The 71,278-nt window shown below is 45.1% G+C and overlaps 3 protein-coding genes and 2 long non-coding RNA genes across 6 annotated transcripts; 1 reads left to right on the plus strand and 4 right to left on the minus strand.

The window, feature by feature from the left end:
* Positions 1-7,228: 7,228 nt before the first annotated feature.
* LOC131424245 (zinc finger protein 709-like) lies at positions 7,229-10,645 on the minus strand (the record flags this gene model as incomplete). Its single annotated transcript, XM_058579927.1, is given in 2 exon segments — positions 7,229-10,480; positions 10,483-10,645. Coding segments are annotated over 2 exon segments (1,329 nt in total), but the record flags the coding sequence as incomplete, so codon positions are not given.
* Positions 10,645-26,186, minus strand: LOC131424246 (zinc finger protein 124-like). The gene is made up of 5 exons (XM_058579928.1): positions 25,813-26,186; positions 19,800-19,852; positions 11,949-12,075; positions 11,586-11,646; positions 10,645-11,021 (listed from the first exon to the last, which is right to left on the minus strand). The coding sequence occupies exons 1-5, from the start codon at positions 25,901-25,903 to the stop codon at positions 10,646-10,648; spliced, it is 708 nt and encodes a 235-aa protein (XP_058435911.1). The 5' UTR covers positions 25,904-26,186; the 3' UTR covers position 10,645.
* Positions 26,187-34,541: 8,355 nt separating this feature from the next.
* LOC124093899 (uncharacterized) lies at positions 34,542-37,546 on the minus strand. The gene is made up of 2 exons (XR_006852072.2): positions 37,413-37,546; positions 34,542-36,037 (listed from the first exon to the last, which is right to left on the minus strand). It is a non-coding gene; the product is annotated as an uncharacterized LOC124093899 (long non-coding RNA).
* LOC124093898 (uncharacterized) lies at positions 37,422-42,789 on the plus strand. 2 transcript variants are annotated; one of them, XR_006852070.2, is made up of 3 exons: positions 37,422-37,534; positions 38,876-39,331; positions 41,103-42,789. It is a non-coding gene; the product is annotated as an uncharacterized LOC124093898 (long non-coding RNA). The 2 variants fall into 2 exon arrangements; XR_006852069.2 differs by lacking the exon at positions 37,422-37,534 and adding an exon at positions 37,651-37,902.
* Positions 42,790-44,457: 1,668 nt separating this feature from the next.
* LOC124093915 (cilia- and flagella-associated protein 144-like) lies at positions 44,458-51,202 on the minus strand. Its single transcript, XM_046446442.1, has 4 exons — positions 51,070-51,202; positions 49,037-49,096; positions 47,986-48,086; positions 44,458-44,568 (listed from the first exon to the last, which is right to left on the minus strand). Exons 1-4 carry the CDS (start codon positions 51,200-51,202, stop codon positions 44,458-44,460), a joined length of 405 nt encoding a protein of 134 aa, XP_046302398.1.
* Between the last annotated feature and the right edge of the window lie 20,076 nt (positions 51,203-71,278).

Raw genomic sequence — 71,278 nt, forward strand, 5'->3', positions numbered from 1 at the left:
CTACTGTGTGGCAGGCAAAATGGAACTAATGGAAGGAAGGAAGGAGGGAAGGAGGGAAGGAGGGAAGGAAGGAAGGAAGGAAGGAAGGAAGGAAGGAAGGAAGGAAGGAAGGAAAGAAGGAAGGAGAGATAGCTGAGTGTTGAGCCCCGTGCTTAAAATCCTGGAGGCTCATGAGGTGCAGCAGGAAGATCATGGGTTCAAAGCCTGCCTCAGCCTAAGCAAGGTGCTAAGCAACTCAATTGGAACCTGTCTTTAAATACAAAATAGGACCGGGGATGAGGCTCAGTGGCCGAGTGTCCCTGAGTTCAATCCCCGATACCAGAAAAAAAAAAAATTGAAAAACTAATGACTTACACAAATGAGATTTCAAAAAGTACTATTTTCAGCATATTTTAAGACACTATTGTCTAAAAATGATATCTATAAGGGAAATTTCCATTTATACAGCATGTCTAAGCCTCAGGATGGGAAAGTGGACTGAATCTCTAAAAAATGAAAAAAAGGTATCTATTTAGATGTATATTTAAAAAAAAAAAACTTATGTCTGCTTAAGAAAAGTTTTCCTCTCATCTTGTCTTTGTTTTTCAATGTCATATATATTTAGTTGTAGATGGACACCATACCTTTATCTTATTTAATCATTACTATTTGGTGCTGAGAATGGAATTCAGGGCCTCATATGCTAGGCAAGCTCTACCATTGAGCCACAACCTCATCCCCCTCATTTTGTCTTAGTAAGTCTTTACCTATACTCATGTTTATTTTACTTTTTTTGAGAAATGATGGTATTTGACACAATGCTTAACCTGAAGCATAAGCTCTGAGCTTTTAGAAATCAATTTTCCCCCTACATTTCTAGCTGTCATTCCTACTGTGTAAACTTGGGGGAATTGATTCATAAGGGAAAGAGGAGGAAAGGGAGAAAAAGTTGCTAAAAATAAATTGCTTTTTTGATAATTGGTCACATAAAATGTGTTACTCTCTAGTTTATTGTCATCTTACCAAACATGTACCCTTTATATGCCTTGGTGATGAGATTATTCTTGGAATACTTTGTTAAAAGTTAAGAATAATGCTATTAACTCAAGAGTTTCAGATAACTACAAGTTATAACATTATGTCCTCATGTTAATCATGTTTTGTTACAAATGTTTTTTTAAACTCAAATCTTCTAATTTACTGGAACCAAATTTAAAGTTTGAAAGATTCATATTTTACATTAACCCCAGGTAATAATAATCTTTATTATTCCATTAAATTTAACAAAAAAAAAATCCAGGTTTTATTTGGGCAAAACCACATTTTAAATCTACCATTTTAATCAGCTTTTTTGCTGCTATGATTGAAAGACCTGACAACAATTTTAGAGCAGGTAGTTTAATTGGTGCTCATGGTTTCAAAGGTGTCAGATCACAGACAGCTAACTCCACTGCGGGCCCAAGGTGAGGCCGAACACCATGTCAGAAGGGCCTAGAAGAGGAAAGCAGCTCTGGATATAGCAATCAGGAAGGAGAAAGAGACTCACCAAGGACAAAACATTAAACAAGAGTCACATTTCCAACTATTTATCTCCTCCAGCCACACCCTACCTGATTAGTTGCCACCAAGTTAAATTATTAAAGTGAATTAATGAGCTTATTAGGTTAAAATACTCATCACCCTCCATTTCAACTCTAAACTTTCTTCTGATGTCTCACACATGAGCTTTTGTGAGACAACATAAACCTAAACCATGTCTACTAAAAGGGAACTATATTTTGGTCAGTTTTTGTATCACTTTGATGAAATATGCAACAAAAACATGTAGAGAAGGAAAGGTTGATTTTTGGTTCCTGGTTTCAGAGGTCTCAGTCAATAGATGGCTTGACTGTGTCTCTTTGGGCTCAAGGTGAGACAGTAGGATTTGGTGGAAAAGCCAACCTGATGGAATCTGCTTGTGTCATGGTGTGTCAAGCAGCAGAGGAACTGTTTGCAGGAAGAATAACCCTTCCAGGACATGCTCCCAGTGACTCATTCCACCTACCCACACCCCACCTATCTGCTTTTACCACCCAGTCAATCCATCCAAACTAGAATGGACAGATAAGATCATAGCTCTCATAATCTAATCATTTCACCTCTGGATATTTCTGCATTAACAGGAAATTTTGGGGAATACCACAGATCCAAACTGTAACAACTCCCCTTTGGAAATCTCTTTATTTTATATACCAAACCTTTCCAGCAAAAACAAACTTTCTTCCTATGAAAAAATAAATAAATAAAACATGTTAACATGGGTCTAGTCAACTGCATAACAGTTTTATCATTATTCCTGAAGACAATAAGTTATGACAAATATAATGGTCAACTTATTGCAGCTGAACCTGTTTCCCAGTGCAACAAATCTGTGTGGACATCCACTCCTTGCATTGTGGTAAACATCCCAAAATCTGGACCTAACCATATTGATCACACAAGTGAACTACTATTTATAGAAACAATTTGATGGTCTCAAAATCTCAGATGATGTAAATGCTATCATCAGATGCAGAAAATGCTTGGGAGCACGATGGCATATTGACTTAACCTACCTCACAATCACTTCTACTCTGTTGACTATGTATATGGGATTCCCTAAGATTTTGAATCTCACAAAATAATACAAATAGAAGGAATGAGAGTTACAATAATTTGGACATTAAAGATAAACCTTTCTTAGACCCAGCCACTGAACATGACTCCATGTCCATTGACTCAAATTGGCCAGGAGAAAAAAATTAGAATTTTTTCTAATTGTTATATTAAATACTCCAAACATCATTGGAAATCACTTAAACTGAGAACAAGCTCACAATGGCTAGTATCACTAACATCATGCAGGGATTGCTTCCTTAAAGGCATTAGAACTATTTCCCTTTCCTGAAGGCTACATTCTTTTCTCTCAGACTCTTTTATCAAATGCTATGATCAAGACTTTCAAGGTCTGCATGCACATTGTCATGCTTAGACCAAAGGGTCTGAACTTCTCTGAAGCTGGATAAGTATTGGAGATCCTGCACAGTGCAAGACCTTGATTGAGCAGACCTTCATGACTCTGGAGGGAGGAATATTGCATGTCAAGAACATAATTATATTGGACTATGAGTGCCTTTAAAATGTGTATTTTCACATATTACATCTGATCTAACATTCTCACGCCGTTATTATGAAACCATATCACTAAGTTTAGCTAACCTCTTCCCTACATCAATCTTTAAAAATTCTACAAGATAATATCTGAATCTATTAAGCACATCTCCTTGCCTGCCTATATAAAGACTCCAAGAAAGAATTTGGTAAACCTACTGATGCACAAAATTCATTCCATGGGATTAAAATCTCACCAAAACTCTTCCATGGTTAAAAAAAAAAGTCACAAAGGTTAATATGAAACTGTGCCAAGGCCATGGTAATTCCCATATGCCTCAGAATACAGTAATTTCTTATTTCCTTAAAGCAAAGTTCTCATTTTACATCACCACTTCCTGAGTATTTTTCTTGTGAAACAATCATGTGCCCTATGTATGGAGGACTGGCTTAGAACACCTGCTTAGATGCTAATAGCACATCCATGAGTTTCCAGAGCTAAGTAGAGGAAGTAGATGGACAATATAACCCAGCATAGGTCAGGAAAGGCCCATAGGGAATAACTTTCCTGGAACTGCCTAGTGTTTGCAATATGGGATTGAAATTACCCCAGAGGGAATGTGCAACCTTCACTCTCTACCTGCCTTCCCATACACTCCTTGATTCCTAAATAGTACTGGTCATGAGAGGAAAACTCCTCCTTATGGTTGTCTATAACAGGAGAGAACAATGAGGATGAAGAGAACTTCAGATACTGAGACTGAAGATTAGATTGAATGGACCTTTTCTTTTTTTCTGTATTTTCATTAGTGAAACATACTTATGTATACTAGTAGGGTATATTTATATAATCATACATGCACAAAATATAACAATGTAACTGCCATGATCATTTATCAGCATTTATTCTTTCTCCTTATTCTTCCCTCCTCCATGTGCCTGGTCCTTATATAATATACAATTGTATTTCTTCTTTTAATAATGTTTACTTCATTTTCTCATTTATTAATTGGGTTATTTTTATTATAAGATTTTGAGAGATCTTTATGCTTACTGGATATTACTCCTCTCAGAAGTGTGGACTAAGACTTTCTCCTCTTCTATGGATTCTCCACATTTTGTTTGCTTAGCCTTGCAGAAGATTCTGAATGTGATATCATCCCTTTTATTAACTCTTCAAATTATTTCTTCAAATTATTCTTGGCCTTCAGGGATTCTACTGAGGAAATTGTTGCTTGCAACTATGTTGGAGTTTCAACAAAGTTTATTGTCTAATTCATAGCCTTTTGATCCATACTGAATTGGATTTTGTGAAAAGTGAGAGATTGGGATCCAGTCTTGTTCTTTTATAAAGAAATAACCTATTCTCCAACAGCAGTGTTTTCATAAAGGCTGAACTTTCTCCAATATGTTTTTGGCACCCTTGTCAAGAATTAAATCTATGTGGGTTTCTTTGAATTCTAGTTTGCTCCATTGATTTGTCTCATTTCTCTGGTTGAACATGTTCATGTTTTAAGAACATCATATCCTGAAATTTCTCAAACTTATTTTACAAATTTGTTAAACAAATTTAAGTATTATTTCTTAAGCACTTATGTAGGGGTTCTGTGTTTGGGATTGAGGTCTCTGATAAACTTTGTGATTGTGGCATGCTTGGTGGCTAGGAAGTTTCTGTGCAAAGGCACTGAATGCCTACCTGCTGGAAAGTTTCTGTGCAAAGAGCAGAATGCCTGGCTGCTAGGAAACGTCTGTATAAAGACATGGGATGCCTGGCTGCTGTAGTGTTGACCCTCATGTGGAAGCTCTATGTTAGTCTTGTCAGCTTCGACCTTCATCTCAGGCACAGAGCTCCTGGTAATACAGGGACTCGCTTGTTAGAAAAACACAATGTTTCACTGAACCTAAATCTATCCATGTAACAGTAACTACATACAATGGATTTTCTTAAAAGCTATACAAATCTCCTGACATTGCATATGTAACTGTGAATGTAACTGTAGAATAAGCAATTTTACTGAAACAACAAGTTGGTTATGGTACTAATGATCTAATGTACCTATTGGTATAAATAAATGTGGCCACTTGGACAAGCAGTCACTTTCCTGCCTCTGCATCTCCTTTATTATTTTCCTTACATAATTAGCGCTTTCGAACTTAATGATTCATTTTTTCATATTAATAAATTACTGAAATGTGAATTCAATGAATCACTGGATGATATAGCATATTTAGTAAAAATAAATTTGCAATAGTTCATCCACTAACACAATTTCTGTTGCAATAATCTGCATCTGAATATACTGGAAATAAATTGGTATATAAAGCAGATTCCATGATACAAGGAAGTGGCATTCAGGATTTGGACATGGGTCTTTTCTTCTGGGACATTGTTCCCCATTGCCATGAGCTCAGTGACCACACCAGGAAACTGAAACACCAGGTCAAATATACTAAAAATATTTATATCTTCCTTTCCACCTACCCTCCAGATTTGAAAATGTCAATAATTTTCCTCCAAAACCCGTCCCAATATTGTTCTCACTTATCCCTAGGAAATTGGATTCATTGAAAATAAGAACAGAGACATTTACTCTGATGCTAACACATAAGACCAAACCTTTAAAGACTCCAGTCCATTGTTCTGACCCCTGAGCCAGGGAAGGGTATGGTCTGTGAGCTCTCTCCCCATCCACTTTCCATGGCTATGGCCTCTTACCTTTTGCCTTCCACCACTTCACCTTCTCCATGACACAGAAAGTTTGGCCAGTGGTGCACTGGATTGCTCTTTATTCTTCTATGTCCACACTTCACAATTATTCTTGACACTTACAAACAACAAAGAGGGGTGGGGAAGAACTGGGCTGGTTCAAGACCAACTAAAGAACCATCCTGTACCTTGATACCAAGGAATCGGCATAATTGTTGTCATATTGGCATAATGCAAGTAGTAGTCAAGATATTTGACATAATGCAAGTAGCATTCAAGAATCTTGGTAAGCCAGGTCATTTGTTACTAGGTTTCTAGAACTGCACACTACACATGACTACTCTTCTCTCTACATAAATTTCTTCTGAACATTTTGGGGGTACTCTTGCAAACTTGCAGGTTGCACAGGTAACCTCTTCCTCATGTTCTGTGTGGTTCAGTGAAAGAGTTTAGCTGCCCAGTAACCTACAATGGAAGTCAATACCTCAGTCTTCAGGAAATGTGATCCATTCTTGTTAGGGTTAGTACAAAATGCAGAGTGATTTTGTCTAAGTCCATCAAACCTTCTCATAAGACCTTTGGAATGCTGTTAAACAGTCTGCTAAGAAAAACTCACAGACTGACTAGGGATTTTCCCCTCAGAATACTTGAGGTAGCCTTTCCCATGCTTTAGTAGAAACTAGCAACATTGTTTTTTCTTATTTTCCAAATCAGAACCTGGAACATTATGCACAAATGATGTGAACTCCATCACAAGTGCACACTACACTATCAAGGGAAGTAGAAGCACTGAAAATAGAAAGGCCACAACTACAGTCTGTACAATAAAAACTCGTTAGCAATTAGTGATGTACTTAATTTACTTTCCATCACTCTCCTTCCCAGCTGCCATGAGGTAAGAAGTCCTTCTCTCCTACACCATCGCATATTATGTTCTGTTTCACCTCAGGCCTAAAGCAAGGTGGTCAGTTAATGATAGACTGAATGTTATATGATCTTGAACCAAAATAAATCTTCCCTCCTTTAGGTTGAATTTTCTTTGGTATTTTTGTCAGTGCAATGGAAATCTGACACATAAATCAAACTGGAATGTGTGAAGGCTCTATCAGATTTCTGGTTTAGTTTCTCAACCTGTGCAACTGTTTTATGTTCTTCAAAGAAACTGTAAAAATCGGACATTTCCACACATTCCTTTGCTCCACTACCTTTCCTGTAACAGAAGTAAATATCACATATTTAGACAGTTTCTCTTCCACCATGAGTGAAATGGCTTTGAAAGCAATAGGGAAAAAATGATTTACCACTTCGTTAACATTCAAGGTTTTCTCAGTGTGGATCCTGTCATATATTTAAGGATGACCAGGAAAACTGAATCATTAGCCAGAATTTTTGCATTCAAATAGGATTTCTACATTACCAATTTTTTAATATTTATTAGGGGAACTGCACCAAAAGAAGGTGTTTCTGATTGTTTAATTAAAATAACTTCATTCTAATACAAGTTATTTCATGTTTTTGGATATCACTGCAACAAATGAAGGATTTAATACATTGTTTATACACAACAAACTTGTCACCAGTATGTTTGTTCTTGTATTTGAAGGTAGAAGATCAATTGAAGCCTTTTTCACATTGTTGACATTCACAAGTCTTCTATCCAGTATGAATTTGTTTATGATTTGAAGCTAATAATCAGAGAGGTCAGGAGTTGTGGCTCAGCAGTAGAGTACTTGCTTAGCATGTGTGAGGCCCTGAGTTCGATCCTCAGCACCACATAGACATAAATAAATTAAATAAAGGTATTGTGTCCAACTACAACTAAAAAATAAATATATGAAAAAAAAGAATAAGAGAAACATTTTTTACATTGCTTCCATTTACAGATTTTCAATGCAGTATGAGTGCATTATGCAACCGAAGGTGAGTGAAAGTCCTGAAAGCCTTTCCAGGTTGTTTTCTTACAGCCTCTCCCCAGTTAGTGTTTTCAAATTGAATTGGAATAAGCAAAGGTTGTACCACATTGTTTATATTCAGGAGGCCTCTCACCAAAACTTATACTCTCGCCAGTGTAAGTTTGTTCATGTACATGAAGATAAATACAACTTGTGAATGTTTTGCCACACTGTTTGCATTCACAGAGCTCTACTCCAGTATAAATGTTTTTATGTACATAAAGTCCACAGAAATAAGTAAAGGCTTTCCCACGTTGTTTATATTCACAAGGTTTTCTCCAGTATGAGTTTTTTCATGTATTTGAAGATAAGCCAAACTCCTAAAGGCTTTACAACACCATTTACTCTCAGAGGGCCTTTCTCCAAGGAGATTATTCGCACATTTGAAGAAAAAGAGAGAGGAAAAAAAATGAAGATTTTTCTTTTCTTTTAAAAAACATTTTAGATGTTGATGAACCTTTATTTTATTCATTTATTTATACATGTTGTTGAGAATCAAACCCAGTGCCTTACACATGCTAGGCAAATGCTCTACCACTGAGCCACAACCCCACCATGAAGGTTTTAATACATAGTTTACATAAAGCTTTGCTCCAGTAGGAGTCTGTTCAGGCACATGAAGATAAGTGGAATGATTAAAAGTTTTATCATGATGTTTACATAGTCATGTAAATATTCTTTCCAGGATGAGATTTTCATGGGAGGGAAGTTCACAGGTTGAAGCAAAGGCTTTCCCACATTGTTTTTTTCATTCATAAGGCTTCTTTCCTATATGAGTTGGTTCATGTGAGCAAAGGTAACTAAATGAAGAAAAAGGCTTTCCCACAATGTTCACACTGATAATGATTCTCTCCAGTATTATTTGGATTAAGTATTTGAAGGCTAGACGAAGTAGTGAAGGCTTTTCAATGTTGTTTACATTCCTAGAGCTTCTCTCTACTGTGAATTCCTTCATGTGCATGAAGGTTAAAGGACTGAGTGAAGTCTTTGCCACAATGCTTACATTCATAGGGCTTCTCTCCAGTATTAGTTCTTTCATGTGAGTGAAGGGAGGATGACTGAGTGAAGGTTTTACCACATTCTGTACATCCATAGGGTTTCTCTCCAGTATGAGTTCTTTCATGTCTGCGAAGGGTACCAGATGAACTATAGGCTTTACCACATTGTTTACATTCATGGGGTTTCTCTCCAGTATGAACTTGTTTATGTTGCTGAAGGTAAGAGAAGAAAATGAAGGCTTTTTCACATTCTTTGCATTTATAGGGCTTCTCCCCAGTATGAGTTTTTTGATGTCTGCGAAAGTTATCAGATGAATTAAAGACTTTGCCACATTGCTTACATTCATAGGGCTTCTCTCCAGTATGAATTTGTCTATGTCTTCGAAGGTAAGAGAAGGCAGTGAAAGCTTTTCCACATTCTTTGCATTCATAGGGCTTCTCCCCAGTATGAGCTCTTTCATGTACGTGAAGGGTACCAGAGGAAGTAAAGGCTTTGCCACATTGCTTACATTTATAGGGCTTCTCTCCAGTATGAATTCGTTTATGTTTTCAAATGCAAGACAAAGCAGTGAAGGCTTTTCCACATTCTTTGCATTCATAGGGTTTCTCCCCAGTATGAGCTCTTTCATGTGAGTGAAGGGTACCATAGGAACTAAACACTTTGCCACATTGCTTACATTTATACAGCCTCTCTCCAGTATGAATTTGTTTATGTTTTTGAAGGTAAGAGAAGGTAGTGAAGAATTTATCACATTGTTTACATCCATAGGGCTTCTCTCCAGTATGACTTATTTCATGTATGCGAAGGGTAGATGACCAAGAGAAGGCTTTGCCACACTGCTTACATTCATAGGGCTTTTCACCTGTATGAGTTCGTTTATGCATTTGAAGGGAAAAGTTAGAAGTGAAGGCTTTTGTACATTGTTTACATTCATAGGGCCTCTCTCCAGTGTGAGTTCTTTCATGCATTTTAAGTTTAGAGAACCTAGTGAAGGCTTTTGCACATTGTTTACATTTATAGGGCTTGTCTCCAGTATGAGTTCTTTCATGTAACTGAAGGTTATAGGACTGAGTAAAGGCTTTGCCACACTGCTTACATTCATATGGCTTCTGTGCAATATGAGTTTGTTTATGTACCTGAAATTCAGAAGAACAAGTGAAGACTTTTGCACATTGTTTACATTCATTGGGCTTCTTCTCAGTGTGAATTTGTTCATGCCTATGAAGTTTGCTGGATGAAGAAAAGGCTTTACCACACTGTTTACAGTGATAGGGTTTCTCTCCAGTATGAATTCTTTCATGTGGACGAAGGTAAGATAAAGGAGTGAAGGTTTTACCACATTGTTTACATTCATGGGGTTTCTCTCCAGTATGAGTTCTTTCATGTAAGTGAAGGTAAGATGACCGAGTGAAGGCTTTGCCACACTGCTTACATTCATAGGGCTTCTCTCCAGTATGGATTAGCTTATGTATTTGAAGGGAAGAGGAAGAAATGAAGGCTTTTGCACATTGTTCACATTCATGGGGCTTCTCTCCTGTATGAGTTCTTTCATGTGAGTGAAGGTAAAAAGACCGAGTGAAGGCTTTGCCACACTGCTTACATTCATATGGCTTCTCTCCTGTATGAATTTTTTTATGTATTCGAAGGTAAGAGAAAGTAGCAAAGGCTTTACCACATTCTTTACATTCATAGCGCTTCTCCCCAGTTGCATTTGTTCATGCTTATGAAGTTTAGTGGATGAAACAAAGGCTTTACCACACTGTTTACATTCATAGGGCTTCTCTCCAGTATGAGTTCGTTTATGTATTTGAAGGTAAAAAAATGTAGTGAAAGCGTTACCACATTCTTTACATTCATAGCGCTTCTCTCTTGAATGAATTCATTTATGTATCTGAAGGGAATATGAATAAGTGAAGGCTTTCCCACACTGTTTACATCTGTAAGTTGTCTCTCCAGTAGGAGTTTGATCATGCATTTGAAGGTTATTTGAAATAGTAATGGCACCTCCACATTGCTTACATCCAGGTGGCTGCTCTCCAATATGAGATGGTTGATATTTTTGAAAACACCTGGAACAACTGAACTCTCTTCCATATGTCAGACCTCCATTAGGACCATTTACAGTGTGCTCTGACTTGTGGCATTGAACACTTGTGAGAGAAATGGAGGATTTTCTCTTCTCTTTACATTCATATAGCTTTCCGCCACACTCCTCATTCTCATATAGTTTGTTTGCAGAGTGAGATATGATGGACCTATTAAGGAAACGTGACATGTGAAGACCTGTCCACACATATTGCTTTCACATGAACTGACTAGCAGGAATGGTCTTTTAAGACTAAGATTTGGAATCTCAATAAAGGTTTTTCTTCACTGAATACTTTTTCAAATTTTTCCAGAGCCTACCATATGACTTCTGTAAAAAAATTAAAAGTACAATTTATGGTTGGATCATTAATACTTTATATTTATTAATAAGCATTGCACTTACACTATTACCAATATCAGGTAAAGTATGGGTTTTCTGTCATGTCTATATTGTATGCTCTTTGAAAGTCAATGTAACAATTATTTTGTAAAACTGCTTTTCCACAGCTGCTACTAAAGCAGTGCTATCATAAATGAAGTTTGTTGACACTGTCAACAAGTCAATATTTTTTTTGAAAATAGTTAACATCTATCTTTCATTAAATTTTATATTTGGTGAAATAAGAATGAATATAATTTATCTCATGATTGTTTTTGTTGCTTATTTGTGAAACTATATGATGTGCTAGAATTCCCTCATGGTGCTGTTTCCTCATATGAGTACAAATTACCTTAAGTCTCTCTCAGTATTTGTGTTCTGATATTCCATGTTCTGGTCCTCCCATCCATCTCCTGAAATGTAGTTCATGAAAAGTCATTATGAATCACCATTTCAAAATGCATTATGGGATTTACAATTTAAACAACTATAATGCATCCATTAAAAAAAAAAAAAAGAAAAAAGAAAAAAAAAAAAAAAACCGGAGTATGGTATTTATGCTGCAGAGTGCAATGACATTAGGTCCAATTTATTTTCCAAAGTATTCCCTTTCCCACATTCCAATTCATGAGTTAAAAAAAAAAAAGAAAGAAAAAAAAAAACTCTCAGGTGCTCTGTCTTTGATTATGATTATGCAATGAAATTTCATCCTTACCTACAGAAGCCAGGTTTCTAAGGACTTCCAGCATCACATCTCTGTAGAGACTCTTCTGGGAAGGTTCCAGCAAAGCCCACTCCTCCTGGGTGAAGTTCACAGCCACATCCTCGAAGACCACTGAATTCTAAAATACCCCACAGAAATGTAGTGCAGGCGAGGACAGATGGTCAGCATGAGGGCTCTACTCTTAATATGTAAGATGTTCTCACAATTGTGATCTCTAAATATTTAGTCTATGATTTGGTTGTTAAACATGTACTCTGTTTGCACTTACTTCCCCAAATGCACATTTCAATATAAGAACTGAACTATCCATGAAAGCATAAACAGTTTTAGTCCAGGGAGTAAGGCATGCTCCTGGGTCACCCCTAAGATCTTTGTAGGGTGAATGTCTAATACATGGAATAATGAAACCCTACGACATCATGTGCACAGAGAGTTAATATTAGTTACCTGTCAGTACCTATCCTGAGAAATGCCTACTGGCTATGTTGTACTTTAGCTGGTAGACAGAGGTAAAGATTTGGATGGGATCTCACCAAACTAAGCATTTACACTGAGTCACAGTGCTTGACAGTGTAAGTTAGCAACACAGTATGTGCTGAACGATTGCTTTACTCTGGAAATTGTTTTATTTTGTCCCACTCATACAATGTAGAACCTCCAGGATCAATGATCGCCAACCCATTAAAAAAAGAAAAAGAACCCTCTGAAAACAGAGTCTAAGAACTTCCTTAGTAGACAACATTTCATTGAGGTGGTCATAACATGGTAACTGGGGATTGAGCTCACCAAGAAAACCAATTGGAATTTATTGGTGCTTTACTGCAGATGAAATGTAACCTACTAATTAAAAGAATAATCATGAATAAAGAATTTATAATATCCTCCAATTAAATATCAAATACAATGGAAAAAGTGTTAAAACCCTTTTCTGACATTTCACAAATCAAATTTCTAGTCATCAATAGAAGGTACTTGTCCTAGCCCAATAAGAATAAGAAATATGTAACACCTGTCAATATGTTCTAGATAGCAGACTGTTTGGCTTATATAATATATAGTCATGTGCCACATAACAATATTTTGGTCAAAGACATTTTTGGATAATAATGGGCTACATAAAAATGGTTATCAGTAGAAAAGGGATTATTGTGGTGTTTGTAGTGATGGTGGTGCAAAAAAATGTAATGCATGATCAACTTTGGTAGCTTGTTAAGTGAAATGCTGTGTGGGGCTGGACCCTAGGAAGCACTGACATGATACAGCTTAGGTATGTAATAGCTATTCGTTCTAGGACTGTGTGGATACACTGTGGTGTATGTGCAATGGTGAGGCAGCCTAAATATAAACTACCAGAATGTTTAAGTGACACCTGAGTATAAATAAAGAACTTTAAATAATACTATTAGACACAGCTAGTATAGAGTTACCTGTAGGTATTCTGACCATGGAAATGTACAGGGAAGCGTTCTTCTGGTGAACAAACTCCTGGGGGCTGGGGGGGCAGCGGTTACAGGCGCTCTGTTTCCTGTGCTTGGAATGTCCAGCAATTTCTCTTTGAAGCTATTAAGATAACTATACAGGCTCACTATCTAATTTCTATGGTGATGTCCTTAGAGAAAAGGGGTTCTGTGTTTATATGAACCTGGACCTTATGTCAGTTAGTTAGCACTTGGGATTAAAGGAAGACTAAATCATAATGTAGTCATGGTAACAACAAGCTATGTAACTTGGGAGATAAATAAACATGGTGCTAGGAGGGGCAGCCACTTGTTTCTTGCCTCTGCATTGTATGGGTAAGTCTCTGTTGTATTCCATGACTAAAACACCCAGTCCAGTGAACTGAGCTGCACAAAAATAATCAGAGACAGAAATACCTTTTTCTTTGGGTCCTGTCATGGCTCCTCTGACCTTAGAGGTCCATGGAAAGAGAGAGGAGCAGGTGCTAAACCCTTTTAATGGGAAGAAGCCATTCAAATGAGGCAAGAAGTAGGATTACAAGGGAACAGGTGAGTGTAGCTCAACCCCTCTGGGTGCACCCTATTCCTAGAGCCACTCCCAGTGCCACACGTTATTATCTGAATGAGGGAAAAGACCGAGTCACCAGTCATGCCACTATTGCACCAGACTACAATGATCTTTCGGATCCTCAAGGTGCATCAGGATTTAAAGGTGTGTGTGTGTATGTGTGTGTGTGTGTTTGGAGTGGCTCCCCACAAGCCTTCTTTGTTCCCTTCTTTACAGTTAGCAGAGAGATGAACCATGAGATGGACCAAGAGAAAAGAAAGCTTTCAGTGGTTTTAAATTCATATAAAAAATTGACTAATAACAGAATGCATTGTTGAGAAGTGGAAACATTCACACGCAATTTTAAAGATGAGTCAACACAAAATGGTATTAAACTGAAAAAATGCATTATTTTCCTCATTCCTTGCACACATGTTAATTCATTACACATTCTGGTGTGAAATACAAAACTAAAACGGTTTCAAAATGTTTTTTTCTAGAGAAATAGAAAAAAAAAGATTTTTATATAAGAAGAGTAAGCAAGAACAAAGAATGAGAAATTCAAATGCATTTAAAAGATGAAAATGAATTAAAAAGTAGCCTGAAATAGATGGGACATTAGAGGGTGTGGGTGCATAGTGATATGAATAAATGCACAACTGAAATGGAAAAGAGCCAGGACATGCAGCAGGAGCAGGAAACCACGTTAACCAAAAAAAAAAAAAAAAAAGGTTTAGAAATTATCAACAAAATCTGACACAACTAAAACTACAAACTACTTCAGGGAAATGATACATGTAAAGATATCTGGTATTTGCAAGCAAAAGGAATTGTAAATCTACACAAAAATTAACCATGAAGTCAGTTCAATCACTTTCTAAATACCAATGACATTTTTTACATAAAAGTAAGAAGTATCATTCTAATGTTCACATGGAAATACAAGAAAATCAACAACAGAAGAAAAAAAATAAACTGCAGAGCACCACATTTCCAGCTTTCAAAACCTCCTCCAACTATACTAACAAAGACAGTGTAGCTCTGGTTTAAAGGCAGACATATACAACAATAGGGGAAAATGGGGGACCAGGACACTGCTGACCCATGCAGAAAAAGAAGAAAAAAATGTTGCACAAGGGACCAGGGTCATTCCAGTAAACAGGACCTTCAGGAAAATGAATGGCCGGGAAACTGTGTGTTCATGTCGACAGGTGAAGTCAGACCCTCCCCTCTCGGCACGTACCTACATGAAATCCACATGGACCAAAGCCCTGAAGAGGTGAACCTCACCCATTCTTAGAAGACAATGCAGAGCACAATCTCACAACAGTGGATTTGGGAATGGTTTCTGGGATATTGTTCCATCCATGTGATTCATGAAAGAATAGATGAACTTGATTTCACCAAATGGCTTTCAGTCCTATGGTTTGCAGCAATGGGAGTGAAACTATGGACACCACACTGAGTGGAACAAGCCAGGCACCGAGAGAGACATCTGTGCGTACAAACTCACTCAGAGAAGCTGCAAGTTGAGTTCACAGAAAGTACAAGAGTAGTCACCAGAAGCATGGAAGAGAGAGGAGAAGGGACAGGGCAGGACTGGAAGAGCAGACTGTGTATCAGGTACTAAAATACACTCAGGCGGGGCCAGCAGGACTGCTCTCTAGCACAGTAGAGTGACCAGAGCATGTAGTTCACAACATGTCACTGTGCATTTCATAATAAAGCAGGGGGAGTAGTCCACAGACCCAGAAATGATAACTGTAAGGGTCAGAAGGGCTAAAGCCCTGATCTTATCATGACACACTGGAACAGGCGTGCAACTAGCTCACTGCACCTCATTCACATGTGCAATTTAAAAGCAAATCAACACTAAACAGTGAAAATTTTATCTTTCATTGGATACCACCAAGAGAGTGAAATGGCACCCCGAAGAAATGTGGAAAACACCAGCACATCATGCATCTGGAGAGGGCTGATACCTAGAAAAAGCAGCTGACAAAAATCAAACCCACCTTCATGACATCAACACACACATACCAGGAAAAGAATGAAAAACCCTAAAAAGCCACAGACATCAACATGCACATACCAGGAAAAGAATGAAAAACCCTAAAAAGTCACAGGGATCTACAAAACCTGAGGCTACACTGAAGAACAAAATCCTGTCTCTGTGACAGAAAAACAAGTCAAGGATTCCTGCTCTCACTACTTCTAGACAACACAGCAAGAGGGGGGCTCCCAGGGAAGCCAGGAACAAAATCACAGCATTCCAGACCTCAGGGCCGACTCACACAGCACCAGATACTGAGGCAAAACCAAGGACTCCACCACCCATATAAAGGTGGGAAAGGTAACAGACTCAGACCCACACATGGGCTGAGACAGCTGCCACAGGCACCAAGACAGGAGGAGAGAGGGACACCTCTGCACCCTTCACCACCTCTCACCCTGTCAACAGTGACCACCTGACACAGTGCCCATTTGCCTTGTATTTATGGCTTCCTGCTCCCTACAGTCTCTACTACAAGTGGATAAGGACATCTGACAGGGTTTCTTGACTGCTGAACCTACCAGAAAGCCTTCGACATGGGGGAGATCGATACCTGAGAAGTCCCAGGGCTCTAATACACAGAGACCTCACACAAACCTCCTCACAGGCCCACAGCCACTCAACTGTCACAGGCTGAAGTGATCAACCCTATCTCATGTGTCAGAGAGGTGGTTCCTGGACCCCAAGCCATTTCGCAAAGTTGGGGAAACCCAAATGAGTTCACAATATAGGTCCACATGACATCCTGCCCTACAAAGTTCAACGCACCAGCACTCATGATTTTCAAAACCTGGAAGCACCCAAGAGGAAGACGTGTTCCCAAGGTCAGGAGTGAAAAAATTAATAAACAAAACTCTTAACTTTAATAATCAAAAAATCAACTTTTTTCTCATAAAATTCTGAAATGCAATTTAAAAAGTTCATTTACAATGACACTTAAAAAATAAATATAGAAAAATAAACAATATAATAATAATATACAATACATACATAATAAATAGCAAATAGAAAATTATAAAACTTATTTTCTAAAATGTAATGCTTGGTGGAAGTAGCTCAACATCCAAATAAATACCATTCTATGCTCATGGACTAAAGGTTTAATGTTATTAAGGTGGTGATACTCCCAAAGAATCTACCAATTATATTTAAACCCATCAGAATCCCGGGTGATGATTCCTTTTTAGAAATTGAAAAGGTCATTCAACATTATGAGGGACCCAGAATACCACAGGACTTTGAAAACAAGAACAGCAGTCTGACTAGCACTTCATGAGTACAAAGCTCACTTCAAGTCGGGTGTAATCAAGGGTGCAGTAATGGTACCTGGAACACCATGTAGAAGAGAAATGACAGCAGCCTCAGGGAGCAGAAGGTCAGCCAAATAGTAGTGGAGCTGCTCCACACGGAAACAGGGAAAATGAAGCAGGACAAATGTGACCCTGGAACAGCCTCAAATTTCACATAACTTCATGATGCACCTCAGTTCTTACTGTAAACCCTGGGACTCAGCACCATCCTGCAGGGAGCAGCCTGAGCTCCCTGTGTAACACCAACATGTTACGGTGATAAAGTCACACCACAGTTCACCATATCCAAGGGCAGCCCAGGACGCCATCAAGAGAAAAAAGAATAAAGAAAATGAGGTACACATACACAATGGGATTTTGCTCAGTCATAAAGCATGAAAGTATGTCATTAGCATGAAAATGGGTAGAACTGGAAGACAACATACTAAGTGAAATAAGTGAGAGCCAGAAACTCAGATGCTGAATGTTTTCTTTCATATATGTGGAAGCTAGAACAAAATCAGGACAAAAAGTGGGGCAGGCAGGATCCCGTGAAAATAGAAGAGAGGGAGGTGAAGAAGAGGACAGAGACTGAGATAAGGGAAGAAACAGGAAATGAGAGAATACCAGAGTGGAGTTGAACAGATCATCCTATGCGAAGAGGTAAGGAAACAGAAAGAAAGTAGGAGAGAAAGGAAAATTACTGGGGACTGAAGTGGAGTAACTTACACCAACCTAATGCTTGCACATTATGTAAAAAATAAAACCCAACATTAACCAGGCAAGGAGGTACAAACCTGTAATAGTAGCAACCCAGGAGCCTGAGGCAGAGGATGCAAGTTTGAGGCCATCCTCAGCAATGTAGTGAGGCCCTAAACAAGTTAGGGAGATAGTCTAAAAATAAAATATAAAAAGGGCCCGGGATGTGGCTAAGTGGTAAAGTTCCTCTGAGTACAATCCCTGACAGCAAAAAGATAAATAAATAAAACAAACCCTAATATTATGTATAACTAATATACTAATACAAATGGAGGGGGGGAAAAAGGTACAATTTGAGAATACATGAGAACTACTGCCCTGGGTTAGACACTCAGCACAACAAAGGAAATGAGAATAACAACATAACCTATTAGGAGCTTTTTTTCTTAAAGTCCTAAAACAAGTCCAATGAAAACAATGATCAAATAGAAATTTTTTTCTCTTTCTTTTTTCTTTTTATTTTTTACCTCACCCCTGAATAAATACATTTGACATTTAAGGAATACCTAGGTCTCTGATAAGTAAGCAGACCAATTTGAAGTGATAAACACAGAAAGGGCTGGTGCTGAGGGAGCACAGATGTGTCAGGCTCAAGGGACTGGTAAGGTCCCTGCCAGCTGGACATCCTTCCACCTGGTCCTTCTCACTGAAACACTCCATGATCACCCTCCCAGGAGACCTGGACCATGACTCCAGTCTATGAGGCTTTCAGGTTTGCACAGCACTGCACCGGGGTGGGTGGTCCTTATGCTCTGGGAGAGTTTTCCTCCTTCACAACTGTGAGAGAATGCAAGGGCAGGAATCACTGCTGACCTGGCCCCTCAGCACCAGCATCCACAGGCTCACTGTCTCCAAGGAATAGGAACAGGGCTTGGGGGAGACAGTGTCCCTAGGAGGCAGCTGTCTAGATGAGGCCTATTCCAAGAAATTCCTCAGCCCTAGGGCCTCCAGCTGCTCCCCTCACAAGCTGAATGACACACCTCACAATGTCCTCTAGAAGGAGCTGACCCAGGGCCTAAAATTGCCTGCTTCCTGTAGGACACAGGGCGCCTACAGGACTTGAGGCAGCCCCAGGCGGGACAATACAGTGGTTGAAAACATGGGACGCTGTGAGGGGTCCAAAGGAAACCTCTCCACAATTTAATAAGGTATCAATTCCTAGGGAAGGAAAAAAAAGAGAGAGAGAGAGAGGCACAAGTTCTCTTAACAGTGAAGTTCCAGGTGACTGTTCTCTCCTTTCATCATATGGGAAATTCACAAAAAGAGATGAAAATGCTATGAACTTGGAGGGAGAGTCAGATCTGTAAATATGAGAAAAGGACAGGAATATTAAGAATGTACCAAAAGCCCTGGTAGGGCATAGGAGGGGGAAAGGAGGGTGACTCCTTGAGAAGAAGAAACAGATCCCTCAGACCAGCATCTTCTACCCAGGAGCCCCACACCTAAGGCAGGATCCCCTGAGACCCGCTGCCTTCACTTCACACTGAGAACCTAGGGCTGGGGTCCAGCTGGGCAGAGAGGTTCTGCCAAAGTGGCTACAGACCAGGCAGTACACTGGGAACCCACCTGCACCAGCCCACACCATGGCCATCAAGGGCTGAGCTAAAGCAGCATCTGACTCAGGTACTCTTGGCTGACTATAGAGCTGACAGTGGGAGGCCAGAGGCCAGCCACAGCTGGTTCACCACTTGTAACAAGCCTACCTCCCACCTGACCAGACCTGCCCCACACACTCACCATTTTCTGCCTTCTGGGGAGACCTGACATCCTTCTTATGGACCTCATAGCACCTGCAGGTCACAGGGAGACAAATGTGAGCCAGAGCCACTTGGGCCTCACACAGCAGAGAAGACACAGTCCTGGAGATGGATTCTGAGCTCCACAGGGTGAAAGATACAGGCCTCTGAGACTATGGAAGGCCACCCCCTCCCACCAGCTGTCTGCTAACTAGCCAAGGCTCCACAAGACCCCTCTCTCACCCCAACCCAAAGATGCACACTCTGGGGCCCTGACTGACAAGAGATGTATCACGCTCCTGGATACACAGGCCAGGAAGACAAGGTATTGGCAAAAGCCTTTTTCAGGCAGGACTTCCTCCCTGCAAGGGGACCTGCCCCACCAGGGGGACATTTCCACTTATGCAGAGCTGAGCCTGGCTTTCCACAGCAGGTCCTGTTGGCTAGGAAGCTCTTCTGGGCACAGAGTCCCATGCATATGTAAGGAATTACAGCCTTGGTTCCAAGGCAGCCTACCATGACCTCACAGAAGGTGTGTGCTGTTAGAGTCTGTAAACAAGTCAGGATGGCGCCTGGCATTTTGCCAGAGAAATGTTAGAGTCTGTAAACAAGTCTGGATGGAGCCAGGCAAAATGCCAGAGGGAGTGGGCATAAATCACTTGGGAAAAGGCCGGGACTTCATGGGAAAGGCCTCCTCACACTTTTCCTCTGTCAACTCATTTTCAGACAATAATAATAATAATACAATCAGGAAGTACAAGTATTAAGTGCATAAAAAACGAATTACATGACAATAATAAAAAGAACTCAGTGAAAGAACAAGCAAACATTTGAACCAGCTCAGGTTAGAGCCTGCCTCACTCAGAGTTCACAATAAATACCCACTTGCAAAGGGGTAATCACATTCCCATATTGGGGGCCAGACTCTGAGTGCTGAAATGCGGCCCCAGAAAGGCTCATTCCCTGTGTCCAGGAGGGGAAACCTAAGAATTTATCTCTCAAAATCCACCATGCTTCTTGTTCTATAGATATACTTAATAAGATAAATTCAAAGGAAAAAAAAGAATGATACATCTATAAAAAGGGGGCTCTTCCACCAAACTGCAACAGGGGGCAAGAAGTCTACCCTACTTCAGGGCAGATGTCTGCAGTCTTTACAAAGAGACATGAATTCATTTGAAGGGAAAATTAAAAGATAAAAAATTATAATCTAAAAATAAATTCCATGAGAAAATGACTGAAAACCATTTCAAAGAACATGGAAATACACAGAAAAATGTTCATGCTAATGATATTCAGTGAAAAGCAATATACAGCCACATGGAAGTAAAAAAGGATAGACAGGTAAGAGGGTAAACACACAAGGATGAACAGTGAGAGAGCTGCTCCACCACACTGCAGTGCAGATTACCCATAATCAATAACCTGAGAATTTCCCTATGTGTACAAAAGGGTGCACACATGGGGACCAAATTTAAAAATAGAATGAAATTGTCAAAAACGTAAAAATGAAACTGGAAACTAGTGAGGTTCCTGAAGCAGGAACAGGGAAGGAAACTGGGAGACCCAAAGACTCAGACAGCACAGGAGTCTAACCAACTGAGGCAGAGAAACCACACATTGCACATTATAGAACTCCAGTGATAGAGCACTAATGGTAACATTAAGATACTGAGAACTCAATAAGACAGAACTAAGAAAAATTCTGCTACCTCACAGCTGGTTAAACTATAAGGAATGACAGAATTGGCACTGCACTCACCTCCAGGCAGAGGTTGGAGAGAGCAGGGAGAGAGGGCAGCCTTCCCAGGGCCAACCCATCCCTATTTGGACAGGAATATATGGGTGTATAAATTCTTACTAGACTGAGCATTGAAAAATTATTTCAAGAACTCTCTGTGATTGTTACATCCAATTACTGCATCCAAATAAATGTTAATGGATAATATAAAAATCTTCCACTAATGAAGAAATTAAATTCTTGGCGGGGAGACACGGTACATGCCTGTTTTCCCACAGGCTCCTGATGCTGAGGCTGAAGGATCATGAGTTCAAAGCTAGGCTCAGAAACAGGGATTCATAAGCAACTCAGTGAGACCATGTCTATAAATTAAAAAAAAAAAAAATTCAAAAAAATGCCACAGATGTGGCTCAGAGGTTGAGTGCCCCAGGACTTTTGGGTGCAGTAGGGGGGCGGGGGCGGAGAATTTCCAACATTCTTGAGACAAACTGGAATTTTATGGCACGAAGACTTGATAAAGAAAACAACACAAACCAGCTCAGGGAAGCACCCTGTCACCCACAGTACACCAGGAACCACCACTTGGTAACTAAACTCTTCCTCAAACTTGGAGACCATTCTGACAGTAGATGCAACCCAGGTGGCTTCTAGGGAATAAAGGAAACCTGAGCAGCTGGGACATTTGGTCCTGGAAGGTCACTGTGCTCTCCTTTCCCTAGAGTGGAATGTTCCCTCCTGCAGGACTTCAGTTCTCACTGTCACCCAAGCACCCACCAGCAGGCACATGAAGGTCCTGGACTATGAGGCCTTTTTCCTGAAACCACTTCTGACACCTACAATGTGAGTCTGATGAACACCAATCCATTCTCCAAAACCACTGGTCACTCAAAAGTTCAATTCTGACACCATCAGTCAGCACAAACCCTAGTTCAGGGTCAGTTCCACAACACTGCCCCACTGTAGATGCCAGCTACAGGGCAGGATGGCCAGTCACACTGCTGAGAGCAAAGAACTACAAAATGGGGACTCCCGTCACCCCCTACTCAACTTCAATTATTTGATTTTAACAAAGCACATCCCTTATGTTCAGTTTAAAAGACTCAACTCAGGATTGGCCAAAATGAAAAGATATGTAAGAAAAAGAAAGTACCAAAGGGACTCCTGTAAAAGATCTTTGATTGAAGAAATCCCCCTCCTCTGCATTCTGCTAGAGCAGTTCCTGCACAGACACCCCTTCCCATTATAACTCAGAAGATGCTCCCTTTTTAGCCCATGGCAGAAAAAACACACTGATCCTGAAAATCCCTCCCCTCTTTCTTCCCTCATAACCAATTAGAGGAAGTTTTCTCTTCAGTGATCAGAACAAATACTTGTTAATCAAACTTTACTTGAGTTTCCCTCCTTCCTCCAGGACCCTGAACTCTAACCCACTGGCAGCTGGAAACAACATACAGCCTTCTTCCTGACCCCTCCTGAGAACAGGCTGACTTCTGGGAAACACTCACTGACCTGGGATCTGACCTGCCCCCCTCCTTGCAGCCCTCCCCTCCAGCTTCTTCCTAACCTGTTTGCCCCTCCCTAGGAAAGCAGCCCTTTTCTGCAGGAGCTGTGGGTGCTTGCAGAGCTCACTGTGGTTCTCCCCCCTCCTGCAGTGCTCGTTAGAATAAGTCACTTCTCACCCAAATCTGCACTTGTTTCATTGCACACTCCAGGAACAGCCTTGGACAATATGCACCTTCAGAAAGGGAATCCCCTTAGCCTTCCCATCCAGTCCCCCACCACATCTGCCTAAGGACCCCAGCTTTCCAGAGCTCTGAAGCTTCTCAGTCTAAAGGGCTCCTTCCAGGGTTGGTCTGAGTAGCCTGGGCCTCTGTAGGGGAGGCTGCCCAGAGAGCTCTGACTGGACCTTCAGTGACCTCCTCTTGGGTTACAAACACAAACCAGCTCAGGGAAGCACCCTGTCACCCACAGTACACCAGGAGGAACCACCACTTGGTGACTAAACTCTTCCCCAAGCTTGGAGACCATTCTCACAGTAGATGCAACCTTGGCCTTGGGTTACACTCATTGGGATCATGGATCTCTGTTCCTCAGCCAAGTTTTCAATCTAAAGAGACTCAGTGTTTACAGAACCCAGTAAATCACTCAAACAAGATGTTTGTGTTTATAGGAGAAAAAAAATTAAGACATTTATATTTAATATTTCAACAGGAAAACCTAGGTACTCCTTTTCAGACAATAAACATGTTATTTAATTGCTATATCCCAGATAATATTTGGTAATCATTCGTCATATGTGACTACTATTAGGAATTGCCTAGTTCTGTCAACAGAATCTGTTAAACATTCACCTGCAGTTCATAGGGTACAGAACAGACCCATCCACTGCCAAAGCCCTGCAAACTACAGAAGCAGATGTTTTGGTGAATTTTTGTAATGAAACAATTCATCGACCACAATGAATTGGGTTAATGTACTCACTTTTTGCAACCATATTGGAAGAAATTTTCCCTGTTTCTTTTCCTAGGTAGCATTCCCAAAGCCAAGCCCTGGAATTCTATTTCAAACCACTCTCCCACCCCCACTTTCCCATAAAGAACACATCTGAAAGGAGAAAAGGGGTACTGTGCAGGCCTGTAATCCCAGTGACTCCAGAGGATGATACAGAAGGAACATAAGTTCAAAACCATCCTCAGCAACTTAACAAGGCCCTCTTCAACTTAGTGAGGTTGAATCTTTGTAATAAAGAAACCAACATCTCTACCACACTTTCTTCTGGGGCATTCATATCTGCAGCCACACTGAAACATAGGTTTTCCCTTTTTCTATTCCTAGGTAGCATCCCCAAAGCAAAGTCCTGGAATTCTATTTTAAATTAGCAACACCTGCTCCCCCCAAAAAAAGAAGGCATCTGAGAAAGTCGGTAAATTCACTCTTGGGAACAAAAACATTCATAAGTATTTTTAACTAAGGGAATATAAGGCCAAGTGTTCCTTTCTTTTCTGTTTCTAGCCTTCTTTTTTTCCCCCTGAATTGTATCTCTATCTTACCCTTTAGGGATATTTTCTAATCAGCTCTACTAATAAACTACATTTTACAGTTCATGAAAAACTGACACTAAAATACCTGAGCCAGTCTTTCCAAGGCAACAAACCTGGGGAACTGTAGCACCACTGGGCACTGACCTGTCAGACTCCAGCTTCAGGTCAGGCTTCTGTCACCAGGCACAACCTCCCACCCCCTCCTGCTGCTGAAGAGCTTTGTAGGGCTTTGCTCCACCTTGCTGGGGTCAGTTTCCCCTGCTCTTTAAGATAACTGTTCTTCCTTCAAAGCTCTGAGGGCATCCAGAGGGCAGGAACCAGGAGTGTCATGTTCCCTCAACACCAGCATCTCACTGCCTCACCTGGGTGTCTCCAGCTGCTCCTCTGGGAGGCTGCACTAAACACCTCAGGCTGTCCTCTAGGAGGAGCTGATGAGGAGCTTGAAATTGCCTGCGCCCTGCAGGGCACAGGGAAGCTTAGGGCAACTTGCAGCAGCCCCAGGAAAAGACAGAGCAATGACTGAGGACACAGGATCCTGTTCAATGTCCAAAGAACTCCTCTGCCCAAAGGCACTGCATAGGTGCAGTGTCTGGGCAAGATGAAGAGAGGAATAAGTACTTTTGAAACTCAACTTCAGGGTCATTCCTCTCTGCATTCCACTCTTGGGAAATGTTTGTGCATGTTAAAAAATAAATAAGATAATTTTTTTAAATGACATTCATTAATAAGTGAAACTACCACAATTAAAACACTGTCTATTTGAATGTAGAGTGGAACAAATGGTTGGCAAAGTGTGAACTGGAGGGTGCATTTGGGAATGTGGGAGGGAACTGGAATTTCAGGTGTCTGCTGCCAGCCTTAGGAGAAGCCAGGTTCCAGAATGGAAAATGGATTTGATACCGGTTCCTGCACATTTAGGAGTATGTGTCTGTAGGACTCACAGGTTAATCCTGGGGAGAAAGAGGGACAGACAGGACCCCTAAGGCCAAATGTCACAATCAGAACACACCTGGGTCCAGAACCCTGACCCTCCCCTGCTCACCACGCACTCTGGGAGCATCAGGCCACATAAGCTGCCCAGATCTGTACCAGGGAGGTCGCCAACAGGGAGGAGAAAAGAGGGCAGGGACCTGCTGCCCAGCTCACCCATGGGACAAGGGCCCAGGGCGACCCGCCAGAGAGGACTCGGCCATGCTCTGCAGCTGACCTGGGGAACCTGCCTCCCAACGCACCTAGCGGGAGGAACCAAGGGCCAAAGTCAAGGGCCACCCGCCATCGGGGACTCGGTAATACACTGTGCAGCTGACCTCGGAGAGCCGGCATCTACCACCCCCGCCGCGGAACCAGGGGACAGGACCCAGGGCCACCCGCCGGTGGGGACTCGCCCCAAGCTCCGCAGCTCACAGGCACTCAGGTCCCCAAGGCAGGTGGTGACCGGGTCCCGCCAGTCCTGGCCACACGCTCGGCGTGACTCGCCGACCTCCGGAGGATCTCCCGGTACCAGAGCTGGTGGGGACTACGGCTGTGCAGGATCGCCTGGGGATCCTGTAAGAAGACTCCGGAGCAGTGGAGGACAAGCTCAACAAGGGAGAAAGAAAAGATGCGAGATTGTGAGAGCCCGCCCTTCCCCTCCGCCTGCGCATCTGATTGGACAGTTCCTCCCAGCGTCCCTGATTTCCGCCTCCAGGCATCGACCCAGTGTTGAGTGACAGCTACCCTAGCCAATCAAGGCTAAAACAGGCCAGCGTGACAGGTCCAGGCTTTTAGGCTGGACTTTCTTGCTGTGTTGGGACCTGACCTTGGTTGGCGGGAAACGTTTGTATTTAGCCTGGTGTAGAAGGCAACATCTAAAGAGGAGGACTTAGGAAGGTCAGCGATATCTAGAAACCGTGCTGTCCACGATTGGGAGCAACTTGAGAATTTTATTAAGGTTTCAAATTGCATGACCTTCCTCACCTGTGTTCCTTTCAGTAGATGGCCCGAGCTATGGAAAGCAACGCCCTGTTTAATTGAAAAGAAATTTGTGTCATGTATTCTTAAATTTTCTCAAAGCCACACAAAAACGTTAAAGAAACAGGTAAAATAACTCAGGCATAGCTCAGTGGTAGAGTGTTTTTGTAGCAAATGCAACTCTCTGTGTTCCATTCTCTGCAAAAAATAAGATGATTCAAAAAGTGAGAGAAAGTCACAGATGAAATTGGTTGTGATTTATTTAAGGCAATATATGTAAAATAACATTGCTTTTCTATGCAATTGATGCAATGAGGTATTACTGTAAGCACATAGCCCACAAATGATGGAGGCTGGAGAAGGGAAACTGTTGAGAGCCACAGACAAGTCAAGATGGTGCCTGGCACTTTGCCAAGAGGAGTGGTTTGAGAAGTATGCCAGTGAGCCATTAAGATGATAGAGATTCCTTAATGACTGACTGCTGTGTCTTGATTATGTCAATTAAGTTAAGCTGTATGTAATCATTAAGATGATGAGGATTCCTTATTGGTTGACTGCTGTATCTAGTTTATGTTAATTAAGATAAGCTGTATGTAATTAGTTAAGTATATATACCTCTATTGTCCTGCAATAAAGCGACTCCCGCTATATCAACCTTTGCAAGTTCCTTGTTACCTAGAGCCTCACTATTTGCTTTTTTCCTTCCAGGAGTCATCTGCTGTGGGAAAGGGTAAAAGTCCAGAACCCAGCATTTCAGTATTTGCCTCCTTCCTTCAGGACCCTTTTGGTTGGTGTTAGGGTAGCTGGCACAAATATCCAGGAAAGACACAGCTCTGAGTTCAAGCAAAGCTTTATGGACAGAGAATATCTGCCGGGAGTGTGTTTACAAAACCAGAGTGCAGGAAGGGAGCCTGTGGCCTCCAAGGAGCCTCTAGCTCTGGGCCCAGAGCCTTCCCTGGGTGTTTAAGCTCCAAAGGAAAGAAGTCAGATCCCAGGGAAAGTCCTTTACAATCCACAGATAAGAATGAAAGGTGCTAATTAGGTTCCCTGAAAGCCAGCTGGTGGGAACAGAGGAGGGGAGCCTCCCTCTCCCCAACACTAATGTTCAAGGGGCCCTTGGGGCATTTTGTATTCAGGCCTGAGTTAGTTACTCACTATGAGATCACAGGACCTGCACCTTTTTCAGGAAAGATAAAAGTAATCTCAAATGTGAAAAGAAGATCCTGACATTTTTTTTAAAATTCAAATTCCCTATGGAAGAGGGTTAACTCATTATTACTCAGTACCATAAGAAAAATTAAGTGTCACCTAAGTGCTGCCCCCACTCATCTACCCACTCATTAATTTTAGGTTACTACATTCCCAATACTTCTCTTCTCAGTCAAAAATCTAACGTGGAACACGACTTCACTATTTCATGTAGGAGGTGGCACAATGTCATCTGCCCTCTGTCACACATTTCTGATACTTTGAACATTGCTGCAGCTGCTGCACAGGAAGTCAACTAGCTGGGCAGGAGAAGTTGCACAGCCCAACCACAGCTTGCAGGACAAGACTGAGTGCCCATGGGCAGGTGCACAGCAGCACTCCAGGGGAAGCTGCTGGATTGCATCTGCCTCTGAGTGATCAGGCCAATGAGCTCCCTCAAGTCCCTCATCAGAATTCACTTAAAAAAAAAAAAAACATGTTCAGGGACTAAAATATTAAGAGTTTTAAGATAGTTGGGCTGAGGACGTAGTTCAATAGCAGAGGCTGGCCTAGCACATGTCGGTTTAACCATCAGTAATAGAAAGAAAAAAGAAAAAAAAAATTAAGATGGTAGCAATAGCAATAAACCTAGCACAAGGCCCTTCTGAGCAAGGTCAGAGGCCCACAAATATGGTCTTATTCAAGGTTTTTGGGTGGAGGATTTGGGTCTCTAGAGTCCCCAGTGCACCATGCAGAGTCTGTGGTCAGTGACTGGATGCATGTAGGTGTCACTCTTTTTGAAAGCTGAAGTTTGAATTAGATGAACAAGGTCTGAAATAAAGCACTACCAAGAAGCAAACTTGGAGATTCAGCTGAGATTTCCAAGCAGAATATTAAGTGTAACCCCATTCTTTAAATAGTGGCATGATTCTTCATAGGAAAACTGTGAGGAAAGACACACTAAAGGAAGAACTCCTAAACAGAAAGAAGCCGCCAATGGTGATCTAAGAAATTATCAGGACATTCCCTGCTTGTTTACTCTCTGGCTGGGAACTCCAAGGGTCATGGTCATCCCTACCCTATCTGCCTGCCTGTTGATCTAGGACATGGCCCAGGTTTCCCACATGAGGAGAGGAACACTGGGAAGAGGGACCTATGCCCTGTAGGGACCCAGGTGTCCACTATAGGCGACTATCCAGTTCAGAGGGACACAGCTGATGAGAGCCAGTGGCTGTGGCATGCTTGGTGACTGGGAATCTCCAGAGAGCAAGCAGGACATGCTGGTTCACATGACATATGCCCGGGGGGCGGGGGGAGGAGGCCAGAATCACTATGACCTCAGGGTCTGCCATGTGGCTGCTTCTTCTGTGCAAATCTCCAAACTCCTCAGGGCTGGGGTGTGGGTGCCTGCATCTGCTGATGGGCTTTTACCTGCTGTGCTCCTCTGGACTAGATCACCTGCTGCTCACAGTTGTGCAAGGTCCCAGCAGCTGCTCCTCCTTGGCCTTCCCATGAACAAGCTCTAGAACTAACCCATCAGCACCCTGTGTGTAGACACTCAGTCTCAGCATGGAGCAGAGATCACCAAGAGTGGAAATCAGTTGGCATGCACAGCCCCTCTTCTTTCAGGTCACTGGGGAAGATGAGAGAGACTTCAGCCAAGCAGCCCTGCTCTGGTGCTCCAGGGGGGCTGATTGGCCTGGACTCCCTCCTCCTGTGCTCCTCTTGCACTGGCAGGTTGGGACAGGCCTCAGAGACAGGGACAGCCTTAGCCTGTGTCAGCCCCTTTGCCTCAGACCACCAAGCAGTTTACCCCTGGCCTCTGGCCCATCACCCCTGCGAGCCTGTCTGCAGGTCCCTCCCCAGCCTGTGCTGGCTCAGTCCTCCTCCCCCTCTTCATCCCCTGGAGCATGGGCCAGACTCATCTGCACCCGAGCAGTGGCCTCAGTCCTGGTGACTGAAGGACATGCAGGTTCCAACAGAAGCTACAGAGCCCTCCCAGGTACCTCTTCAACTACACACATGCAGACAAGGCACTTCTCTGGATCCAAAGATGTGCAGGTGAGCTCAGGTGGGCTCTAGACGGAGGATGAGGCCACTGTTCCTGTAGCCCTCCAAGCTGTGCTCCTAGGATATCATGGTGCTCCAGAGCCACGGGGGAGTGGGACCAGCTTCCCTGCACTCTCCTGGTCTGCTGCAGGCAGCCCTCAGCAGGCGCTAAGGAGGTGATTTCTATGTCACATCTTCATTAGATCCTGGTTTCCTTGGCAGAGTAGATCTGATGATGTCACATCCCTTTAGCTCAAACCAATGGACACTTTGGAATAAATCAAAAAGAGGTGATTCCACCTCCTCCACAGTTAGCCTCAAGAAATGACCCCAAAAGTTCTCTAAGTGCTTCAACTGGTTTTGGAGTAAAAATGTCAACATGAAGAAAAAAACTGTTTCCTAGAAATAAGCCACAAGCAAGTCAAAAATAAGGCTGCGTTCTCTCCAGTGTCCTTGGCACCTTTGTTGGGAGCCACTTGGATGTCCATGTGGGCTTATTTCTGGAACTCAGTTCTGTTCCACTGGTCTGTGTCTGTTTTTATGATGGTACCATGCTGTTCTGGTTACCATGGCTCTGGGATACCTAGAAATCAGATATTGTGATGCCTCCCATTTTCTTATTTTTGTTCAAGATTTCTTTGGCTATTTGGAGTTGTGTGTGTGTGTGTGTGTGTGTGTGAGAGAGAGAGAGAGAGAGCTTGCATTTGAATTTTAGTATTGTTTTTTACTAGCTCTTTGAAGAATATCATTGCAATTGGCAATCACATAAAATATTAAATATTTGAAGAAAAACTGACAAAAGTGGAAAGTTGCATCCCGTGGAAACTAATGAAACCTTACTGAAGACAATGCAAAAAAAAGTGTTGAGTGAATGAGGAGGGACACTGAGTGTGGTCATGCTGGGAATCTACAAAGTCAAAAGCTCCACATTTCCAGCAGAGACCCCTCCCCAGCTCTGCCAGCTCTTCTAATGCAGCCCCAGAGCTGTGTTGCTCCCTGTGGTCCCAGAACCTTCCTGCTCCTGGTCTCTCTGCACAGGTAGCATCAGTGATGGCTGGGCTGAAGGGTGCACTGACCCTGACCAATTGCATGGTGAAGAGAGAGGTGGGCTCCTCTTTAAGGCCAGTGGGGTGGCAATAAGAGAGTCCCAGGGAAGCCCAGGCACACTGTGGACCCTGGAAGACGGTGTCCAGGGGGCCTGGACTGCCCCGTCCTGCTGCTTTCTCACTGCATGGGTGGGACTGGTCTCTTCCACCATAGCTAACTCCCCAACATGCTCCAGAAATTGTTTCAGATCTCATCAGCAGCTCTCCGCTGGTCAGTGCCTGGAAGCCATGTCTCCTGTGTCTGTAGGTGTGGAGAGTGGTGACGGTGACTGAGAGACCAGTGTCTGAGATTGGGGTCTCTGATGATTTCATGGCTGTGGCATGCTTGGTGACTTGAAAGTTTCTAACCAAAGATGTAGGATGCCTGGTTGCTATGACAATGCTTTCCATAGGGAGACTCTGTTTTGAGAGTCTTATTAGCTTTGACCTTATTCTCAGGCACACGGCTCTTGGGAATGAAGGAAATTCCTTGCTAAAATAACCACAATGTTTCTCCAGTTCCGCTGCTTCTGAATCTGCCATGAATTAGTAACTTTAAACAATGGACTTTCTTGAGAGCTGCACAATGCTCCTAACATTGTACATTGCAACTGTAGAATTTAACTGAGGAAACAGCTACATACTGTTGCTAACTCTGTAAGTTTTATGGATACTAAGAATAATGCTTCCCTGGCCATACTAATGATGAGAAAAAGAGAGAAAACTCAAATTACTAAAATACAAGATGAAGAAGGAATATCACAACGAACACTTCTGAAATATAGAAGATAATTAGAAACTATTTTGCAAATTTATACTCTAATAAGACAAAAAATATCGAAGACATCAGATATTTCCAGAGACATATGACCTACCAAACTGAATGAGGATGTCATACATAATTTAAATAGGTCAATTTCAAGTAATGAAATAAAAAATGCCATCAAAAGCCTACCAACCAAGAAAAGCCCAGGACCAGATGGATCCTCAGCCCAATTCTATAAGAACTTTAAAAAAAGAATTAACACCAATACTCCTCAAAGTATTCCATGAAATAGAAAAGGAGGGAACCCTTCCAAATTCATTTTATGGGGCTAATATCACTCTGATACCAAAACCAGACAAAGACACATCAAGGAAAGAAAACTTCAGACCAATATCCCTGATGAACATGGATGCAAAAATTCCCAATAAAATTCTGGAAAATTGTATACAAAAACATATTTAAAAGATAGTGCACCAAGATCGAGTGGGATTCATCCTAGGGATGCAGGGTTGGTTCAACATATGAAAATCAATAAACATAACATATCATGTTAATAGACTTAAAAACAAGAATCATAATCATCTCAATAGATGCAGAAAAAGCATTTGATGAAATATAGCACACCTTCATGTTCAAAACACTAGAAAAACTAGGGATAGTAGGAACATATGTCAACATTGTAAAGGCTATATATGCTAAGCCCAAGGATATAATTAGCCCAGCATCATTCTAAATGAAGAAAATTTGAAAGCATTCCTGCTAAAAACTGGGACAAGACAAGGATGTCCTCTTTTACCACTTCTATTCAATATCATCCTTCAAACTCTAGCCAGAGCAATTAGACAAAAGAAAGAAATTAAAGGGATACAAGTATGTAAAGAAGAACTCAAACTATCACTATTTGCTGATGACATGATTCTATATCTAGAATATCAAAAGAATTCTACCAGAAAACTTCTAGAACTAATAAACAAATCCAGCAAAGTAGCAGGATATAAAATCAACACCCATAAATCAAATGCATTTCTATACATCAGCAATGAATCCACCAAAAGAGAAATTAAGAATACTACTCCATTTATAATAGCCTCAAGAAATATAAAAATCCTGGGAATCATTCTAATGAAAGAGGTGAAAGACCTCTACAGTGAAAACTACAGAACACTAATGAAAGAAATTGAAGAACACCTTAAAAGATGAAAAGATCTCTCATGCTCCTGGATAGGCAGAATTAATATTATAAAAAATATAAAAAATGTTATACAGGTTTAATGCAATTCCTATTAAAATCCCAATGACATTCATCATAGAAATAGAAAAAGCAATCATGAAATTTATTTGGAAAAATAAGAGACCCAGAATAGCTAAAGCAATCCTTAGCAAGAAAAGTGAAGAAGAAGGCATCACAACACCAAACCTTAAACTATACTACAGAGCTATAGTAATAAAAATGGCATTGTTTTGGCACCAAAATAGATTTGTAGACTAATGGTACAGAATAGAAGACTCAGAGACAAACTCACATAAAATATGTCATACTTGACAAAGGTGCCAAAAGCATTCACTAGAGAAAAGACAGTCTATTCAATAAACGGTGCTGGCAAAATTGGAAATCCATATGTAGCAAAATGAAATTAAACCTCTATCTCTCACCTTGCACAAAAATCAACTCAAAGTGGATTAAAGACTTAGGCACTAGAACAGAGACCCTGTGACTAATAGAAGAAAAATAGGCCCAAATCTTCACTATATCAGCCTACGATCTGACTTCCTTAACAAGACTCCCAAAGAGGAAAAAGTAAAATCAAAAATTAATAAATGGAATGGATTCAAATTAAAAAGCTTCTTCTCAGCAAAGAAAATAACTAATAAAGTGAGGAGAGAGCCTACTGATTGGGAGAAAATCTTTACCACATGCACCTCCAATAAAGCATTAATCTCTAGGATATTTAAAGAACTCAAAAAACTTAACACCAAAATAAACAAATAACCCAATTAATTAATGAGTTAACGAAATGAACAGAAATTTCACAGAAGAAATACAATTGATCAACAAATATATGAAAATGTGTTCAACATCTCTAGCAATTAGAGAAATGCAAATCAAAACTACTCTAAGATTTCATCTCATTCCAGTCAGAATAGTATTTATCAAGAATATAGGCAACAATAAATGATGGTGAGGATGTGGTGAAAAAGTTACACTCATACATTGCTGGTGGGACTGCAAATTGGTGCAACCACTATGGAAAGCAGTATGGAGATTCCTCAAAAAACTGGGAATGGAACCACCATTTGACCCAGCTATCCCACTTCTTGGTTTATACCCAAAGGACTTAAAATTAGCATACTATAGTGATGCAGACACATCAATGTTATAGCAGCTCAATTCACAATTGCTAGACTATGGAACCAACTTCAGTGTTCCTCAGTAGATGAATGGATAAAGAAAATGTGGTATATATACTCAATGGAATATTACCCATTGTCCTGGTCCTTAAATTAAAGAAGAGTAAAATTATGGAATTTACTGGCAAATTGTTGGAGTTGGAGAATATCATGCTAAGAGAAATAAGCCAATCTCACAAAACTGAAGGCCAAATTTTTTCTCTAATATGCGGATGCTAATTCACAATAAGGCGGGAGGGGGCACTAAGAGAGGAATAGTGTTACCTTAGATTAGGTAGAGGGAAGTGATAGGAGGGAAGGAGGGGATGTGGGAATAGGAAAGATAGTAGAATGAAACAGACATTATTACTTATGTATATATTTGACACATACGATTATGAAACTATGAGACATACGATTATGCAACATGTACTCGGAAAAATGAGAAATTATATCCCATCTATGTATGATATATCAAAGTGAATAAATGCATTCTACTGTCATGTATAACTAATTCAAAAAATATAAAAAAGAATTAATAAAATAATGTTGGCATAGTCTTTAATCTTATTAATGAGACATATATAATAAAGATTGTTGGTGTAATTCTGCAGACCTGCTTCTTCATCAGAGAGCAGCGCTCCACCCAACTCCAGGTTAATCCTCAAGATTTGCGTCTTTGAATCTTTTTTCTTCCAATCTCCCCTGACCCCTTGCCGGAACCAGCTAGTTTTGCCGCGCTGGTCAAGGCCTGAAGGTTCCCTCTCTGCACCCATGAGGTTCAGCAGCCGCCCTCTCTGCATCCCCTGGGGCATCTCCAGACTCCCCTGCACCCTGAGCAGTGGCCTCAGTGTTGGTGACTGGCATATCCCCGTTCCAGCAGCAGCTGGGCGCCCTCCCAGGTAGCCCTGGTACCACCCTCAGCCTCAAGCACCAGGTCTCCAGCGCCCCCTGCTGCTTCTCTGGATCCCAGGAGGCCCCGCTGATGCACAGCTCTTGCTCTTGGCTGGGCTGCCGCCAGAGGTGAGGCCAATGACTAATGTGCTGTCCCTCCCCGCGGTGGCAGCAGCCACCTTCCTCACAGGCAGCTGTGACCGGTAGGGAGACAAGGAAACCCTGGCCCGCAGACCTTGCTCTGAGCTCCTTTCCACTGATACATTTCCGGGAGGCACCAGTAGGCGAATTGTCCTGCAGCAGGGCAAATCCATGCTTGAGGGGAAGGAAACACCCGGCGGCCCCAAAGCTGAGCCACCGCGGGCAGAAGCCAGCAGGGCGCATCCCACAGCGCCTGGGGCAAATCAGCCAGAGTGGCGCGGCTGCCAGCAAGAGGTACCAAAATGTCACCGCCACTCGCGAAGAGATTTTATCCTTCTGGTCCGTAAACTGGGAACCCTGTATTCCTAGTGACCCGACTGGGGGCTCACTGCCTCCCCTGAGCTAGCCCACGTGTCCAGTGGACACAGCCTGCAGACTCACTGATGACATCCTGAGGCGTCCCCTGACGTCTGCCTCCCTCTGGAGGGTTCTGTCTCCACCCACCTCCTCTCTGCGCTGCACAGCGACACCAGCACGCGCCCTGGCTGCCCCTTCCCTTCTCCAGGTAGCACATAGGGGAGGGCGCCCACCAGGACTCCGCCCAGGGGAGGACCCCCACGAGGACTCCGCCCAAGGGAGGGCGCCCACCAAGGCTCAGATCAGCTTGGCACACCGCTCCTACGCTTGTCCCCATTCCTAGATTTCTGGACACCTCACCCTCATTCAGTCTTTTAATGTGACAACACTACTAATCATATTTTGTGAAGTTGACACATTTGTACTGCTGGTGTTTGCAAACGGAGGCCACCGATTTCTTTCTTCTTTCTTCCTTCCTCCCTCGAAGGGGACTGAGACCTTCCCTGCACCAGGCGAGTCTTGCGTGGCCTCTGCCACCTCAGTTACCTAGGGCTTTCCTATGGCAGTACCAGATCCACGATGTGAAACCCATCGCTCCAAAAGCGGCGGTGTCTTAGGGAAATATCACTTCATCTGTAACTAAGGACAGAAGGCAAGAGTATTCAACTTTTTTTTTTTTTTTTACATATTTTAACTCTTTTTTCGACCAATAATATTCTCTTTAAAGGGGCAGAATTTTATGAAAAGTAGTTCGTAAAAGTTTTTGTAATTTCATCTTAGAATACTGTGATGGTTGTTTTAAAATAAAGGTGGAAATTACACAAAATAATATGTATCCAATTAAGCAGTTTGGTGAGTAGTGAAATAAACTAATAAATAAATATTTCATATGCATTGTATTTATAATTATCTAATATACATATTCATATTGATATATTCATATCTTTCATGAATTCAAAATGAAGATTAAAATTTTTTATCAACTATAATTTATGACAGTTTTCAGTCAATATTCCATCAACCTTGGCCCCCAGGACCCCTTGTCTTATTTGTGCCACTAGATTTCTCTTTTACAAAATTTCATCTCCACGAGACATGTCACCTGCACTCTGTCTTATGGGTCTTCTGACATAAGCAGAATGATTTTGAAATTCTATCTGGTGTCTTACTATTAGATGTTTAGGCTGTTTGATGAACAATCCTGTTATGTATTTTCATTTATGAATTTCTGTGTAATTCTTTTGGGCAATTCACTAACAATACAACACTCAGAAATTTTATGTTAACTTTGTATGCTAACAGGATGGCAAATCTGCTTACAAAGTGGCTGCCTTCTGCTAGCAGTAAGTCAGAGTCCACCTACTTTATATGCTGCCAGTCACCCCATGCACTCAGTTGTGTTTATTTTTGTGGAATGGGATAATATAATGATTTAATTTTGCATTTTTAGAGCCATGATATTAAATACATCAATGTGTTTAATGGTTATTTACAAATTTTCTTGGGTATGTAATGAATTTTTGACATGATAAAGTATAAAGCATTTTTTCTTCTTTAATTTACTAACTCTGGGCTAATTTAATTGAATTGCTTCTCATTTTGTTTTTCTTAAATCCTTTTTATTTTCCTTTGTGACACTGCAGAATGAGGGGGCACACACCACCACTGAGCTACATCCCCAAACTATTTTTACTTTTTATTTGGAGACAGGGTGTAACTTAAGTTGTTGAGTCTTGCCACAACTTGCAATCCTCCTGCCTCAGCTTCCCAGTCGCCGGGATGGCTAGCGAACATAACCTGCCTGGTTTGTTGAGTCTTACACTGGCCTGGTTTTGACCTTGTCTCCCAGGTGCGAATAGAGAAAGTAGCTGGAGTGAAACTTGGAACGACGATATCACTCTAGGACACTAGAAGGCGCCGTGGGTCGGGCTCCGGGAGAGAAGATCTGCCAGGAAGCTCAGCTCGGGCCCTGGGTCCCCTTAACCCGTGGACTCCGCATCAGGTGGCAGCTCACCTGCATGAGAGCCGCGCCCGCGGTGTTGGAGTGACCGGAGAGCCGAGGCTGCCCTGCGCCGTCCTGTAGAGCAGCCCGGCTGAATGCAGCAGGCTGGGGCTCCTCTCCTGCTCCCTGCCCAGGTGAGTGTGTGGGGAGCGGCTGTACTGGGTGGGAGGGCAACGCTGAAGCTCCGCCCCTCGCCCGTTTCCAGGGGCCACTTGTCTGCCCGGTGACGGTGACTTCTGGGGGAAGTCACCTCCCCTGTAGCCCAGGGCCGCGGCCAGCTGGGTCCAGCGAAGGCACTTCCTCATACCTCCAGGCCTAACAGGTCACTGGCTCTGGGATCCCGAGCCCTGCCAGATTCTCGGTCTCCCTGGCTGGAGACAGGCTGCCCACACCAGCACAGGGGGCCAGCCCTTTGCTTCTAGGGCCTCCACATTCTTTCCAGAGGCTGCAGGTAGCCAGGGGTGGCCTTTGGGAGTTCAGGAGGCTGATCACCACCACCCGGGTAAGAGGTCAAAACCCTACTCCTGAGCTCAGAGTTTCGTTTCATTTTTAAAACTTAGGCTTATGCTAAAAATGTGATGTTGAAGTTAGTGCAGTATGTCACCAATGTGCAAATAAAAGGACAGGGTAACCACACACACACACACACACACACACACAGGAGTGTCTGAATTCCTGTCACCAGTGCTCAATTACCACACAAAATATTTGATAAAATACTGATATAAAACCACTATGATTTTATATGAAAATATTAATATAGCAGCAAAATATAAGGAGAAACTTTTAAAAAGATTAGAAATGGGAAATTATGTATCTCTTCCATTGAACTTTGAGAAAATTCTAAAACAAAACACATAAGCATTAAAAAAAAGTGGCTAACTTATGAAATATGTGTCTGAGGTGAGCACAGCTAAGAAGCTCCAGCTCTGGCACACTCTCCAGGACCTGGGGGCCACACCAGCTCCAGGGCTCACCGTGCACGTGGCTGAGTTTGCTACAACCTCACCACACTTAGGGGATTCTTCAGGTAACCTGACCACAAGGGCTTTAGTGCACCAGGAGTAAACTGCCAGAAGACAACCCTGAGGTTGCTGAGCAAGACCTAAGGTCCAGCAGAGAAGAGGGCTCCTTACCACCCTGCACCCAAGCTCTCTGGCACAGCATCCCCTCCACATCCAGGGTCTGGGAAGCCATGAGAGATCCAGGTCTATGAGACACCTGCACTGGAGGTCAGCACCAGACCCCACCCAAAGACTTTGTGCTCCATTCTCGTAAACCAGGCAACCCCAGGGCTGAGGCATGTCAGAGGCAGATTCAGGAGACAGCTGACCTTGTGGGAAAGACACCTTGACAGCAGAGCAAGATGGCTGGGAGTCAAGCACTCAAAGCCCATAGACATCACAGTTCTTTTATTGCACCATTAGCTGCTGAAGGTGAAAAGTCACATTTCTTTTTTCTTTCTGATTTCACAGCCCCTTGCTCTGTCTCCAGCTGAGCAGTTATACTTCAGTGACTCCCAGGAATGCCTTTCCCTTGGGTTCTGTCTCACTGTTGGAATCTACCTGGAGTTTCTTCATGGTCACTACTGGAATCATATCTTCTATTGACAGAGGACCTTTAGAGACACAGTGGGAAGTCTTTAGCTGTCCACACTGTCCACACCTCGCCCTGCTCCTCCCCTGGCTTCTCAGAACTCACCTGGGCTCTGTGTGGTCAGAGATTCAGCAGTCAAGGCTCACATCTGCAAAACCTCACAACTCAAGGTGACACTCCCACATGCCTAGGATCATTGCAGCCCTCAGAGCCAGTCCTGTGAGCTGCAGCTGCAGCTGCAATGGACACACTGTGTTAAGGACTCCAAGGAAGGGACCCAGGCCAGGCCCAGACCTCTGCCACCCCAGTTCTTGACATTTGCCACAGAACTGCAGGTGAGTCAATCAGCAGGGCCAAGGTAGAGGTTATTTCAGGACAGCAAAGGATGCACACCCACAGGGAGTGTGTCTGACCCGACGCTCAGGGAGACCAGTGGGTTCCCAGGCACGAGCACTCCCTCTGGTGTGTGAGGGTTCCCGGGTGTGGGCACTCCCCTCCCACATGTGAGGGTTCCTGGGTGCGGGCACTCCCCTCCCATGTGGGAGAGCTCCTAGGTGTGGGCACTTCCTTCCTGTGTGTGAAGGTTCCTGAGTGTGGGCACTCCCCTCTGTGTGTGAGGGTTCCCAGGTGTGGTCACTCCCCACCTCCTGTGTGTGAAGGCTGGTGTTCTGAGGAGGCTGGGATGTGATCCTAAGCAGGGAGCCACAGTAGATTTTGCTTATATAGGAGATGTTTACAAACGTCCCCGGAGATCAAGTCATGGTGAACTCCCCTTGTGCCTGGAGGTCAGATGTCCCTCTTTGTCAGGGTGTGGCCATTAATCACTTGTGGGCATGGTGTTCAAGCTCTGCAGGTGCTGGCAGCTTAGTGACCACGACCCATCTCTCCTTAGCACCATGGTGTGCTCTGTGGTCTCTGCCTGGAGCAGCGGGCATGATGTGACTGCCGTGTCCTCAGGGGCTCCCTTCACCAAAGCTCATGGGCCCTTTCGGTTGCCCGTCTCAGCTACAGCAGGCTTGCCTGGGGTGGTGGTCACCCCTTGGTTCCTATTTTCAGAGACTGTTATGTGTGGAGTCATCACAATCCTTGTGACAAGACATTCCAGTGTTTTCTGCTTACAGTAATTGACAGAATTGCGGAGGCAGTGGGGCTGTGCACTGCTGCTGTGGAAAGCATGATCTGTGTCGCTGGGTCTTATCTGATGGCTGTTTTGCACACTGCAGAGTGTGCACACGGTGAGCCGCAGCCGGCTGTCTTGTTCTAACTGTGACAATGAGCACATGTACACAGGTATCTGTGGGAGCTGAAGAGGGGGCTGAACAGAGGCGATTCAGCTCCAGCACAAAGCACAGTTTGAATTCTCATAACAAGGAGATACTGGTTCCTGTATAATTCATTAATCATTAAAAACATTTTGACTTCTTGAAATGTTAAAATAGACACTATAGTCACATGCAGTGGAGCACACCTGTAATCCTAGCAGCTTGGGAGGCTGAGGCAAGAGGATTGCAAGTTCAAAGCTAGCCTCAGCAACTGAGCGAGGCCCTAAGCAACTCAGTGAGACCCTGTGTGTAAATAAAATTCAAAAGCTGGCTGGGGATGTTGCTCAGTGGTTACACACGTTGGGTTCAATCCCCAGTATAAAAAAAAATACAATAAATCTATATAAACCCACATGGCTATAATCACTCAGAAACAAAAGAAAAAAGAAAAATGGATGCAGGTAAATATTTAATATACTAATATGAAAATAAAATACCATTAATGCAATATTTAATATACCATTAAATTATACATACTTCTATTATTCAAGTAAAGATGCCAATAAATGAGATGTAAATCTGAAATTGTGCCATTGCTTCACAACTCTGTGGCTCTCTGTGACCATGGGGTGTATATTCTATGGGGTGAATTTTATGGCATGTTGTATATCTCTCTAGAGCAGTGTTCATAATGAATGGCTCAGGTTCTCCTGTAGGGTGAAGGGATAACTTTATTAAAACAGTCACAACATTTTCCAATAATCCTTATAAAGATTGCAATGGGGTTTTTCAAGGTCCCAGATATCCTTACTCACTAGCATGTTTTTTTTTCTGTCCTCCAAAGCCTAGAAGCCAGGACCATGGCGTGAGGAACAGGCTGCAGTCTGCGTCCCAGCTGGGGAGCCCCTGGGTGGGCAGAGCTGGCACCTCCTGTCAATGGCAGCTCCACAGCCCAGAGCACAAGGGCAGTCCAGGCCCAGCCACCCATCAGAACAGGACCGCCCCTCCTACAACACAGCACACCTGGGCACTTCACCAGCTTCTTCATCCATCAGCGCCTATCTTTCCTTAACCACTCAACATAACGATGAAAGGGAAAATTCTGTTTATCGTCAGCTCCTTACAAATCATCAGCAAACAAACCATGTTAGAAACAAAGGGCAAAAGTCAAACTCAATAATTATTGAGTACTCTGCTTAATAAGTGTCTCGGGGAATGGGACCAGAGTTCCAGCAAACCAGCCCTGGAGGGCATCCCCTGCCAGGGCCCGGTGCTCCCTGTGGTCCTCCCTGAGGGCTTCTCCCTTGTGCCCCTCAGCTCTTTCTCAGAGTCATGTCCCTTCTGGGACCAGTGTGGGACCCGATGCTGCAAAGCACCAAGTGAGCCTTCTTGACAGCCCAGGATTCCTCAGCATCACCTGAAACACAAATGCAACAAATTGAGCAAGACCTGGAGACAGAGCCCTTATTTCAGCTGAACCTGGTGGCTCCTTAGCAGAGCGAACTACTAGAGAGACAGGCCCCAGCCACTTCCAGGACTTGGAAGAGCCCCTGAGGACAGACACAGACCATCGTAGGAAGAGAGAACTTCTGTACCCATAAAATTCACCTAAGGAAGAAAGTACAATGACCCAGTGAAAAAACACTGGAATGTCTTGTCACAAGGATTGTGATGACTCCACATATAACAGTCTCTGAAAATAGGAACCAAGGGGCGACCACCACTGGGGTGGCTCCCAGTTGAGGTCCCCTCTCTAAGCCCACCTTGGACTCCCACAGGTGACAGAGCACTGAACACACAGTTCAAGGAGAGCACAATGAAAGGCTCTGACCTCACCTGGAAAGAAGCAGCATTGCTCTGCTCCTCATGCCCACCCTGCACAGAAACAATGGAGTCCATCAACATGGACTGAGATCTCTAGAACCATGAGCAGAAGGAACCTTTCCTCCTTTTTAAGTTGGTTAGGTCAGGGTTTTTCCACTGCAGTGTTCATTCTGCAAAGAGGAGGACACTGGAGACTAGGGAGGGGGCTGCCTTGGGCAGGCAGTGGGGTCAGAGCAGGTGGGACCAGAGCCAGGCACAAGGAGGGTACGCAGGAGCAGCACACAAGGACACCAAGCTCCCAAGGGCAGCCTGACCCTCTCATATTTTTGGTCAGGGTCTGGTAGGACTGCTGGGCTCGGGGCTTTACTTCTGTGGTTTGTCTGTGGTCTCACAGTTTGCTCCCTAACTCACAACACATCTGTGTGACTATTCAATGACAGGAGCCTGTGTCCTCCTGAATGTGCTGAGCTCCAGCTAAGTGGCCACAGTCTTTTCGATTTCTCACGACCATTTCAGCCTCGGAGGACCCACACTGCCTGCTGGGCACCTCTCCTATGCTCTTTGGGGCACAGTGTGAATGTGTTGAGGCTGCTCCCGGAAAGTGGGGTGACCTTGTCACAGGGACAGGACTTTCCTGAAGCTGGCTACCCTCAGCACCCTCTGGTTCTTTGGTTGGATTGATGTTGAAATGCACCTTCCTTGTTTGAGGTCTGGAGTCTGAACATAGCTTTCATTATCACAGGAACATTTCTAGAAAGTTCTGTGTTGCCTTCAGTGCCAAGAACACTGAACTCCACCAGGCGACCAGCACGCTGGTTTCATTAAAGAGGTTCGTGGCATAGAAATTAACTAGTGAGATCAAAATTAAACACACAGACTCAATTACCTTTTTCTATGACCAGGTCCAAGACGGCTCTCACCTCTCTGGCTCTCACCTCGAACCACCCGGTGGGGCAGCAAGGCTTACTCAGGGCTAGCAGGAGAGAGAGAGAGAGAGAGAGAGAGAGAGAGAGAGAGAGAGAGAGAGAGAGAGAGAGAACACCAGGGAGTGGCCTTTTATTGGGGAACAAGAAATTCAGGGGAAAATTCCATCCAATGAAGGTCAAGGGGGGCAGCATTCCAAGGTCAGGGACAGTGATTGGCCTCAGGATCAGTGGTCAGTCACACCCCCACACAGACAGGCTCTCGCACCTGGAGAGGGTGGGGATAGCTCCGACACAGTTTGGCCAGAATGCCTCACACCCAATCCGGGAAGTGCCCAATCACGTGCAAGAATGGTTTCCCACACTGAACCATTGCTCAACATGGGTGGGATAACAAGTCTGGAGGCCCCCTGAGTCTATGGATAGATGATTTCCAGTGAAAGAGGGTTCCACACAGAGTTATTATTTAATGATACCAGTATTTGTGTGCAGTCGGGGCCAAAGGTCTTTAATTGGAAAACGGCTCCTTACCCCACACCCAGTCCTCACTCCAGGCTCTGTCTCTGGGTGGCTCTCTATGCTGATGCCAGCAGGGAAGTCCAACTTTCTCTTCATCTAGATTTTTCCTAGGCAAATGGGTGATCCCAGAATGCAGGCCATTTTCTCTTGTTGGTGTCCACCTGGGACTGCAGTGAACACTGGGAGGGTCAGGTCATGTTTGTGTTGCTCAGCTTTTCATTCCAGTGGCAAAAATCCTCACATGACCAACTTAAAGGGAGAAACGGTTTATTCTGCTCATGGTTCCAGAAATTCCAGTCCATGTTGGTGGACTCCATTGTTTCTGGGCATGGTGGGCAGAGGGGCAGAGTGATGCTGATCTCATCATGGCATGTGGAGCAGGGAGACAGAGAGAGAGGAAAGGGCCAGGGATAAGACTGACATTTCCAGCTCATTCCCTCCACACAAAGTGATCTACCTCCTCCAGCAGGCCCCACCTCCTACAGTTTATACCCCTAACAGTCCATTCAAATATGGCCCCATCAGTGGATCAATCCATTGATTAGACAATCACCCACATAACCCAATCACTTCCCAGCACCCACCTCTGAACGGAGCTATACATGGACAAGGTCTTCAACACAGGAGCCTTTAGGTGGCATTCTAAATCCAAATACTAACATCACTGTGTAGTGTTTCTCAGGTTTTCAATTTTCTTGGAAAAATTGGAATATGGAAGGGAAAACGTGTTCAGTTCAAAGGCCCCCAAATCAAGCTTACGCAGTACTTGTGGAGAATTTAGAAGTTATTCCCCATATATTGATTAATAAGCAATTCCATCTCAATTCAGTTGTCATAAGATTTGCAGCAGGTTTGCTTTCTAGCAAAACCACCTTTATTTCCCTGCACAGCACACTGGGCGCTCAGCGCGAAGGCCGGCTCTTCCGCGGAGCGCTACTTGCGGTGGTCCTTCTCCCCCAGGAGCCACAGTTTGGCCTTGTACAGAGTGATGTCCTTGTAGACCCTGAAGTGGTTCAGCCTGTGGTCCTGGAGCTCCGGGCTGACCTACATGGATGCAGGGGCAGCAGAAGCTGGTCAGGAGGGGGAAGACCTGGACCCAGTCGGGCCTCCTTGACCATGGGTGACCCCAGGGCTCTTCTGCTCAACGCTGCTAGTGAAACTGTGACACCAGCGCTTAGAGCGTCCTGAGAGCAAGGGGCGTCACCTCCGCAAAGCTGGGGCTCTGCCCTGCCCGCTGCCTACATGGAGGGCAGCCTGCCTCCCCTGGGAAGTCCTAGGTTCTGAGGAACTTGTATCAAACGGTTCACTGTGTTTTCTCTCATTTCCTGGTACCTGGTCTCATCCCAGCTTCCTTCAGGGAAAATGGAAGCTGAGAAGTGGCCCCAACCCCCTGGGCCCCAGGAAGCCGGACTGCAGCACATCTGTGGCTGGTGCCCCTGGCTGCGTGGACACAGGGAAGGCCGACTCCTGGCTTCCTTCCTGTGAACTGTCCAGTCCTGCAGGACTAACGGAGCAGGGGCAGCTGCTTGTCCCATCGTGGCCCAACTGCGCTGCAGTTCACTTCCCTTTCTACACCGTTTCCTCTTCCTTCTGAGGCAGGGGGCACCACAGCCAGGCTGCCCAGAGCCAGCGGGCCTCTGTGCTGGGGTGCCAGGGACAGCTGGGGGTGGTGCTGTGCCTTTTCCCGGACAGCATCCGCACACACTAAGTGTTCAGCAGGTGCTTGAATGGAAAGGGAGTGTGGTGGGGGGTCACAGCAAGCCAGGGGGAGGGAGCACCTCAGCACATGCACCTTAGAGAAGCTGCCCTGAGAGTCATTCAGGGACTTGCTCGTCCCATCCCAGTCTGCAGGTGTGTGAGTGTGAGTGTGTGTGTGTGAGTGTGTGTATGTGTGTGTGTGAGTGTTTGTGTGTGTGAGTGTATGTGTGTGAGTGTGTGGGGGGAGTGTGTGTGTGTATGTGTGTGTGTATGTGTGTGAACGTGTGAATCTGTGTGTGAATGTGAATTGTATGCGTGAATATGTGTGAGGATGTGTGTATGTGAGTGTGAGAGTGTGTGTGTGAGTGTATGTGAGTGTGTATGTATGGGCGTGAGTGTGTGGGTGTGTGAGTATGAATGTGTGTGTATGTGTAAATGAGTGTGTGTGTATGTGAGTGTGTGTGAGAGTGTGTTTATGTGTGTGAGTGTGTGAGGGGAGTGTGTGAGAGTGTTATGTGTGAATGTGTGTGAGTGTGTATGTGTGTGAGCATGTGTGAGAGTGTGACTGTGTGTATGAGTGTTGTAATGTGTATGTGGGAGTGTGAGCATGTGTGAGAGTGTGTATGAGTGAGAGTGTGCGTTATGTGTGGATGTGTGTGTGAGTGTGTGTATGTGTGTGATTGTGTGTGTATGTGTGATTGTGTGTGAGTGTGTGAGAATGTGTGTGTATGTGAGAATGTGTGTGTATGTGTGAATGTGTGTGAGTGTATGAGTGTGTGAGAGTGTGTGTGTTGTGTGTGAGAGTGAGTGTGTATGTGGGAGTGTGTGAGAGTGTTATGTGAATGTGTGTGTGAGTGTGTGTGTATGTATGAGTGTGTGTGACTGTGTGTGTGAATGTGTGAGGATGTGTGTGAGTGTGTGTGAAGGTGTGTGTGAGTGTGTATGTGTGTGTAAGTGTGTATGTGTGTGAGTATGTGTGTATGAATGTGTTGTATGTGTGTGTGTGAGGTGTAAGTGTGTATATGTGTGCATGAGTGTGTATGTGTGTGAGTGTGTGTGCGTGTGCATGTGTGAGTGTGTGTGTGTGCATGTGTGAGTGTGTGTACGTGTGTGCATGTGTGAGTATGTGAGTGTGTGTATATGTTTGTGTGTATGTTTGTGTGTGTGAGTGTGTATGAGTGTGTGTTGGTGTGTGTATGAGTGTGTGTTGGTGTGTGTGAGTGTTTGGACACACATCCCACATGAGGATATATTTTCAGCAAGTGTTACCCAGAGACACAAGGCAAAGAGGTGCCCACTGAGCATTACTTACCAGGGGTCCCTGGGCTGAGGTTGGGGTGCTCTGAACAGGGCCAGGTCCTGCCAGGGACAGGGTCCCCACATTGGGGCCCATGGAGCACATCAATCACGTCCTCTGCCCCAAGCACAGTGCTCTGAAAGCCCAGCTTCTTTACCTTTGATGTTCCCACAACACCTGGATCTAATCTGGGGGGCTTACTTCCTTGCTTGCTCCCTGTGCCACCTGAGGGCATTGTCCCCACATGTGTGATGGACAGACTGAGTGCCGGCAGGCCCCTTGGGACTCAGACACAGCATTCTATCCTGGAGGCCTGGAAGGGTCTAAGCAGGGCAGGCCTGGCTGGGCCCCACACTCGTCCTTCCTGTTGTGTGTGCTGATGGCAGGAGACTCCCTGAGGTGCAGGGAGCAACCTTCCCATGGTGCATGAAGCCCCCAGCTCTCTGGAGCTTTGCTAAGATGCCCACTGTCCCCTGGGCTGACTTGTCTTCACCAGGCTCCCTTTCCTCCCACCTCCTTCTCACTGGACAAGTACTCTCCTGGACCAAACTCCACTCAGGCCATCCTCCTCTTAAACCAGGCCTGACTTAGGGCCTTCTGTGGTGACCTCTGCATAGTCCAGTTTCAGCAAAACTCCGGCTGAGCAGTGTAATGAGAGTCAACACCACCCTGTTGACTGTCCTGGGTGTCTGTGGGCTCCTTGCCGTCTGTCCCCCAGAGCAGGTCTGGTCCCTGCCCTGCCTTCAGCAAGAATCCAGCCAGGTCATCTTAGCCAGGACCCCTCACCCAGAAGTTCCCCCCAGTGATTTCCCCCCCACACCTCCATCCTTAGCTTGTCCAGCTGCCCAGTCTCTCCCACCCTGCTGGAGCCTCTGCCCTAGCCACAGCCCCCCTTGGATCAAGCCTTCCATGTGGTCTTTAGAAATCACTGATCCCTGATTCTTTATTCATGTACAATCAAGGTCTTGAGCAGTTTCCTCTGAAGTCCCAACTTTGACTGATAGTTAGATCTCCATGGCTGTCCCTTGCCTCCATGTGGCCTTGCTTCTCCAGCTCTGAGCCACACCTGCTTTTGGGGTGAGCTCTTCTCTGTGAGTGGTGGGCCCCATGGAGACGTCCTCCTGTCTGGAGCAGCACCTGACTGTTCCGGGCAGGGCTCAGGGACTCCTTTCCGCTCTTCTCCATCTGCATCACAGGAGCCTGGCCACGTTTACTGAGCAAGTGCTGTGTGCTGGGCACTGTCCCAGGTACTGCTCCTCTTAGCAACCCTGTGAGGCAGGTTCTGTGGTGTCCCCATTCATGACCAGGATCAGCACCACACAGTGGCTTAGAAACTCACCCCAGGTCTCAGGATACCAAGAAGGACAGAATTCAAGCCCCTGCCAGCTGGCTGTCCACTCTGCTCTCAGCCACTGCCCGCACCACCCTGTGTTCCTACTGCTGCCCAGAGTGGGGGCCTCGCTTACCAAAGGTTCTGCCTCCCAGCCGATCTGACTTTCTGTCTGTGTCTCTGGGTACTTCTTCCGGGGTCTCTGAGCAGCATGGTGAACGAGATTCAGAAACCTGACTGGGAGAGGAGGCTCAAGTTAGAAGCTGCCCGTGTCCTTTTCCTGGCCACACCACTCCAGGGCCACAGAATTCTGTGTGCAGAGCCAGGGTCTGAGACAGGGGCATCTGGTTCTCAGCCATGTGTCAACAAATGTGTCGAGTGCAAACTGTGCCAGGCACTGTTCTGGACCCTGGGGCAGGGCTGTGACAGACATGGGTCCCCGGGGAGTCCAGGGCAGGCAGGAATAGAGGTCAACTCCTCTGTTCTCAGAACATGTGGGTGCTGCCCTCTTGCACCTCTCTATCATGCGGGGTCCTTCCACAGCCTCCCGCCTGACACCCTGGACCACCTGTGCCCACCTGCCCCAACAGTCCCACATCCCCTGCCTGATGGAGGCACCTGTTTTCCATGCTGTCGCCCATGATCCCACCCCCCCACACTGGTGGAGGCACTTACAGGCTGCCCTCTTGCCTTTGCCTGATTGTGTTGAGACCCCCAGGCCCACCCCACTGCCTGTCACCAGGTAAAGTGGAAACATGAACAGGACTGTGTTTACTGAGCATGGTGAGGCGGGTTCAGCTCTAAGCACCTGTGGTGTTTTGCTTGGTCCTTCCAACAACTCTAAGAAGTGGGCTGAGAGGTCAACAACCTGGCCAAAGCCCACAGTTAAGGAGCGGCAGCACCAGGACATGAATCTAGTTCCTAGGCCTTCAGAACCCGTGTGAGTAATGTCTGAACATTTGTGAATGAATGACTCCTATTTTCAGGCCATCGGGGACTCTTGTGGATGACAGTAATGAGTTGGCATGTGTTTGCTCATCAGTCTCTCTGAGCCTGGTCAGTAGAGTCTAGTCTCGAGACCACAGCAGAGGACCCTAAGGTTCCCTGCAGCGACTCTGCCTGCGAGTTCTCTGAGCCCCCTGCCTCTCTCTGCCCCACCTCACGCAGTCTCCGACCTCAGGACTTACCATCTTCAGGTTCCTCCAAGTTATCATGCCACGACATGGGCTTCTTGGTGATTGTGTGAACTGGAGAAGAGCAGGGACACAGTGCAGGTCAGAGCACAACCCCTGCCTCCCGCCACTCACCCTAGACCAGGCTCTCATTCTGCACCCACATAGTGCCTGGGCCTGGGGGGTTCTGGCTGGGTGCTGGGAACAAGGTCCCACGCTCTCGAGGACTTAGGGTCTGGCCTGGCACTGTCCAGGGAAGTGGCCACAAGCCATAGGCTACTAGGATTTATGTTTGTTTATTCATTCACTCATTTATTTATTGCAGTGAGCTAACCCTAACCCTAACCCTAATCCAACCCTCTTTTCTTTTATTTTGAGAGCGGTCTCTGTTGAGGTCATCCTTAAAATTGCAATCTCCCTGCCCCAGCCTCCCTGCTGCCAGGATACAGGTGTATGTCACCATGCCCAGGAGTAAAAAGTCTTCTGAGCATGCACCCCTAAGATATGAAATGTGTATGTCATCTGTATGTAATATTATCTGCATATTAGAAAAATATAATATTTTTCTTTACAGTACAAGTAAACAGAAATGCAAGCTACAGTATTTTCTCACTTCACCACAATGGTCACATGAATCCTGTGCCCAAGGGAAAGAACTGGAGGAAATCACTTTTCCCAGAATGAATGTGGCCTGAGGGATTATTTAGCTTGTTGGAATGAACCAACCTAAACAGAAGTGAATTTTTCTGCTGAAATCAGTGGTGGGGACAGAAGACAGCCAGAAGAGTTCTAAGCAAAATCAAGTCACTAAGTCTCCTGCAGATGGCCAGGCTGCAGGGGTGCTGGCTATGGAGGTAGAGAGTTGGGGGTAGCTCAGGGAGGAGGAGCAGGTGGGCAGGTACCATAGGGGGCTGTGGAATGAGCCGTTCAGAGGTAAAGAGGAGTTTGAGAGGGAGCCTAGCAATGGTAAGGGGGTGGGGGGCAGGCCCTACTGTATTTGTGGAAGGAATTTGGAGGAGGTGAGGCTGGAGAGGGGCAGGTCCAGTAGCTGTCCAGAGGGTGGAATTAAGTGAGATGTGGGTACACCCCCAGTGTATCATGGAGTCTTTCCCTGAGGTAGGAACAGACAAGGGTCAGGGCAAATGTGAAGCAGCAGCCATTCTGCTTCTGTGACTGCCAGGTGTGTGGACTGAGGGATGGAGGCCGGGGCTGACTCAGGCTTCTCACCTGGGAGGGATGGGCCCAGCTGCCTTGTGCTGCCACAGGTTCTTCTGGAGAAGCAGAGGGTGGGCAAGGGATTCAAGGCCCCTAGCTTTCCCGAGGGCCAGTTTGAGGTCCCTAATGGTGAGTCCAAGGAAGGTAGCTGGGAGGTGGTCATATGGCAGATCTGGAGCTCATCTGAGGCCCAGTGTCCTTTAGAGGCTGCTGATGCTGCAGGATGAGATGGATCTCACCGGAGTGTGCAGGGTGAGAGGAGTGGAGGGGAGGGTGCTTTTACCTGGATGACAGGGAGCACTGCCCAGAGCCCACTCTCCCGACCTTTCCAAAGAAAGGGCTATGATGATATTAAAATCCTAAAAAATCCTTTAGTGTATGAAAATGAAACCAAAATATAACAAAAACAAAATATAAAAGCCCTGAAAAATGTAATTCAATCAAAAACAAAAATATTAAAAGCCATTTCCAGTTGGGTGCCATGGCACATGCCTTTAATCCCCAGAGCTTGGGAGGCTAAGGCAGGAGGATTGAAGTTCAAAGCCAGTCTCAGCAACTTAGGGAGGCTCAGGTCTCAAACAGAACATAAAAAGAGCTGGGGCTTTACTGAGTGCCCTTGAATTCAATCCGTAAAAGCATTCCTTTTTACATGCAGTATGTTTGATCTCATCATGAGGTGGATGCATTTCAATGCATCTGATGTGTCTCAGGAGGCTGGGCAGCCCTGGAATCCACCCTTTCTGAACACCAGAGATCAGGGCAGGCCTCTCCCTGCTGCCTGCGCGCCCACAACCCACCCCTCAGTGTCCCACCTCTGTTCCCCCAGTCCTCACCCTTGTGCCGGGGATTCACGTGGTACTCCGTGTACAGCTTCTGCATGTGCAGCTCTTGCAGGTACTGTTCCCGCAGGAACTGGTTCTGATGAACCTGGTCCTGGATCGCCCTCTCCCTCTGGTGTCTAGCCATGGCCTGGCCATGCTGGTGCTGTGGGGCTCTCTAAGTGCCCTCTGGCTGGGGCGGTGCCAGGTCTTCTGCCGTCTCCTGACAACAATGTCCCAGCTGTCTACTGGCAACAGAGTCCTGGTTGGAATGCTCCAGTATCCAGCCCTGGACCTCCCCTGGGCAACCCAGTCCCCTGACTCCACCCACTGCCCCCAGATCCCTCCTCCCAGGGTCCCAGGCAGGCACTGGACTCACCTGCCCCAGCTTCTCAGGTCAGAACCTGGGTACTAGAGCTGCCCTTGGACATCATCAGGGAAGGGCTCCAGGTCCAGTGGGGAGGCCCAGGTAAGAGACTGACAGCTGGATCTCACCTTGGCCAATCATTTCCTAAAAAAGATTTAGGTGGTATCCAGGAAGGGTGGATTCCAGGCTGAGTGTGGGGCTGTCATCCTCCTGTGACCCCTGGGTCCACCTGCTCAGGCTGCTGGGAAGACAGTCCCAGGGACTGTGACCTGCACCCACAGTGGGGAAACCATCTCCCCTGGGTGAGTGTGTCAACCATGCTGCCTGGTTGGGGAGGCTGGATTGTGGGTGGGACTGGATTATGGGGACCTAGTAGGGAGAGCTGGGAGGAGGAGAAGGGGTATAGATGGGGGAGTGACGGGAAAGGCGAGCCAGATGAACAGCGGGGAGGCGAGTGGGTGGTCTGGGAGCAAGAGAGGAAGAGCTGGGCACGGAGCCCTTCAAGGCAGGGTGTTGGGAAGGGACCATGTAAGGCAGAGGAGGGAAAGTAATGGGGCAGAGGCCAGTGCCGCAGTCCAGCTGCAGCAAAATAACCGGGGGGTGACGAACAACTTGTGTAGATTGATACAGCAGGAGTAGGAGCCATTTATTGCAGGACAGGAGCAGTATTTATACATTCCACACAGCTTATCTAATTAGCATAAACTAGATACATCAGTCAACCAATAAGGAATCTCCACACTTAATGGCTCGCTGGTGTTACTTCACAAACCACTCCCTCTGGCATTTTGCCAGGCACCATCCAGACTTGTTTACAGACTCTAACATTTCTCTGGCAAAATGCCAGGCGCCATCCTGACTTGTTTACAGACTAACAGGCCAGAAGGGGAGGGCTTGAGCTGGAGAGCAGGCTGAGGGCTGGCAGCCTGGCGGGTCAGGGGAGGGAGGCCGGTGATGGGGCTGGAGGGTGGGGGCTCCGGAGGGGGGCATTGGCGTTGAGCTTTATCCACGGGAGGAAGCTTCTTAGTCATGTCTTTAGACAGTCCTAGCTACTCACTGGCCAACCAGTGACTGACCCTTGCCAGAGGGCCTCCCACAGTTCTCTCCTCAGATTCCATGATGGAAGGTCCACTGTGACAGGCACACCCCCCACTCTGTAGGTGCACTGAGTAGGCCCCACCATCCAGGGACTGGTCCCATGTCTAGGTTCAAGAGTGGTCACTGGACACAGCAGAGAGAGAGAGATGTGGCACTAGGAGTCCATGTCCTTGGGGGGATGTGAAGTCTGCCCTCCTCTGGCAGTGACTGATCAGAGGGCTAGGGGACACCTCTGTGCCTGGGTCCTAGGTGCCCTTCCTGAGGACACACTTTGGTGGGTGCCGAGTGTGTTCACACCGTGTGCAGGGAAGTGGGATGGGAAAGTGGAATCAGTGTCCCAGTGGATTAACTCACTGTGTTTCCAGAGCCCTTTCCTATCATCTAACTCCCTTCCTGAATAGAGGTCGTGAGAGGGGAGAAGAGGTGTCCATTCTGCAATGAGGAGGATGCTGGAGACTAGGGAGGGGGCTGCCTTGAGCAGGCAGTGGGGTCAGAGCAGGTGGGACCAGTAAGACTTCTAGAAACTTCTGTGTGTCTTCAGTACTCAACATAGGTGGGATGGTGTGTTTTGAGGATCTTAAGTCCAGCAGTTGAGAAATAATGTCTAAGAGGAGGGTTTCTATCGTAGCTATGAATCAGCTCAGTGCCCATGTGTGGAGCAGGCCTTATACATTTACCTGGAGAAGCAGCTCCTCACACCACACCCTGGTCCCCACTCCCAGCAGGAATCTGCACCTGGGAGGCTGTCCAGGTGAATGCCACCAGGGAAGTCCCTCCTCCTTTTTGTGCAGTTTTCCTAAGCAGTGATTGATCAGGGTGCAGACTGTTTTCACTGGCCGTGTGTCCACCCAGCACTCGAGGAAGAAAGCACCATGGGGCAGGTCGTGTGCTGCAGTGTTTCTTGGGTCTTCAGTTCTCTTGGAGAAGATAGAATGTGGCATGGAAAACTGCTCCATTCAAAGACCCCAAATCAAACCTAGGAGACACTTGTGCAGAAGTTAGAAGCTTTTCCTGGAGGACATGCCCATCAGCTTCATTTTACCTGGGCTGAAAAAATGTCTAATTCAAGGAGAAATCGCTGCTTGGTGCAAAGTCAAAAGATTGATCCCACCATTCACAAGCTGCCCAGCTGCTCCAGCTGCACCAGAGCTGGGCTTCAGGGTGGTCCTGGGGTTCAGGGTGGACCTAACACACTCAGAGGGACTGTGTGGGCAGTGCCTTTATGCAGAGGAGACGTGCTATGGTCATCAGGGCCAAGTGAGTAACAGGTGACACCTGGGCTCAGATCCCTGCTATAGCCATGAGGCCCTGGCAGGTCGTGTGTCCCTTCCCCTCCTCTCCCTACTGCTGTGTTCCATGTTGACTGTTGACTGCTGACACAGAGTAGGTTTGGGGCCCAAAATAACCATGTGCAGAGATGCCTGGAGAGGAGGGCAGGTCCTTCAGAGGTGCTCTGCCTGTCCACTCAGGGAAAAAGGACTGAGGGAGACCCTTGGGGGTTGGGGACCCAGAGCAAGGCGTGGGTGGCTCCAGGGCAGTGGAGAACGGGTTTGCTTTACAATCCCACCCGAGTCTGGTCCTTCACAGCTGGTGTAGATCGTGGGACCTCATCTCCTGAGATCTGACAGCATCCCAGTGAGGTGGCCTGGGTGCGGGCTGGTCCTCCTGTTCTTCTCCTGGGGGTGTGGATGCCCACAGATGACGGCTGACTTACAGAATCACAGCACTGCTGAGTGAGGGACCGGGGAGGGTGGAAGTCCTTAGATCCTGAGGACAGGGCTCCTGAGTAGCCGAGGCCTCCAGATCATGTCCTGACCCCTGGCGCTAGGACTTCCCTCAGTCCTTTTCTCAAATCCTCCTTCCCAAGCTTCATGGCAGGATGGAGGTGATGCTGTGCAGGAGTAAGAACAGGTGGGTTCCGAACCATAAATCCTTCCTTTTCCTCTGACTTCAAGCACCAAACATGACACAGTTTCCTACCAAGGGCGTGCTCAAAGGGTCTTTGGAAGGGGAGCCTGTGGCCTTGCATTCCCACCATCTTCACACTGCCCATCGTCACTCAGTGTGTTTGGGAGCCCAGGTGACCAATCTTACGTACGGGGTGCCCTTGTGCCCCAAGTGGCTCAGAGCCCAGGATATTGCAAACCAATTGTCACAGGAGTGTCCTACAGAGAAGGAACTCCCCTTCACTGACGCACCCTGCATGGCATCCTTGGGAGTTGACTGGAGAGGTGGCCGTTGGGCTGGCGCTTGGTTGTCTAAGGAGCTGAGTCTGTGGCTCTGTGGTCTTGGTGTCTGCTTGGCTCAGCCTCAGGACCAGCCTGGTGAGAAGGGGCGAGGCCCCAGGAGCGCTGGGCGAGCACCTGCTACCTCTTCCTTCCCCACCTCCTCTTGGATAGGCCCCTCCACGGCCATCTTGAATTTGCTGACAATGAGGAATCATGGATTCTGGTTCTGTTTGCAGCACTGTGTGGAGTTGTCGACTAAGTCGGTTCCCTCCCTGTGTCCTGGCCAGCCATCATGGAGGGAGTGAGTCGCGAGGAGAGACGCTCTTTGAACATGGAGGCTCTCTGCATCACCTTTGAGGGTGTGGGCCACCAGGTGCAGACCCCAGCTGACAGCCCAGGGGACACTGCAGTGCTCAGATATCTCAGTGGTCACGTCTGTAGTGTGCAGGAACAGGGCTCACACCTAATGTGCAGAATACAGGAAGCATCTCCCCAGTTCCTGCTGGGATTTGGAGATTGGTGGTGTGCTGGAGAGACCTAAGTATGCAGGGCCTGCAGCAGCTGGACCTTCCTCCTAGGTCGTGTCTCCAGCCTCAGAGTTTGTGATCTGGCCAGAAGCACATGGCCCCAAACACCTTTTACACTTGTGCCTTGAAAATGTCTGCAGACCACGTGCACAAGCTGCGTCGGGTGCTGTGACCTCTGACTGTCAGATGGTGGTGTTTGGGTCGTCTCTAGGCTGGACGGTCCAGGCAGAGCTGGCAGTGCTGGAGTCCTCTGGCACATTGACTTAGACCTGACTTAGTGGCCTCTCCAGGTTGTGGTTCAGAGCTTCCATTCTGGACCTCGGGCACTGGCACCCATCTGGCTCTTCTACTCTGCCACTTGCCTTCACCACTCATCTCTGCCATGGCCTGTCCATTTGTGGAGTGGCACAGCAGACAAAAATGCCTACTGCATACTGCTGGGAAGGTGCTGGCCCCTGTCGGTGCAGGAAGAGAATGTGTTCTGATTTTTATTGTGGAAGTTGCCCCTGAGGATTATCCAGGGGACCCCCCACACACACCCTGAGGCACTCCCCCAGCAGCTGATCTGGGGCAGGGGTGCACGACCACCTGTGTGCCAGTGTGCTTCTTTAGTAGCCCCCAACCCCTGTTCCCACAGCTGGCTGGCCCCATGCTGGTGCTCCAAACAGCAGGCAGCAGCTCCCCAGGTGCTATATGGAGTGAGTCTTCAGAGTCTTTGCTTCCGGATACAATTTCCTGATTGTCCTAAGGGCACTGCAGTCAGGGAGAGGAAAATCACTGAGGTCCAGAGCACCCCGGGAGCTATTTGTGCAGGCCTTTGGTACTCCTAAACTCTTCAGGCAGCCATGATGGGAAAGAGCAGTGGGTTCAAGGAAGAGTGGCTATAATAAAATACCAGAGTCTGGTCGCTTTGTAAAGAAAAATGTTAATTTAGGTCACAGTCTTTTTTTATTTTTTATTTTTTTGCTTTTTTTTAACTCTCAAAGCCCAAGATCAGGCGGCCTCTTCTGTTTGCCCTGTAGCATTACCTGACAGCTTCACCACATGGCAGGGAATCAGAAAGGGAGCTGCCATATGCACAGGGGTGCATGCTGTGGGGTGCCTCGCTGTATGCCAAGCCTCTCCTGTGGCAGCCCACTGGCTCTGGAAGCCCATTATCTGTCCACTTGCAGGGTGGTGCTCTGTGCCATGAGGAGCCTGCATTGGACCCCAGTCTCACAAGGCCCTGCACCTCGGCCCTGCCATGCTGGGGACCAAGCCTCCATCCCATGAACCTTTGGGGGACATGCTCAACCTTGGAAATGTGGAGGACATGGACATTCAGAGGAAATGAGTGACATGTCTGAGTTCCTTTCCTGGGATCAGGAATCTAGTTGCTTCCCTGGCGCCAGATATCCCTGAAGACCTGAGCCCTGGTCGTACCTGGGAGACTGAAGCAGGAGCCCCTTACCCCCTCAAACATCCTGAGCAAAGCCGCTGCAGGGAAGAGCAGCTGCCCAGAGGCCGAGCCAAGAGAGAGCTCAGGCCCATGACCAGCTGTCCGCTTCCCTGACCCCAAATGCAAAGCAGTTGGCCTCCAGCCCTTCTGAAGAATGAGAGTAGGTTTGGACTTGTGATCATCCCTCCACAGCAAGTTCACACCGTCAGCTGTGCCCTGACCATCTGAGCACCATGGTGACCACCGTCTGCCTGGCTGTCCAGCTATCAGAATGCAGGGCATCCCAAGCCAGCCGCCCCAGGACAGCTCTGCCAAGAACAGCCTCGATTCTCTGGTCCCAGCCCTCACCAGCAGTTGCTGGAGGGGACCCAGTTGCTGTTTTGGTGGCTGATGAATTCAGTCTGCCAATCCTCTGGCAGTGTCCTTGGAGCACCTGAGCCACCTGCCTGAGCACTGCTCAGACGACCCCGGTACCCAGCACTGACCACCTACCCTGCCCTCTGCTCCCTCATCAGAGGCCCATCTCCACACTACCCATTTCTTCTGAGACCTGCAGGGGCAGTGTTGTAGGGGACAGATGAGGCAAGGCACCAAAGATAGCAGGAAACAGTTTTATTTGGCTGTATCCAGGTTCAGAGGGAACTGCTTTTGCTGTAATCAATCAATCCCCTTGAACTCCGAGTTCAGGGAGTTTCAGAACGTTATACCCAGCCTGTAAGGGGAGGGGCTCAGAAGTTCACAGTCTGCAGAAGTTCACATAAAATCAGCTTTTCTTTCTCTGTTCTGGGCAAGTTAACCCTTCAAGGACAACATCTGAGAAGGAGAGAGTTGTTTCTCTCCTTTCTTTCCTCCCCCTGCCAGCTGTTATCATAGAACCCAGTTGGTAACTTCTCTTATCTTAGAAATGTAGACATCTATTTCTGTGAAGCCCCAGCTCAAGGCCAGAGGCCTTGTTAAAGGACCTATCTTTTATTTATCACAGTTTGCATTTAGTAAACATACTTCTACAAACTACTACGCTGGATAAATATGTGTGAAAAACTAGTAAAGGAGCATTCAGTACCTGGAGTGCTGATTTCTTCCAGGCCAATGGCCAATTAAAATAGAGCAATAGGAAAATACAAAGTTTACCTTCATTGAACTCTTTGTAGAGACTCTTTTGCTGATGGTCCTAAAATCAATTATGGTGAAGATTTCTAGAGAAACTTAGTTAAGATTTTCTGTGGAGGAGGGGGTGCCACTACTAGAGGGGGTAAAGTCCCATGTCCTCTCATGGACCCTCAATAGCTGCCACCTGGGACCCACCTTGGGACCCTCCCAGATGTCACACAGGGCTCCTTCCCTCTGGCACCAAATGTCTACTCCACCTACCCAATGGCACTGCTGTCCCTCCTCACCATCTAGGCAGCACCCACAGGGCAGGCCTGTAGGGGTTCTGTGTTTGGGATTGGGGTTACTGATGACTTGCTTGGTGCCTGGGAAAGTCTTTGTGCAAAGGCATAGGATGCCTGGTTGCTATGGCAATGCCCTCTATGCTAGAGTCTTATCAGCTTCCACCTTAATCTTAGGCACATAACTCCTGGGAATAAAGGAACTTACTTTCTAGAAAACCACAATGTCTCACCAAGTTCTGGTGCTCCTGGATCTGCCCGCCGAACAGTGCCTTCAGACAACGGACTTTCTTGAGAACTGCAAAAAGCTCCTAATGTTGCACATTGTAACTGTGAAGTACAACTGCAGAATAAGCAACCTTACTGATACTCTAAACAGTAATGTGGTTATGGTACTAATGACCTATGTAACCTCTTGATATAAATAAGTGTGGCTGCTTGGACAAAGGCCACTCTGCCATCTTCCCTGCCTCTGCACCCTGTCCTCATCAATCCCATGGATTTTCCACCATGAGGCTCCGTCTTCTTTTTAAAAATCTCTGAGTCAAGGTGAATAATAGGTGCCCTGCATCCGCCAAGAGCTTTCAGAAAAATTTGTCTTTTAAGGCCCGTTTCCTGTAGGGCTTTCTGTGAGAATCGTGATCCTCCTGGTCAAATGAAGCAATGGGAGTCCCTTTGGCTTATTTCTGGGAGTGTCTGCAGACCATCTGGTAGCTTTACCTTTCAAAATAAGTGACAGAACCCACGAGGACCCAGGCATCCACAGACACTGTGCATTATCACATAATGGAACATCGTCTGCATTGCTCTTATTTGGTGGTTGCTTTACACACTGCATAGAGGATGTATTCTAAAATACACTTTGTGGCCTTATAAGTATAAAATATGTGCAGCGGTGTGTGTGTGTGTGTGTGTGTGTGTGTGTGTGTACTTGGTGGTAGACCAGAGGGCTCTGCTTCAGCTGATGGTGCAATAAGAGATACTTGGTTGACAGGTAACTTATTTAAAACAATTTAATTTCTAGACTTGCTGAAAGGTGTGTTTTAAACGCATATATACTTAACCAGAGATCTTCATTTTGAGAAAGACAAAATGAAACAGAAAAATAAAGATACACTGAACTGTATTTAAATCATTATATAAAGTAAAATATTAAATTATATACATATAAATTGTTTATGCAAGGAGGTCAAAGCCATGGAATCATCATAAGATCATGACCCAGTACATCTGTTATTTCATATGTAAAGATGAAAGCAGCAACAAAATGTTTAAAGTGAAACATGAAAGCTTAACAGAAATGGGAGAAATTACTTTTATATCTTACATTTTAGAGAAGTTTAAAGCAAAATAAAACAAATCAGTCTTTAAAAAACACACTTGACTCCTGAAATGTAAGTGCTGCGTGTAAATCTCTGCGTCGCTCCAGGCCTATTTCTACTACCTGGGAACGGGTTCCTTCCCCTCTTCTCACCCTGATGTACCAGAACTGACCCTCCTGTGAGCTGGAGGAAAACCGAGTCAGGGAACAGGAAAGCCAGCCCCTCTGCCAACTGCACCAGTACCCCACAGACTCCGCAGCCTGTGCAGGGAGTGGAGGGCTTGGACTTGTGGGCCTGGGCCAGGTGGGCACTGGGCAGCTGGGACAAGTCTTCAGGGAGGGGTGCTCTGGAGACAGGCTCTTCCTCTGCAAACCAAGCCTGCTGCCCACATGGTTTATCTTGGGCTTCCCCTATGGGAAAATGTAAAAATAAATAAATAAATAAAAGAAGCTTTTGGAAGTGTTTGAATCATGAACACAACTACAAAGAATATTGGAGAGAAAAGTCACCATGGAGAGGAGGGAGAACACCTTGTGTACAGTTGAGAAGGGTCAGCAGTGCCTCCTGGGCTTTTGTTTCCTCTCTCCCTCCCCTTCCCCTCCCCCTCCCCCACTTCCCTCCCTCTTCTCTACTGATCTTCCCTCTATTTGTTTATTAATTTTGACTTGGTGATTGATAGATATGCATAAAGGTGGAAGTTGCTGGGGTATATTTGTACCAGCATATAGTATAATTCTGTCAATTAGCTTCTCATTTCCTCCCTTTTCCCCTCTCTCTTCCAGTTGCCTCAATTCCTACTATACTCATCTTCCCTTTATCCTCCAAGATCCTCCCCCACCTCTCCTTTATCCTCTGAGATCCTCCCCCAGCTCTCTAGTTTTTTAAATAATTTTATTAGAAATTTATTTTTTATTTATTAAGTAAATTTATATGAGATACCTATATAAACCCACATGGAGATCATCATTCATTTATAAATTTAAAAAATATATGCATGTAAATATATAACAGATTGCTATGTTGACTAATATGATGTTTGATATTTAGAATATTCAAGTAAAATGCCAAGAGATGATGGCATTTTAAAATTGGTGCCATTCTTGTACAGCTCTAACATATTAGAAGTCCTGGGATTCTGTCCTGTGTATGGGAGTATTTATGGCATATGAATTGTATCTTAATAGTACCGTTTAGAATGAATGCCTTAAAGGTTAAAAAAGTGTTGCATTCATTTAAAACATGCACTACCAATGTTCATTATACTACTCAAAAATATTATAATAGGGATTTTCAGATCTCACCCATCCTTTCTCATTAATATGTTTTCTCTGGTTTTCAAAGCATTGAAATCAGTGAGCAGAAGTGGGGAGGAAGGAAGTTCTGTTTCATGGATGAAAGATCCCAGGTGGGTAGAGTTGAAAACGCACTCCTTCTAGATGCAAGCTCTGCCTCTGCAGGGAGCGAGTGTCAGGGGGGCTTCTTCCTGAAGAGCATCCCAGAAAGACTGTGAACCTAGCTAGGTACATGCGCATACAGTATCAGGTGGCCAGTGTCTCAGGTTATCAATGAAAAAAACAAAACAAAACTTTTTTATATTTCTCTCATTGGAACACATTATCAAAAACTTTAAAAGCAAAACTGAATTTCTAATATATGTTGCTTAATAAATGCATTTGGTCACTCACATAAGAGTTCTTGCAAACAGCCTGGATGAGCACCACCTCCAGCCCTAGGGGTGCAGTGGTTCTCCTTGGGGTCCTCCAGGAGTCCGAAACCCTCAGCTTCTTGCTTAGGGCTGTGTCCTCTCCTCTGATTAGCTTGGGAGCTCAACTTTGTAATTGAGCAGCCTCCCTGAGACACCCATGGGAGTCCCGGGGACTCTATGGAACACAGCAAGATGAGCCAGGAGAGCCAAGCCACACAGACAGAACTCTGATGCCCTGAAGGGGGCGTTTCCAGTCGGTGAAACCCAGATTCCTGCAGAGGGCGCTCACTGCTCTTGCGACAGAAGAGTCCCCAAACACAGAGAGCAAGAGGAGCCTATGAAGACAGAACTTCTGTGAGATGTTCAGAAAACCAAGTAAGAGGAGGACAAACTGGAAAATGTGTGGCTGTCTTATCCCACAGGTCTTAACCCACGCAGCGCTCCACAAGTCCATGAAAACAGGAGGAAGACAACCCACCACCGTGTGAGCCGCGACGTGGGCAGACAGGCCCCCAGAAGGACTCAAGGACCAGGGCTCTTAACCTCACCCAGCAGGGAAATTAAGATCACCAGTATTGTCCCCACCAGCGGCAGCGTTTCCAGTCCCACATGTGTCTGTTGGTGTGGCTGTGCTCACATGTGGCCAGGACAGTGGGTCCCACACCCAGGTAGAGGGCGTTGCCATGTCGCATGGCTTTAACCACCTGACCTCACTGGGCCGCATCACCAAAGCGGACCCAAAGAGCCTGAAGGAGAACACAAAGAGACTAAGACGGGGGTATTTGTGGGCACATTAGCAAATTCAGAACACTCGTCTACAGTCAGTGTCCTCGAAAAATACCAGTAATGCTGGTAATAAATGAAGACAAAATTGATCAAACTATAGGTTTGAGCACACAAAGCTCAGTACTTTCACAGAAATATATAGAATTATTCATTTACATTGCTTAAGAAAATAAAACAAAAAGTCAAAAAATAAAAAAAAGTTAAATTAGGTTAGAAATAGCATTGCAATAAACAAAACAATAAATGGAAGAGCACACATATGGCAAGAGAAATTAGTGAAATTGAAAATCATTACATTAATAGAAAACCAAAATAAAGTCAAAGGTGGTTCTTTGAGAAAAAGAAGGCAAGTCTTCAGTGGAATTTATCAAGGAGAAGAGTTAACAGGAAGTCATAACTAACAATAGCAGCATAAAAGACAAGAAACACATATTATGAACACATTTGTCTTAATATATTTAAAACTGCATATGAAATACACAAAAATTGCAGAAAAAAAGTAACTTTGCAACAGTGATTTGTGAGAGAATGGAAGCATTAAGCCTTATATTAGCAATACACTACTTAAGTAGTTTATTGTAATCAGCAGCTAAGAAATAACTCTGTCTCTGTGCCCCACCAGTCCCTAAGGTATTATTGGGAAATATCATAATTTAATTTAGATGCCACTCCAGTCTTGTTCAAAAATTTTAATGTGTTGATTATAGAGGCCACATTCCTATTAATTCTGTGAAAACGCTATGATGTTAATATCCAATCAAACAAAGGTTAAGTCCTTGGAAGGAAAATGATTTCCACTTTGACTCAGAAGAGCTGATATAAATGACCTAGAAGAATAGAACTTGTTGACACTTCTCATAATTAAAGAATAAAAGCCAAAACAAGTAAGTATATGTTTAAAATGAAATACAACAAAAACACAGCCCAGACCTGCCACAGTCTGGCTGGGCACAAAATAACCGGGAGGTCACGAGCCACTTGTAGGTTCAAACAGGAACTACTTTATTGCCTGAACCCCACAGGAACTCTCCAGACTCCCCCGAAACTCCGTGAGAACCAACGGGAACTCAAAAGTAGCGGGCACCCGAGGTAGCAGGAGCCACCCTATTGCCGGACAGCAGAGGTCTACATACACAACTGAATACACAGCCTTCTCCAATCCAGTATCATCCAGTCACAGCAATCAGTCATCATCCCAATAATTATACACAGCTTAACCCAATTATCACCATCCCAATGGCTTGCTGGTGTTACCCCTCAACCACTCCTTCTGGCAAAATGCCAGGCACCATCCCAACTTGGTTGTGGCTCTCAACAAAGACCTCTGAACCATGTGGGTGGTTTTGAAAAATAATAGACACTGTAAATCGATGGAAGTAGCTATGGGACACCTCCATGGAAGAGGTGAGGGAGAAGCTGGAGTTGAAAACACTGTCTTGCTGGAAATACAACCCCGTGGCAGAGCACTTTTCTAATCTGGGCAAGGCCTAAGTTCAATCCTCAGCACCACAGCAAAGCAAAATGCTGACCAACCCTCCTCTGTCCCTCCCTCTTTCCCATCTTTCCCCTTCCTGCTATTTTTTGTCTTGGACACGAGGAATCACAAACAATCAATATTAGATGAGAATTGTGGTTCACTTAGCACTGATGGAAAAGTGCCTTGGAATTGATTGACAGCTCAGTAGGGGTCACTCAGATGATGAGTAGCTGATGACGGATGGACAGACAGATGGTCAGTGGAATGCATGAAACAAATCCACTATATGGTTGGCTTTGATATGGATTTGATGTGCAACCACCTGCCTTGATGGTTGGGAAGGGAAGATTTTAATGTTTACAATTACCATATGTCCAACCCTTTCTCCAAAGCTGATTTGGGGCTTTAGACATGGTGAGTTAAGCCACGCACACAGAATTCCTACATGGTGCCCCAGTGTGAACCACAAGTACACTTCTTCAACATCCAGCTTCTTCCTGTTTTATTTTACTTTTTGCTGTGTCTCACATCTAAATTTGTTTGTTCTTCCACATGTTCTGCAGAGACCAGCACAGGTGACGCAGCTGAACAGCCCAGATACCAGGAGAGTGGCGATGGGGACATTCACAGCGGTGTAGCAGGATACTTACTGCACCCTGCCAGCAAGTCAGGAGCACAGTGTGCTGACAGCTAAGTCCTCTCCTCCCACGCCCACTCTGGGAGTGCACCGGGAGACTTGATTCTTTTATGTATCAATATCCTGACACTTAGTCACATTTCTCATGTGGTCTGTTGAGTGAGAATTGTAAGGTGAATCAGGCACTGACTGGATCTGTCAGAACCTTCTGCCTGCCGAGGTTTTTCTTGCTGCATGCAGTTAGAGCAGAAGCTCTCTTTGTGACCTGCTCTGATATTACTGTTATTTTCACTAGTGGCTGCCAGGAAGCAGAGAGGTGCAAAAGGTACAGGGAAATGAACCCTATCAGGTATGACCCAGTGCCCTGCCTCCTCTCATCATGCAAAGTCTACAATGACCACCCAGTGAGTTTATTCTAACCAACATGAACTGATTAGGTTACACTCTCAATCTAATCATTCCATTTGTAAAATATTCCTTCATTCACAAAGCAGCTCTCAGAGGACACTTCATATTTAAACTAGAACATTCTGCCCTGTCCCCCAAAAGCTCATTTTTTTTTGAGGAGGGGAGTACCAGGGATTGAACTCAGGGGCACTCGACCACTGAGCCACATCCTTAGCCCTATTTTGTATTTTATTATAGACAGGGTCTCACTGCATTGCTTAACACTGAATTGCTGAACTCATAATCTTCCTGCCTCTGCCTCCTAAACTGCTGGTATTAGAGGCATGCGCCACTGCGCCTGGCTCCAAAAGCTCATTTTCATCTCACAATGCAAAATGCATTTAGTCCATATCCATGAGTCCCATAGTTTTAACAGCTCCAGCATTGCACAAAAACCAACTCCAAGATCTCCCCTGAGACTCCAGGCATACCCATACCTGAGAGACTCTGTTAAAGTCAAAAGCAAGTTACATGTGTGCAGTATACAATGGCACAGAGCACATATTGTGATGGTGGCAGAAGATGGTATCACTGCCTATGTCCAGGGTTTTGATCAATCCATCAAGATTGGAGGGTTTGACCAAAAGCAGGGAAATGTTGAATTGGAGTGAATGGACCAGTGACAGCCCCTGTATGTGAATGATGAGATGGTCCAAAGGACCTTCTGTGTGGTGAACTAAACCAGGCTTCAGGTGCTAGCCAAGTGTACCCTACTAATGAGAGTCTACCCTTATAGCTAAGCAACTGAGCCTCAGCCAATCCCGGGCAGAAGGCTGCCAAATATTGCCCAGATACAGACTCCAGGTGCACCAGTCAGGTCACTTCCACCTGTGATTTCCTGTCCTGGTGTTTGTAAACGTGGCTCACCACATTGCTGAGTGCTAGGAGACATTTGAGACTGTCTGGTGTGTGAAGCTCCTGGGTCTAGTGCTTTCCTCTTGCTGCAGGAGGCTGTGCCCAGGTGAGGTGCTCTGTCTCTTTAGCTTCTCCTGTCACATTCACCATGGCAGCCAGCATCCACACAGGCAGCAAGCACGGGAGCAAAGCTGGCTCCGTCAAGTTGGGAGCTCTTATTTCTCTTTAATTTTGTTTGAATTCAGCTGTGAATGTTCAAGGAGGCCACTAGCCACAGAGTCTGCACTGCATCCTTATCGCTTTTCCCTGCCCTTGCAAAGAGGCACTGTAATGGCTGGCTTCTGACCTCCAGGGTGTTACATGGATTCCCAGTACCTTGATTACCATATTTTTAAGATGTATGTTAAAACACAAGATTCTGGACTGATTAAACAAGTTAATATAGCATGTATAAAAGGTGACCCTGAGGCCTAGAAAGAGGCTTCTGGGCTCTCATTTCCTTGGATGGACACCATTCATGTGAGGCCATCAGTCTGTGAGAATGTAGGGACACTAGTCCACATGGAAATCTTAAAGATTTTAATTATTAAAGAATGGCTTCAAAATGTTCTTATGTATTCGCTGTTAGTGAAGAAGAGATTGTGTTTATTAATGTAAGAACTGTGTGATAATGTGTAAGTCCTCATTATTATCATCACTTCTCTATAAATTTTAACTTCTTGCTGCACAATATCAGATCCTTTTTAGTTGATCCAATATCAAGACTGTTGAGGGTGGATGATTATATCACAATACAAAACTGATGTCATATTGGCTACAAATTTTAGAGGCTGATTAAACCTCTAATATGTAGGCATAAAAAGAATAAATGCACAATACTGGTATAAAAATTTTCACATGAATACCAACAGGTGCACATGGTGAACTTAAGGCAAATTAGTCTACAATAAGGAACAGCTGAAAGTAATTCTTGTGACTATCAGTGGTGGAAGAGTTCAATAACTTAGGATCCAATAAAATATCTCAAACTTGTTTAAAAAGTTCATGCGTGCTTAAGAGTCTAAATTCTAACATCTATTTTTAGAAAATACATGTTCAAATGAAGTTTTTGCTTACTTCTTATATGTTATGAAAACTAAGAGTTCAGTACCTTTATATATATACTATATGCATGTGAGTATGTCCACACATACCTCTATGTGCTACTTCTGCACAGAGGGAGGTGTATTGTTCCATGCTGACCCCTCACACACACCTGTTCATACTCTCACCCACCTATTTAATATTTAGGTTCATCTGAAATAGATCTTGTGATAAATACTAATTGAATTAATTGTGACTAAGTTCAAAGTAAAATATGATCTGATTGCATGGCTTGATAATGTAGACCTCTGAAAATTATACTTAAACACTTGTACATGGTGGTTTGCTCCTGAGTTAGCCTATTTTATGAAAGCACAACAGGCAGCTAAGTGGAAACAGCCTACTTCCTCTTGCAGAAGCATGTTTGAATTATGAAGGATTAGTGAAATGTTGACTTTTCTCACTTACTCTAGCCATTCACACCAAAGGGTCCTGCCTCTTCTTCCTGGTTAGGAAACAAAGCCAGTCAAGCCCAGTGCAATCCAGTTGGATTACCTGATAATTGCATAAACACACTTTTCTTCCAAGCACAAGTGTCCTGTCTCCCCAAGAACTCCACAGGCCCTGGGCACTCTTAAAACCAACCACCCGAAGAGAGTATCTTCAGGACTTAGAAAGTTTACCAGAGGGTGAAGAGATGTATTTCTCATTTTATAAAGAGATGCATTTCTCATTTTATAATTGCTTCTGCTCTCAATATTAAGAATGCCAAAAACGTTCTTCTAAGGTACCCAAAATACATGTGTGTGTGTGTGTGTGTGTGTGTGTGTAATTTTAAGCTCATAGTCATAGACTCAACTCTAATTTGTATTGATCAATGATACTATAGCTCATAATCTCCATATTAAATACTACAATGAAGTGGCAAATTAGAAATATCTTATTTATCTCTCTGTTAGTTTTCTTCCTTTTAAACTTCTGGCTCATAACTGAAAAAAAAACTTTGATATTTTCAAGTAGTTGTTCCTTGACTTCAGTGTAGTTGACCCCATTTTATCTATTACATTGAGGTTGTATAATTAATTGTTTCAAAATATTGTATATCCTTGAGCCCAAATTCTGAAATAAAAATCAAGCCTTTGATATAAATCCTCTCTGTGCCTATGTTCCAAAAAATGTGCTCAAAATGACCATTTTATTTACCTGTAGGCTTTACTGAGGAGAAACATTGCTGAGATTTTTAGATTAACATTAACCACCTTTTCTAATTAGGTCATTTCAATCAGAATCTTCTCTCAGGCCAACTCTTTCCTGACTGAGAGTCTGGTCAACAGCCAGAATAAAAGAAAATTGAAAAGTACTAAACCATCTTCCCTGCACAGAATGGAAGCTTCGTCAGGCTTCTGACATGCTGGCTGGGGAAGCTGACTGTTCCCCTGTGCAGACTGGCTGCTCCCTGGCTGCCCTGTGCCTGCTGTCCACCCTGCAAGCAGGCATGCTGCTAAGAGCAGAGGGAGCCAGCGTGGCCATGAGATGATCTCCGCAGCTGTCCTATCTCGAAGGCTTGAGTTCTGGAATAGGCCACAGGGAAATGTGTGGGAAACTGGTGTGGGAATTGGATTATTGCTCTGCTCCTCACAATTATGGGGAGAGAGACCTCTGCCTGCACCGACCTGGTAATATGGAATCGCAGCCGACATTCACTGCAATGAGCCGCTTCCCATCCCGGAATGCGATCCAGTCTGCAGAGTGAGCTCAGCGATTGTGGTGTCCAGAATAATCCCAGATCCAGATGGCAGAAAATGTAGTGACCTAAAAGACATTTAAAGCTGTCAGTGAATAAACACACACATAGGTAGATATTTCTGAAGTTACACAATCAACACAAACACATTTTATAGTATATTTTATATACTCATTACATTTTCAGTATAAATTATGCAAAAATATATTACAGAAATAATAAATGTTCTGGGGAGATAATTATCCACATGAATGTCCTATTTCAAAGGTCTCAAAATTGGCTGAGGAAACACAATGATATCATGAATTAGAATTTAAAATGATAAAACCTGAAAAGCATAAAGGAATTTTTCCATTCCATGCTGCTTTACTCATTAAAACAAAATTTTCATGATAAGATTTTAAAGGATACAATTAATATGTTTTCACAATTAATTCAATTAATGTGTTTTAATTAAAACTCTAAGGATTATAAACAAAATGAAAAAAAGACAGTTTGGATAGGATCCCCTTTTCTAAGACGGACTCCTGGTCACTATATAGGCTCTGGTTGTCCCAGGGCCAGGCAGCAGGCGACCAGCGACAGCCCTTTGCCTGGGCGCCCAGGGAATCCGACTAAGCTCATCTGCAGTAAGTAGCCCTTTCCTCCTGTCCCGGCTCCCTTCCTGGCAGAGACCCCCTTCCCAGCAGACCTTGCCAGCAGCCTTCTCTGCTTTGCAGCTCTAAAGGACAAGAGATTCCCTTTTGTCCATCTGTCACCTGGTTGTGAGCCACCATTAAACTGTATTGAATCCAATGAAGCAGTTGGTGGTGTGGACAGGATGGCATGGCCATGACCTCTGTTCCTGGGTAGCCTCTCTCGGGGGTCTTCTCTCTGGTGCCCTGGTCAGTTCCAAGCCCTGCTGGTGCCCTTGGGACAGCCTGGTACCTGTTGCTGAGCTGCTTCTTGAGTTTGCCAGTGGCTCCCAGCATTCTCCTTACCCAGGCCTGAGTCTTGAAACCTCCCCTGCTCAGGCCTGAACTCCAGGGTAGACTCTAGACAGCTGGGGTCCTATGTTAGGACAGGACACGAGGGCTACACCTTAGTATAGGTCTGGGCATTCCTGTGTGTGTTCCTAGTGATAGCCTGGGTTTGCTAAAGGCCTATTCCAAGGTCTCTCACAATTGAAAAAGCACCAGAATTCATTTTAATTGACAAAGCATGAAAATGCACACTCATGGTGCACAGTGTGAGGTGTTGTCCCACTTTCTCCTCTCGTGCTTACTTTTATTAAGAGTACCAATTTATCTGGTCTGTGTGATATGGATGACCCCTTTGGAGGAGGGTGGTGGTGTGCTCCCCCATAATCAATCTATAACTGGTAACCTTAGTCTCACGGCCACCATCAGGTGAGAGAGGAGCCCACCTGTTACCATTGCTGCTATACACCATCTGCTCTTGAGAACCTTGTTCCTCCACTCCCTAGATCACCTGCCAACACTACACAGCTGCTGAGGTGCTGCAGGACCTCCAGCCACTGTGCCTGGAACAGAGCAACAGAGGTCATGGCCACGCCACCCTGCCCACACCACCAACTGCTTCATTGGATTCAATACAGTTTAATGGTGGTTCACAACCAGGTGGCAAATGGACAAATCCCACTGCATGCCAATGCACAAAGGGACTGGAGGCTTTGCAAGCAGCAGAGCTCACCTTGCTGCTCCCAGGAGAGGTGATACATCTCTCCAAATGCAGACCCCAGTTCCAGGGACAGTGGCCCAAAGCCCTGGAATGACAGGTGCTGCTGCTGATGCTCTTACAATGCTCTCCTTCCTGTAGTCACCCAGAGGGCACACAGAGCCAACATGTGCACACTGAACCCCAAAGCCAGAGATGGGGCAGCTAGATCATAACAACAAAGGAGCCCAAAATACAGGGGAGTAAACACATACCTACAGAAATTAGCAGTTCCTAACTTGACCCAGCAGAATATTCAAAATTTGTTAAAATAATTTGTAAAGCAAAGAAATAAAAGGACCCTGGTAGCCTTTGTGCTCTGTAACGTAGGTTCACAACTGAGATCAGCATTTGTTAACATGCGTAGTTGATGGAGTTTCATGGTCAGAATTAGTACTGGGGTTGAACTGGTGGTTGCACTTGCAGACCCTGCTGAACTGAACACAGAGCTCTAATAATCCTAGAGAAACAGCCAAGAGAGGCGTGAAGGGAAATGGGTTCGCCTTACTGTACCTGCAGCCCTGCAGCTTCCCATAGTTAGGAAACCCTGGCCCTACAATAGCCCACTGTGGGCTCAGCTGCTCCAACACAGTAATAATACATGAAAACTAAACCAGGTCCTAGATACTCACAACCTAGCTTGACCTTGAGATCTAGCAGACTCCAGTTAAAGTAGCTGATCCCTCCTTGTAAGTTAGAACTGGAACTTTAAGAACTAAAATTCATTGTACATAATACCTGGTTAATGAGCAAGGGACTATTCTCACTGAACCTTGGTAAGAGCCCACAATTGCCTGAAATCTGCAAAAGGTCAGTGCTTAATTACATTACATTATGAAGTCCAGAGGCAACCAGCAAACACTTTGCTATAATGGATCTCACTAATGTATCCTAGTCAGCGCTGTCTCCACAGCAGGCAGCTGCAGATAGTCCACCTCCACGGCTGCCCCACACACTTACTTGAGGCCCCTCAGTACTCAGCCACCCATCATGCTTTGGTTCATAGAAACAGACCCTCAGAGTCTCAGCCCAATGGAGACACCCTGATTACAAAGTGGATCAACCACGGGCCTCCTGTCCTGTGGAATGGGTGACCCTCCCTGTTTTGAGAAGGATACCATGATGCTGGCTCAGGTCACCTCTCCTAACCCCTCGCCCCACACAGGGAGCCCCTCTGTAGGAAAGGAATGACTGTCAAAGAGAAAGCGCAGGCTGTGTGTGTGTGACACTGCCACACATCTGAAGTGGCGAAGGTCGGGAATCTGCTCCCTTTCACCCTGTACCCAGGATGCCCTTGATGAAGGATGAGTTGTTAAGGCCACCACATTTATCCATGCTTTTACAGATATATTAGCACTGGACCTCCTGGTCAACAACTGTCCCTGTAATCACATTCATGTTGA

The sequence above is a fragment of the Marmota monax genome, unplaced genomic scaffold (assembly GCF_021218885.2).
Source record: "Marmota monax isolate L192 unplaced genomic scaffold, Marmota_monax_Labrador192_F-V1.1 WCK01_AAM20220418_F8-fsc00442, whole genome shotgun sequence".
Classification (NCBI taxonomy): domain Eukaryota; kingdom Metazoa; phylum Chordata; class Mammalia; order Rodentia; family Sciuridae; genus Marmota; species Marmota monax.

Excerpts from the sequence above, each read along its gene's own strand:
- LOC131424246 (XM_058579928.1), bottom strand. The coding sequence starts at position 25,903 with ATGCCGGCTCTCCGAGGTCAGCTGCACAGTGTATTACCGAGTCCCCGA. Across the intron at positions 19,853-25,812 it reads CCCTTGGTTCCTCCCGCTAG|GTGCTATGAGGTCCATAAGA; the intron begins GTGCGTTGGGAG and ends TGTGACCTGCAG. Across the intron at positions 11,022-11,585 it reads AATACTGAGAGAGACTTAAG|GTCCATCATATCTCACTCTG; the intron begins GTAATTTGTACT and ends TTTCCTTAATAG.
- LOC124093915 (XM_046446442.1), bottom strand. The coding sequence starts at position 51,202 with ATGGCTAGACACCAGAGGGAGAGGGCGATCCAGGACCAGGTTCATCAG. Across the intron at positions 48,087-49,036 it reads CTTGGAGGAACCTGAAGATG|TCAGGTTTCTGAATCTCGTT; the intron begins GTAAGTCCTGAG and ends CTCCTCTCCCAG. Across the intron at positions 44,569-47,985 it reads GCTGGGAGGCAGAACCTTTG|GTCAGCCCGGAGCTCCAGGA; the intron begins GTAAGCGAGGCC and ends GCATCCATGTAG.